Here is a 72,089-nt window from a genome sequence, read left to right as displayed (position 1 = left end):
TCCCTGCTTACAAATGTATACTAAGCGGGACCAATACTCCTGAAAGAAAGTATATTACGGAGAAATGGCCTAGCCATAGCTTAGGGAATTGCTTTCATAGTGAATTTTCACTCTGCAGTGGAATGTGTGCTGATCTGAAACTTCTTAATGTACTAAAATTATGTGCCGTACCGGGACTCGAATGTGTAAGTTTTCCCGGCATTTACCGACAGTTATTCAAGCATTACTCACGACCCGCCTTCACAACATTACCTCCGATTGAGCCTCTAATGAAACTGTTGAAAAATCTGAGCTGATACACTGTTCGTCAACAGACGCAAATTATCCCGGGAAAGCTTGCTTACAACGTCTAAAGAACCAGTATTAAGTGAAGCTAATTACAGCATGCGCAGAGGCATTTAAACAGTTTTTACTCCAGATCGCCGTACACAGTTTGAACAGGAAATAAAACTAATACGTGTTAACAAGGCTAAGTGCTCTCTCTCCACGCACTTCGCTGTGGTTTTCGGAGAATGTATGTAAATACTAATTTTCAAGAACTATCGTAGCAGTTAGGACCTTTTAATGAAAATGAAAATTTTGAACTATCGTGTACCTTCGGCAGTCCAGATATTCTTGCAAAATCTTTCCTCTATAATTTTAGGTTAGACTAAGCATGGTAGACGAATTATGTGGTACTTGCGGGTACTATTTCACTCAGATACTTCAGCGATTCCTAATCAGAATAGTATAATGTTGGAAATTTTCTTATTGTAAGAAATTCCCGTTACTAATATTAGCCCCGCGGGGTGGCAGTGCGGTTTAAGGCGCACGTCACGGTTCGCGCGGCTCCCCCCGACGGAGGTTCGAGTCCTCCGTCGAGCGTGGGTGTGTGTTGTCCTTAGCGTAAGTTAGATTAAGTAGTGCGTTAGCCTAGAGACCGATGACCTCAGCATTTTGGTCCCATAGTCCTTACCACAAATTTCCATTTTACTAATATTAAGGGTCCGTATTCACTGTGGTAGACATACAGAGGCGGGGAATTAAGATGTGACGTTTCGGTGATTATGAAGTAGTGTAAAAGTGATCATGTGATTCAACTCCTATCTGAATGTAGACCTCAGTGAACCCTCCACCATGGATGTTCACAAAAATTCATCCACGGAAAGGGGGGGGGGGGAGCAAATTCTGAAACTGCCGTTTTTTATATAAATGTTAAAGTTTTACAGTAATTGTTAAAACTATAATCGCTATTGTTTTACTGCAATCAGCCACATAATGCTACAATCGGGTAAACGAGAGACTTAGCGGAATCACGGGAAGTCTCTTCTCAATGCATATGAGAATTTTAAAAGGGATGAAAACTTCGCACTCCAGATTCAGCAGGTGAGGGGGAGAGGCGGTGGCAACTGCCCCTCTTGCCCCCACCCCCGCCTTGTGGACGCCTATGCTCTGGAATGGTTAGTACGCAAAGTATGATCCAAAACTAAAGATGCTACACAGTTAGAAGATTCATGTACTACCAGGAGTCCATAGGTTCTTTAAGAACACGTAACAGCTGAATAAGCTCAACCAGTCACTTTTAACTTGTTCATTAAATCTTTCTTATATTTATGAATATGACGTTACCCCTTTACTTTGCGTATTTTTTATGATTTTGTTAATTAGTTGTAAGAGCACCGCTTAAATTACGCTATTTAAATAACCATCTACTAAGTGCTGAAAATGAGCTCTGAGGCAGCAACAAATTCACATTACATTGTCTCGTCTTATGTGCCTTTTGTGATGAAATTAGTTCCGAATTGTAATCAGCAGGTGTGTCTTTCATTTGAAGATTTTTCTTATCCCCAGAGAGAGAATGATGTAACCAAAATGGTGCTGCAAGATGTTGGATCTTTCAGACAGTAAGAATTTTTTAAATTATCCAAGTACTTTGCGTGTATCGATATTCTTGTAAAATCTCTTAATCACGAAAAAAATTAGTTTTAACTTCGTTTAATGAACTACGGAAAAAATGCTGACAAAAATCCAATTACATCCCTTCAGTATGTTTTCGATAAAAATCTGGAAAGAAGAAGAAATCCTCACAGAATGGAGAACAGCTCTCATCCACTCTATCCACAAGAAAGGTTTGAAGATAGATCCCAACAATTACAGAGGAATATCACAGCTGGATATAAAACACAAGATTCTTTCCAAAGTCCTTCTGAGCAGGGCAGAGCCGCAATTGGATCTGTAAATCGAGGAATACCAGGGAGGTTTTAGAAAGGGTAGATCATTTTCGGAACAAATACTAAACCTCAGTAACATCATGGCATACAAAAAATCAAGGGCAAAGACATACGTAATCTCCTTCATTGATTTCAAAAACAGCATGTGATTCGACTGATAGAGAATCTCTATTATCATTCCTGGAAGAAATAAGTTTCGACGAGAAAACAACTAGTACTATAAAAGCGACCCTTACAAATACGTTTTCGAAAGTAAAAAATTATGGGCGAATTATCGGAACCCTTTGAAATAAAAACGGGAGTGCGACAGGGGGATGGGCTCTCACCGTTGCTGTTCAATTGTGCGCTTGAGAAAGTAATCAGAGAATGGAACACAAATATTAAGAGTGGTATAAGACTGGGTTGCAAAAAGAAGAACCTTAAAGTAAATTGCATTGCTTTTGCAAATGATATGGCCCTGTTTGCTGAAACAATGGAAGAAGCACGGGAACAAATCCTTGAACTAAAGAAACAAGCGCCTAAAATAGGTCTTCACACCGCCTTTGAAAAAACTGAGATATTGACAAACATCAAGCCCTCATGTAAATACCTCAAAGTTAAAGGACAATAGATTGAAATAGTAAAAGAATTCAAATATCGCGGAGAATAGATTAGTTGGAATGCTGGGGAAAGCAAAGCAATGGCATTCAGAAAAATAAACTTGAATTGGCCTTCCAACTGACAAAAAATACATACAACAAAAAATCCCTTTCATGAGGGTCCAAAATTACACATTACAAGACAGTGATTAAGCCAGAAGCACTGTATGCAGCAGAAACACTAAACATGGATTTAAAAGGCCAAATGGAGAAACTTGAGATAAAGGAAAGAAAAATTTTAAGAAAAATCATAGGACCAAAATTTCAAGACAATGAGATTATATACATCAAAAATGAAACTCTCTACAAGAAAACTGAAAAACTTTCAGATACTCCTGGTATGCGGAAAAGGAGGATAAATTTTTTGGTCATCTTCTCAGAATGAATTCCAACAGATTAACCAAACAAATCTGTGACTTTTTCCGTAACCGCATAACGCTTATCGATTGAACAGCTAAATTAATTACTAAAGATGAAAACATAAGGTTCCAAGACAAATCTACACAAAAGTCCAAACCCTTCATCTCGGAAGAAGAAAGGAAAAGCTCAGAAAGAATGAAGAAATACTGGGCCCTAAGAAAAGGACAACGCACAAAGAAATGATTGATCCAGCGTACCCCAAAGAGGGTGAAACGAAAGAAGAAGAAGAAGCAGAAAGAACGAATTATGTGATAGCATTACAGGTATTAGCTGTCTTAGATAATTTTGTAGATCCTAATCTGAGCGATAACATGTTTGAAATGTCACTTATTGTACGAAATTTGTTTGCAAGCCTTAAGCACTGACTCATCTTTAATAACACGTTTACTGATATTCACTATATTGCGTATTAATTTACATATGACTCGATGATCATACAGAACATATTCCTCGGTGGCCTCTTGTGCTAATACTTTCACGCGACTCGTCCGCCAAGTGGATAGAAAACACGAGCCGAACACAATTCGTGTTGTCCGAATAATTTTGCACATCGTAGTACCTCAGCAAATTCGGTGAATAGTGTTTTTATTTTTATTTAGTTTTTAACTTTGATTTAACAACTAGGGTACTGTATATCAACTGTTATTCAAAAGCTGGATCCGTAGAAAGCTGCCGGCCATGGTGGACGAGCGGTTCTAGGCGCTACAGTCTGGAACCACGCGACCGCTACGGTCGCAGGTTCGAATCCTGCCTCGGGCATGGGTGTGTGTGATGTCCTTAGGTTAGTTAGGTTTAAGTAGTCCTAAGTTATAGGGGACTGATGACCTCAGAAGTTAAGTCCCATAGTGCTCAGAGCTATTTGAACCATTTTTGTAGAAAGCTACATATTATGGAAAGTTTTAGAGTGTTAACTTCAAACAACTTACATGCGCGGATCCGTGCTTCTGTCCTAGTGTGGCTTACAAGTTGTTTCATCCCTGGGGTCTGTGTTAGGGGAGGGGGTAAGAAAGTGACACCTGCACCCCTCCAGATTTTGGCTGCTGCGCACTGTACAGGCTTGTTCCACTATAAATTATCCATGTCCACAATTCCAGTCCCACTCCACTTTCCTTACAAACAGAACTTACCATTACTGCAAGTTTTAATGTGGAAAGGGTGCCTAGAATAGGAATAGTAATAATAATAAAGTATACTAAATGTTTTGATATAATAGTTCCTGTCAGTGCTTAGAACATCATGAGGGCATAGCTCGAAAGAAACTGAAATTCAGGGAAATACATCATTTGAAAAGTTCCCGCCACGAAATTTGAGATATTCATGTAATGCGGTTTATAAAGAACTATAACAGCGACAAATTTTCACAACTTTGGCAGCTTCTTAATCTACAAGCTATGAAATCGGCTTATTCTCTAGGACATATTCCATTCTGCCAATCTAGCTCGCTCGTAGGACATAGATTCTGGCTTCTCCCACTTTCAATTGATTTATAATCGATCCCTACATCTGGGTTTGACATCCACTTTCTTTCAATCTTTTAACAGCTTGTGAGGGCCGTGCGGGTAAGGTATCCCACTACCCAGCATGGTAACCAGACTATGTGGGAAGCGGAAGGGGGGTATCAGGTAGCCATACAATGGTACTCCCTCCCCCCCTCCGACCACAAGTGGATCGCTCTACCATCTGAAGGGTCGAGGCAACAGGTCTGCCCTTCACGCCAGGTGACCAACACTCTGCCAATTGCAGAAATAACCACACTCCCTACTCCTCGAAGTGTTATACCCAAATCAAGATACGCAAAATTCAGGAACTGAAGGTCCTAGATCGCTGCTCATACTTTCAGGATCAGAAAAGATCTGATTCTCAGTGATATCAGTATGAAGGGCCTTGAGGCTAGCAAGCAATCAGGCAGTCACACTCCAACTGCCGTCTGGTACAAACCTGGAAAGCAGCAAGTTACGTATTTAGTTTCTGTGTTTTTGTAGTAGTATATTTCTTGCGTATTTTTTCTCTGTTGTATGCTTAATCTCGCATTTTTGTAACTGTAAATTGTTTTCAGGCAGTCTGTAGCGCAGTTTGCATTGCTGCACAGCTCACAATGTATCAAGCTCCGTTGGTGACACGTCAGGAGGTTAGCAAGTTGCATATCTTAGGTTTTGTCTGTGCTTTTATAGTCAATTCCTTCTTAAGTGAATAATACTGGGATAGGTAGAATTTGTACATGCTGTGTGAAGACGCAGGAGGAGCTGGCCACAGTTCGTTAACAGTGGAATGTGCTTTTGACTATGGTCAGTCGTCTTCAGACTGCTGCCTCAGAGTATAACAGTGGTCGAGAGACTGGTGTGTTGCATGAGACACCTCAGGTGTCGCTTGTTTCGCCCACATGCTCTGCTGCCGAGGCACCTCCCAGTATACCCAACACGATGGATCCACCTTCACAAGATGAGTGCCGGATGGTAACGCATTTGCCTTGTTCCAGGCGAGCTCCAACGTTAGGCACGTTATGGAGATCCTTAGGCAGATAGCGGTCAGGACCAGAAAGAAAGCCAATGTGCACTCAGTATGTTTGCTGGGGGCCTCATCGGAGTGTGGAGGACAACTTGCCTGCAGCTATTGGAGTGCGCTGGGTGCAGTCATCTGCAAGTTGTGGCTCAAGTCGGCACTGACGACATCTGTCCCTTGGGTTCTGAGGCCATCAGTTCATAGAGGCAGCTGGTGGAGGTGGTGAAGGCTGCTGGCCTCACAGGTGGGTTGCAAACAGAGTTCGCAATTTGCAGTTGATCAGGATCCTTTGCTTTGAAGCCTAGTGGAGGATGTCAAGGTTTTTTCGACTCTGTGATGGTTTTGGCTGCAGATTTCTGGACCTGTGCTATCTGGTGGGTAATTGTAGGACTCCCCTTGATAGATCATGGGTGCATTACACACAGGAAGTAACTACTTGGGTAGCAAAGTACTTGTGGAGTGCATATGGGGGGTTTTTAGGCTAGGTGATAGGCTAAGGTTCTCTGATAGACACTTGCCACGTGACTCGCAGATAGCGAAATCAGACCGCTTTCGGAGTAAAGACGCTTCGACTGTCAAAATTTTATCAATAAATTGTCGAAGTATTGCTCACTGAATTACCGAATTTACTGCCCTTCAGGAAACTTCTTGCACTCAAATTATTTTCGGGACAGAGAGCTGGCTGAAACCCAAAGTAGATAGCTCTGATACGTTTAGCAATTCATGGAACATAAATAGAAAAGACAGATTAGATGCCATAGGATGGGATACGTTCGTTGTAGTTGACAAAAATATTGTCTCTATTGAGTCGAATTTGAGTGTGACTGGCCGGGTGTAACAGTCCAGGAGGAGGAGGAGATTAGTGTTTAACGTCTCGTCGACAACGAGGTCATTAGAGACGGAGCGCAAGCTCGGGTGAGGGAAGGATGGGAAAGGAAATCGGCCGTGCCCTTTCAAAGGCACCATCCCGGCATTTGCCTGAAGCGATTTAGGGAAATCACGGAAAACCTAAATCACGATGGCCGGAGACGGGATTGAACCGTCGTCCTCCCGAATGCGAGTCCAGTGTGCTAACCACTGCGCCACCTCGCTCGGTAACAGTCCAGGAGAAATAAAGTTAATAGTTGGATATTTATATCGGGCATCCAATTCTGCTGCGATTGCTTTAGAGTCACTGAAGTCTATGGTCAGTTGTGCAAAAGTACCCAGATCATGCCATGTTAGTTGCAGATGGCTTTTACCTACAGAGTATTGACTGGAATGTCTATGGATTCCTTGCAGGGGTTACAGGCAGTCTTGCGAAGAAATTTTGAACATGTTTTCTGAAAACTGTCTTGAGCAACTAGCTTGACAGTCCATATGCAACGGAAATATTTAAGTCCTTGTAGCTATACGCAGGCCTGGTCTAATCGACGACGTCATTATGGAGACAGGGATTAGTGACCATGGTGTCACCACAGCGACTTTGATTACTAAAGTTCATAAATCAATCAACAAAGGTAACAAAATATTTCTGCTAGAAAGAGCAGATAGTTGTTAGCATCCCACGTAGACAATGAACTGACAACATTTGCTTCCAGTACGATGGACGTAGAGGAATTACGGGCAAAGTTTAAACGGATTGTAAATCATACTCTGGAGAAGTATGTGCTAAGTGAGTGGATTAAGGACGGAAAAGACCCACCATTTTTAACAACAAAATTTGGAAAATGCTGAGGATGCAAAGACTGTTGCACTTGCGGTTCAAAAGAGAACGCACAAATGACGACAAGCAAAAGTTAACAGAAATTCATACGTCTGTAAAAAGATCGATTCGCGAAGCTTACAACAACTACAACCGTCATACTTAGCAAAAGATATTGCCGAGAACCAGAGAAAATTCTGGTCCTACGTAAAATCGCTAAGCGGACATTAGGCTTCTATGTTCTATCCAGTCAGTCGTTGACCAGTCCGGTGTGGCAGTACATGACAGTAACATTAAAGTCGAAGTTAATTTTCGCATTTAAGAAATCGTTCACGCAGGAGAATCGTACAAACATGGTCGTTGTTTGACCATCGCACAGACTCCCATACAGAGGACATAGTAATAAGCATCCCTGCTGTAGAGAAAACTGGAAGAGTTGAAAGCAAATACAGTCAGACACTCCCATTTTGTAGCATGTTGCGTACGGTCTGGATGCACAGAGGTAGACATGTAACTCTGTGTCCACGTCCACAATAATATAAACGAATGTCTTAAGACCGGTATCGTGCACTGCAAGCGTGATAGATGCAACAGTGTTTGTTTACTGCGGTGCAGAAGTCAATATACACTTCGAGTCTGTCGTTAGTTGCAAGAGAGACGTTGCAGTTAACACAGTGCAAGTGATGTGGTTTGTTGATATAATAGATGAATATTGCAATTCATAATTGGATCGCGTAACATGGATTCAAGAAGAACCGAAATACCAGTGGAAGTGAGGAAAAATATTATTGAGCTCAGTAAAAAGGGCTTTTCACTGCGGAAAATTGGAGAAATTGTTAGGAGGAGCCATTCAAGTGGCCAAACCGTAATAAGAAATCACAGGGATCGAGGAAGTGTAGAAAACAAAGCTAGATGTCGACAACCACCAAAATTATCTAACAGAGAGCGCCGATACATCATTAGATAGGTGAATGCGGATCCCAGAATTACAGCTATGGAGTTGGCATTACATGTCGCAAATACTAGTGGAAATAATGTTCATCCCATAAGAGTACGAACACTGCTGCATAATCATGGATTTGAAAGTAGAACAGTAAGGAAGAAACCGTTCATAAGCAGGGTAAATGAACAGAAGCGCCTAGAATTTGCAACTCTGCACCGAAATAAAGCCGGCCGCGGTGGTCTAGCGGTTCTAGGCGCGCAGTCCGGAACCGCGCGACTGCTACGGTCGCAGGGTCGAATCCTGCCTCGGGCATGGATGTGTGTGATGTCCTTAGGTTAGTTAGGTTTAAGTAGTTCTAAGTTCTAGGGGACTGATGACCACAGTAGTTAAGTCCCATAGTGCTCAGAGCCATTTGAACCATTTTGAACCGAAATAAAGATTCCACATTTTGGAATACAGTACTTTTCATGGGTGAGAGTAAGTTTAACATCTTCCAGTGTGATGGGCAGCAAAAGGTGTAGCGAAAAAATAATGAAAGTTGGAAGAAGAGAAAACTTGTCCCATCAGTGAAGTATGGTGGTATTCTTGTGTGTGGTTGCATGTCTGGAGCTGGAGTTGGGAATTTAGTATTTATTGAAGGTATTATGGATAAATGGAAGTATCTCACCATCTTAAAGAAGAATCTGAAGCAATCTGCGAGAAACTGGGACTAAGAGCAGACTGGGTGTTTCAGCAAGACAATGACCCCAAGCATATGGCCATTGTCGTGAAAGAATTGCTGCTTTACAATGTACTAAAATAAAAATAGTTGCATTCGCCTCCCCAGTCACGAGACATTAACCCATTGGGGAGAACTAAAGCGCAGGATAAAAAAATACAACATCAAAAGCAAAGATGATTTAAAAGCAGCCTTAGTGAAAGAGTGGAATAACTACTCCTGAATCTATGACTCGAAGTAAGCTGTGATCGAAGCAGAAGGTGTTAATACAAAATATTAAATTGGGCCTGAAAGTGAAGAACATAGCAGTTTGTGTTTACTTTTGTACCTGACCACTGTTTCATTTGTATGTTCAAGATGTCAGTACATGGAATTATTATTAATTATGCAGTGTATATGTTGTTTTTCAGTTCCTAACACGTATGTTTATGTCACAGAAAATGAATACATAATATTTTCTTGGCTGATTTTGACTTCAAGTGTTATTTTTAGGGTGTATGTAGACTTCAGTGTCCGACTGTATGTCGCCAGGTCCGGATGGAATCCCAGTTCGGTTTTACAAAGAGTACTCTACATCATTGGCCCCTTACTTAGCCTGCATTTATCGCGAATGTCTCGTCCAGGGCAAAGTCCCAAACGACTAGAAGAAAGCGCAGGTAACTACTGTATATAATAAGTGTAAAAGGAAGGACCCGCAAAATTAGAGACAAATATCGGTAACATCGGTTTGCTGTAGAATACCTGAACATATCCTCAGTTCGAATATAGCAAATTTCCTTAAAAGAGAAAAGCTTATGTCTACAAATCAGCATGGTTTTAGAAAACACCGCTCGCGTGAAACTTTTCCCGCATGATATGGCTGTGTACTATGGTTGAAGGGCAACAGGCAGATTCCATAGTCCTAGATCCCCATAAACCTTTTGACACAGCGCCACACTACTGGCTGTTAAAGAGGGTACAAGAAAACGGAAATAGTTCCCAGATTTGTGAATGGCTCGAAGACTTGTTAAGTAAAAGAACCCAGTACGTTGTCTCGACTGCAAGTGTTCATCAGAGACAAGGGTATTGTCAGGAGTGCCCCAGGGAATTGTGACAGGACCGTTATTATTCTCTCTCTCTCTCTCTCTCTCTCTCTCTCTCTCTCTCTCTCTCTCTCTCTCTCTCAGGTCTCTCTCTCTCTCTGCAGGTCTGGGCAAAGATTTGATGTCTCTACGGACACCAGTCCCCCATATATATATATATATATATATATATATATATATATATATGTGAGATTCGATGAACAGGGTGACCAACCTGCGGTTGTTTGCTGATGATGCTGTGGTGTATAAGAAGCTATCGTTATTGAGTGACTGTGGGAGGATACAAAATGACTTAGACTTAATTTCTAGTTGGTACTATGAATGAGAACTAACTCTCAACGTAGAAAAATGTAAGTCAATGCAAATTCGTAATGTTTGAATACAACATTAGTTGTGTGCTACTTGACACAATCAGATCGATTGAATATCTAGGTGTTATGCTATAAAGCATTGTGAAACTTCCTGGCAGATTAAAACTGTGTGCCGGACCGAGATTCGAACTCAGAAACTTTGCCTTTCGTGGGCAAGTGCCCTACCCTCTGAGCTACCCAAGCACGACACACGATCCATCCTCACAGCTTCAATTCTGCCAGTACCTCGTCTCCTACCTTCCAAACTTCACAGAAGCTCTTCTGCAAACCTAGCAGAACTAGCACTCCTGGGAGAAAGGATACTGCGGAGACATGGCTTAGCCACAGCCTGGGGGATGTTTCCAGATTTTCACTCTGCAGCGGAGTGTGCGCTGATATGAAACAGAGAAGATAACACCTTGTAAAGACTCCACTGTGAAATTACGCATGGCCCATTCACAGGATGTAACTCTCACACGGAAATTGTTTCCATGCAGCTCCTGCGTCAGTGACAGGCGTTATGGGTGAAACCTGTGGCCATGTACTATACACCACACACATGTGAGACTGACACCAGCGACTGCAGCCTTGGCTTGTAAGCTGGCATTTGGATCGTGGTGTATTGCAGCTAAAACAAACACCTCCATCTCCTCACTTCTTGCAATTCTTCGTCTGTTACTGCGGCGCATTGCCAAGTTGCCTGTTGCCCAAAGTCGTTGTTTGGCACGTAAGAACGTAATGGCTGCCAGAGCTCTTCACCTAGGATCTCTCATGGCGTACGCCATGGCTGCTTCAGTGACATCGTGTTGGCACTCGCTGAGCATCAGCAACATGTCAACATACTTGTTTTTCATGTATGCCATCTTCATCCAATCATAGTAACTATGGTATATTGAGCCCCGTTTGTTTGTGTGGCTCGAACTGTCTGGTGGTATACAGCCGTGTGAGGCGACATTCGGCAGCCTTACAGTGCATCGAGGAAGCTTCTCGCTCCGTGACACTGGCGATGTTACAACTCGGCCGCATCACATTTAGAAGGCGCATTGTGTTATCAATGGAGCACCTCATTGGCTTTAAACAGCTTCATGCCTGGTGCCACCATGTAATAAAGTGACAGAAACAGACTGCTGGGAATGGTATGTTACTAAACATTTGACCACATACCCCTCCTTTGCAGGTCTGGGCAAAGATTTGATGTCTCTACGGACACCAGTCCCTCACAGTTTTACCTGCTGTCTCCCTGAATGGTGTTATCTATACTGAGCTAGATGCTGTCACTGAACATTTTCATTTTGCCTTGCATTACACTTGAGCATCTGCATCTGAAAGTCATCAGCTTGCATTTCATGTCCCCAAACAGTGGATGGAGTGAGTTCACTTATTTTGCCTTACACTTCACCTGAAGCCATATAATGCTCTATTAAGTGACTGCGAACTACTCAGTGCTCTAGCCCTTTGCATTGACATGGCTCCACGGACAGACTGCAGCCACAGCCAAATGTTCAGGCACCTATTGGTTCACTGACATCACATCCTTGCCAATTTCAACCAAATCTGGAGTGAGGACAAGTTCCTATTTCAATGGAAAGTGTGATCATTCCAGTGTGGGTAAACATCCCTTTCACATGGACAGCTATTGCCCAGTTAGTCCCACTAATATTCTCTGCAAGCTGCTCAAACATACAGTGAGCCGGCACCTGTGTTGGTACTTTGAGTCCTGGGCCATTTCCATCAGGCCATTCTACTGCTACTATTTGGTCTGCCTGGAGTCTGTTACCCAGTCAGCTTTTGCCTGGTGTCAACACCCTGTCACTGCCTTCTACAACTTTCAAAAGGATTATGACATCACATGGCGTCATCATCTCCTTGTTAAGCTGCGAGAGTGGGGTCTCCCGGGCACACACTCGATTTTTGTCTGGAACTTCTTATAATACTGTATTTTCCTGGTTCAAGTTGGTGCTTTCCACAGTGCCCCCACATACAACAGAATGGGGTCCTGCAGGGCTCTATATTGAGTGTGCCCTTTTCTTGTGGCTATCAATTGTCTAGCTGCAGCTGTTGGGTTCTAGTGTCACTCTTTCTGCTTGGTGACAGTGTTTGCATTTACGATTGCTCCTCAAATGTGGGTGTTGCTGAACGCTGATTGCAGGCTGCCATACACAACAGAAGCCTACCTCAATGACCAACTGCTCAACGTGATGGAGTCTTATAGCTTTTTGGAACTGCTGGTCTTCAGTGCCCAGATGACATGGATTCCTCATCTTCACAAACTTAAGCAAATGTTCTGGTCACACCTTCATGCTGCCTCAGGAAGACCAGCTCGGGTGCAGACGGCTCTACACTTTTGTAACTTTACAAAGCTCTGATCCTGTTCCACCTTGATTACGGGAGTCTGGCATGTGGCTTAACTAACAGCTTACCAGATTACATTTGCATTTTGTGGTTTTTATTTTCCTTTGAATTTTGTCTATTGTTTGTATGTGTGTTGTTTTCCATATGCCTGTCCCTTTTCATATTATATTATGTCGATAAAGTTTTCAAGATAATACTTATGTTTGAAATGGATGTGTTCGTTTAGAATTTTGTGTGTAGATAATTTTACCAATATTATTTTCGCAGGTCACTTGATAATGGCAATAAGCTGAAGCAGGCATATTGTAAAATATTCAATATGTTATTGCAGTTAGTTTTGGAGCTTCATTTTCACCGTTAAACATGTTCAGTAAGTTGTTAGTATGACATACTCAGTAAGTTGTTAGTATAACAAGCTCCAGAAACATCAGAGTACATTTTCTGTCAGAAAAGGTCACACAACTTGGATCGCAAACAGACAATTATTCTAGGAATGCAATATTTTAAGCATACTTATACAGATTTCACAGGAATTTAATTTAACTAATTTATTGTAAAACAGAAACCACAGTGAAGCATTAGACTCCATTCTTCTGGTTAGTCTAAGACTTCAACAGATAGGGACTGCCAACTTCTAAGGAAGCATGCGGACATTTATAGAGCTTCACTAATTGCACAGATCTTCTCTCTCTTAAATTGTATCTTCATGGGTGGAGAAGATTCTCACAAGGTGTGCTGGCAGAGCAAGAAAAGAAGTACTAATAAAGTAGTTCTAAGAATGGGTTACTGTATTGAATAAATTAATCATAGGAATTTAAATTGAAGTATTTAATCATCAATACAAAAAAGTCCAATTTTGCCCACAGTTTTTTTTTTTAATTCACAGGTCATTTCAACCGTGTATACATCCTTATTTTAGAATTATTGCAGAAATATGCAGATGGACAAATGAATAGAAAAGTTGTACAATGAAAGAAAGTTCATATAGTAATGTGGCAGTGTGACAAGTATTTACTAATTTGTAGTTTATCTTAAAGAACGAAGTTCCTCAATTTTTAAATATTTCCTAAAATTTAGTACAAAAAATAACAATATTCGCAAAATTTGGTGGGAGAATACCAGTAGTCTTACTGAAATAAGAGCCATGAATAGAGTAAGGGGTATTAAAAATCTGAATTCTTGTTTTCCATTTTTTCAACAATTATAACAATAAAATGGTCATTTGGCAGTTTCCATTAATTAAAAAACTGGTGATCTGACTTTGCATGAATTTGTCTTAAAATGTGCAAGCATTAAGTAATAAGATTCATATGGGACTATTTTGTTGGGACTCCTGACTCTATATTATTAATCAGTAGATTTTAATGTAGGACTGGGCTGGAAACAATCATGAAGTACACTGGTGTCCAAAATTAAAGCAACAACTGCTATATCCCCATCCTGTGTCAAAGTGATGATATAATTATATCAACTGTCAACAGATGTCCATGCGATCGTGTTCTGCATGGAAGATGGCATTCTGGTCAACGAACAACCACGCCAGCGATGACATCGGGCCACCCATCAGAAGGGTAGTATTTGTTGAGTAGTCTCACATCCACAATCGGTGTGTACACAGTCATAGACAGTGCAGTACGGTACAGAGAAGTGCAGTGGAGAGCCATAGGAAGAATGGAAGCAGCATGATCGCAAATTTATGTGACCTGATGATTTAATGTGAATCGTTCTTTGTTCTTGGACGTGGTGACAGTTTGTAAAGACCAAAACTGTATCTGAAAGACCAGGTAGGGCCGACCATGCATGACATCAGAAAGAAAGGACCTTTATTTGCCTGTAAAAGCATGACGGTACTGCCTTAGCACTGCACGGCAACTTGCATCTGACCTCACAACACCCACTGCACATGTTTTGTTGAGTCAAACGATGTAGAGAAGGATTCAGCAGAGTGGTCTTTATTGTTGGAGACTTCTTGTAAGTGTACCTCTGATGTGTCTTCTCAGAAGGGAACGTTAGAGTTGAGTTGTCAACACACCACCTGGATGGTCAAACAGTGGGTCAATGTTCTTTTCACAGATGAGTTCCAGTGTGGTCCAGAGAGTAATTCGCAACAGATTCACGTATGTTGCGAGTGTGGAACATGATTTTGTGAGCGTGCAACACGACTTTGGGACCCAATTTTTTTGGAAAGAGACCAATATCGAGGAGGATCCCAAATGGCATGGGCAAGGATTATGCTGACCACTTGAACAGCTCTTCATGAAATTGTATTGGTGAATCGATAAGGTTTAACTGCTGTCAGGTATAGTGATGAGATATTGGGACCTCATGTGTAGTTTTTGAGAGGTGGTGAGGGCCAAGACTTTGTATTGATGGACAATAATGCTGGACCTCACAGAGCACGGATGGCTGATGCTTCTTTGGAAATGGAAGATATTGCATGCATGGTATAGCCTGTTCGCTCTTACAATTTGAATCCCATAGAGCATGTCTGGGATGCACTGCAGAGATGGGTTGCATCACGTCAGCACCCACCAACCACTCTCCAAGACTTACGAGCAGCCCTGCAGGAAGAATGGGCATTATTGCCTTAACATGAGCTTGATGTACTGAATGATGTCATGTCCTGTCGTCGTCAGGCCTGTGTTGCTGCCAGAGGTGATCACACCTCCATATCGAGCGTATTAACCAGTTGTCAGAATGTGTGCACAAATAGATTAAGTCGGAAAAAACAAAGAACATTTTTGTCTATCATTATGCATGTTGCAGTTGTTTACATTCTGTATTCCTTGCATTGTGTTTTCTTTAATATCATCTGTTTATACTGTTTTGTGGCAAAATAAATGCAACCTTTGAGAATTACCATCTTTTGCTTTAATTTTGAACACCAGAACACATTACCCTTTTGACAACAGGAAAATGGGAAACATGATAAAATCATAGTAAGCAATTAGGTGAATTCATTATTTTACACCATGATACAGTTCAATTAAGCTTGTCTGTGAAATACCTTGCTAGGTACAAATCTGGCAGTAGTGTTACTGAGTAAGTCCTTGATGTGCAAAACTAATGTATTTAATGTTAAGAAGTTTGACCTTATTAGTTATTTTATCATATATTTCCCACATGCAAGGCATAGTAAAGCAGACAGATTTCCAACATCACACAAATATTTGAGACTTCATCGTAAGAGTTACACAGGAGGAAAAAAAAAGAGGATATGTGAGAAGGGAGGGTAGAACAACACATCTGATTTGATTTGATTCAATTCATTGTACAAAAATGTTGTTGCTCAAAAATTCCTCTGTCCAGAGTGCAGAGGAGGGAAAAAATGCAACAAGTCAGTGCGAGGTAAAATGTTGGACAGAGTGACCTTTACATCTACTCCCTTGCAGAGTGTATTCAATACAGGCTACTTAAGGCAAAAATTTGCATATACTCATGATTGGCTGCTATTTTATGGCCATAACTTTAGAATCACATATTTCCATTTGGCCAATTTTACTCAACCAAATGCAGTAGAGCAGTGGTTCCCAGAGAGTGGTGCAAGTACCACTAGTGGTATGCATACAGGTAAATGGAACACATTATATACTCCCCCCTCCCTCCATTAGTTGCTACTGCCTTGGCGTAGAGAGATTCATCTTGTTTTGATGTTGGTGATATTTTGATTGGGACTTGTTGGTGCTTATTTAAAAGTTTTCATGCCACTTGAAAACTGCTGCCAGCTTATGCAATGTACCTACAGGGTGTTTCAAAAATGACCGGTATATTTGAAACGGCAATAAAAACTAAACGAGCAGCGATAGAAATACACCGTTTGTTGCAATATGCTTGGGACAACAGTACATTTTCAGGCGGACAAACTTTCGAAATTACAGTAGTTACAATTTTCAACAACAGATGGCGCTGCATGTGATGTGAAAGATATAGAAGACAACGCAGTCTGTGCGTGCGCCATTCTGTACGTCGTCTTTCTGCTGTAAGCGTGTGCTGTTCACAACGTGCAAGTGTGCTGTGGACAACATGGTTTATTCCTTAGAACAGAGGATTTTTCTGGTGTTGGAATTCCACCGCCTAGAACACAGTGTTGTTGCAACAAGACGAAGTTTTCAACGGAGGTTTAATGTAACCAAAGGACCGAAAAGCGATACAATAAAGGATCTGTTTGAAAAATTTCAATGGACTGGGAACGTGACGGATGAACGTGCTGGAAAGGTAGGGCGACCGCGTACGGCAACCACAGAAGGCAACGCGCAGCTAGTGCAGCAGGTGATCCAACAGCGGCCTCGGGTTTCCGTTCGCTGTGTTGCAGCTGCGGTCCAAATGACGCCAACGTCCACGTATCGTCTCATGCGCCAGAGTTTACACCTCTATCCATACAAAATTCAAACGCGGCAACCCCTCAGCGCTGCTACCATTGCTGCACGAGAGACATTCGCTAACGATATAGTGCACAAGATTGATGACGGCGATATGCATGTGGGCAGCATTTGGTTTACTGACGAAGCTTATTTTTACCTGGACGGCTTCGTCAATAAACAGAACTGGTGCATATGGGGAACCGAAAAGCCCCATGTTGCAGTCCCATCATCCCTGCATCCTCAAAAAGTACTGGTCTGGGCCGCCATTTCTTCCAAAGGAATCATTGGCCCATTTTTCAGATCCAAAACGATTACTGCATCACGCTATCTGGACATTCTTCGTGAATTTGTGGCGGTACAAACTGCCTTAGACGACACTGCGAACACCTCGTGGTTTATGTAAGATGGTGCCCGGCCACATCGCACGGCCGACGTCTTTAATTTCCTGAATGAATATTTCGATGATCGTGTGATTGCTTTGGGCTATCCGAAACATACAGGAGGCAGCGTGGATTGGCCTCCCTATTCGCCAGACATGAACCCCTGTGACTTCTTTCTGTGGGGACACTTGAAAGACCAGGTGTACCGCCAGAATCCAGAAACAATTGAACAGCTGAAGCAGTACATCTCATCTGCATGTGAAGCCATTCCGCCAGCCACGTTGTCAAAGGTTTCGGGTGATTTCATTCAGAGACTACGTCATATTATTGCTACGCATGGTGGATATGTGGAAAATATCGTACTATAGAGTTTCCCAGACCACAGTGCCATCTGTTGTTGAAAATTGTAACTACTGTAATTTCGAAAGTTTGTCTGCCTGAAAATGTACTGTTGTCCCAAGCATATCGCAACAAACGGTGTATTTCTATCGCTGCTCGTTTAGTTTTTATTGCCGTTTCAAATGTACCGGTCAGTTTTGAAACACCCTGTATATGTCATGCTGCAGCAGCCATAATGCTTGTGGCAGAGTTTCTCATGCCGCGCGAGCACTGTAGGGGGGAGGGGGGGGGGGATGAGGTGGGAAGTTTGAAAGCATATGCTCCCTCGGCAACCTGCACGTGGGTAGTGGTGGTGTTAGCCATCCAAAAAATACTGCTTCATTACTGAACTCTCATTGAGTAGAGTTTCATTTTTTGCCATCTACGTTCTTCATTTTTCTTCATTATATTTTTTAGTTATTTATATAGTTTTTTAGAGACTGGTGAGACATTAGTCACAGGGATCGTAACTTCTGCCTCCACAATGTCTTCCAACTGCAAGAAGGGACAGACAGTTCTTCGCAAGGGTAGTGAAATTGGGTGTAATATTACAAAATCATCTGATCAAGAAGCAAGGCCAGAAATTTTAAATATTATATAGTGAAATGAGGTTGTCTATGTGCTGCCTATGCTGACACTTCTGTACGATCGTTACAAAAATTCTAACAGTGGGAATTTCCATTGATGTATCCCCTTCATGCTCCTGCTAAAAAGCATCCAAGATCTGATGTATATGAGTTTTACAGCAATTACTTGGATAAGGCTGTAGTAAGAGACTTTACACTACATACATGCACACATCACTTTTATGCTGTAACCTAGAAACATTCGAGAAACCCCCCTGAATCACAATATGTTAATTGGCGCGTAGTGTAAAGAAAAAGCATTTCAATGGTTGTGTACACGGTATCATCATTGATAAACTAATTACACAACAGGCTACACTAATAAAAAATGTAGTCAGTATTATTCCTGAAGTATGAGTGTACTGGACAAGTCTGGTAATTACAATGTTTTTTTTTTTGAATGACGTGAACTCTTCCCCACACAAGGCACATCTGAGTAACTTTCACATTCCCGTCATGTGCATTATTCTCAGCTGCTGACAGTATACTGACCATTGTGTTTTGCGTTAGATTAATTGTTTACTTTTCTCAGTAACAACTATTCTATTCGCGATTCACAGATTGTCAGAGTAGCAAGCCGTAGTTGAGTAACAAGAGTCTAGTATATGCGCGTCACTCGCCTGAAGGATGCACAAATTAAGTGTTTCATATTGCTTAGATGAAGAACAGGAATGAAATCCTTGGGTAAATTACCATTCCAGTTCTTCAGTGTTAAAAATACGACGGGTTACGGGGATTCAACCAAAACTGCAACAGAATTGACGATTTATTTTGATGTGAATTGTTAACCTTTTCTAATCCAAAAAAGTATAACTATTTACAAGTAACAGCAACATTTCTGTTATTTGTAGGTTTAATTGTGCTTCCTTTGCCAAAACGAAGTATAATTTGCACACACACCTTGCAGCAGCTATTGTGACAGAGTTCTGGAACAGAGTGTCTTATTAAACAAGCAATTGGTGACCAGAGAGATCAGTAGCTTACAAAAAAACCTCAGTATGTCAGTTTGCCGTAACATATGAGCAGAAATTTCATGTTTATTTTCACACTAGCAAATTCTCATTTCGCTAGCTATCAATGACTCTAAAATTAATCACTTGAGTGAAATAAATAAATAAATAAAATAAAAACTATGACTTCTGGTATGTCGCCGTAGATAGGAAAGTTGTGTGTGTAAACAATTTGGCAAACTGCTCTCCTTCCTCGTGTTCTATCATTCGCTAAAATCTCATTTCGATGTCCTGCAAGGTTTAGGAGATATGAGATGTTATGAATATTTCATTATTGTGGGTGTGCGATGGGGAGTGTAAATGCTACGTACTATCCTTTTTCCTCAAGATCGGAGGCATATTGCGACATCCTCCAAAGTTTAAATAAAAATCCAATATGTTAGGTGAATTTCATATGCAGCAACATAAGGTGTAATACGTACCAAATGCAAAATCATAGCTGTCACTACTTTTCATTGCAAACTTTTTGAATTTTGCTCAGTGTCTTACTTAAATGGGGATATCACAATAAGTATAATGATTAGCAAGGTTATTGGCACTTCACTACGAAGCTCACATATAAAGCTACAAGAAATGCAAAAATCAAACATTTTTATTGAAAATTTTTTGTGAAATCATTTGAGACAGCTTACAGGGTGTGCGTGCTTCGATTCTGTCAGTGCAGAGCATCGCCAATGAGCACATGCAAGTATGTGTACGTGTCTCAATACGCACAGGATCAGCCTAGCACGTTGCATCACGCTGTAGTGTTGTGTCGTGTCATGTCACACACGCTATACGCGTCTCAGTTTGCATTTAGCCTTATGCAGTGAATGGTTTATTGTTATTGTCACTTTGTTAGTGTTGCATTAAATGGCATCTATCTGCTATCTGAGTATGCATATTACAACAAGCTGATTGTTGACTACTATAGTTGTGATGTGAAGAGTAGGCTAACTGTGTGTCTTAGAAGTGATTGTGTTTTAAGCTAACCATGAAGTTATTTTTAAGCCAGGAAGCTGCTTCTGCCTCCAAGCTTAGAGTTAAAATACTTAAACCAACACCTAACTGCAAGTATGATGAAAGTTACTAGCAATTTGGTGGAACAGTTCAGGCCAGCACACAAAACAGTGATAACCCAATTTCCCAGTGTGTTGAATGCTTTGATTTGAAAGTGTTTCAAAGTATCAAGCCTTCTTGATTAAAATATCATCCAAGATATAAACACCGAGTTATTTGGTAAACCTATAGACTTTTTTTGAAGAAAAACTGCATTTTGTAAACTGTGTTTTTGCACAAAAAAAAAAAAAAAAAAAAACCAGAGAGAGAGAGAGAGATGGAAGAATCTAAATGCAAGGCAAATCTTATTAACACTGACACTAACTTGATAAAAGCTTCATACTTGGCTAGTGATGTGAAGTTTATGCTACCTGTGTCTTAGAAGTGATTGTGTTAGCTAAAGAATGGAAAACCTCACAACTGGTGAACCTGTTTTATTGCCTGTATTCCTTGGCAAAAATGTGTTGGTATTTGTATACACAGGGCCAAGGCAATGTACGGTCACTTAACATGGCTGGCAGCAGAAGTGGAGAAAGTTGCAACTGATTGTCGAAGCTCACACTGTATTAAACCAAGCTGCACTGGCTTCTCAGCATATGCCCAAAACTCTTCATATTGTTTTGACAGACACTGTAAATATCATCAAAAGAAGGGTTCTAAACTCTCAGCTATTCACAGTATTGTGTGTACAAATAGGAGATAACTAAAACTTCGCTGCTTAAGCAAGATGGTGCTCTCGCAGCACAATTTTGAAGTGAGTATTGGAACCATGGTTCAAGGTTCTTAATGTTTCTCAGTGACAAAAACAATGACATGAACAATTTTTTGCTGATCGGTGGTTAACAAGATTGGCCTATTTAACTGATATATTTGAGGCACTTCACATTTTGAAAATGGGCCTACAAGGACAAGACAACAGCTTTCTTAGTAGATAAAATATTGTCTTTCAAAAGACAATTGACTTTTTTTAGTTAACAAGTACTGAGCAATAAATTTTTTTGCATCCCCTGTTCTTACATTTTTTTTTAAGACAATGAAGTAGATCTCGTGCAAGATTAAGTTCGAGACATTATTACACATTTAGAGGCTTCAAAAAATTTCTGGAAAGCACTTTCCCAAAGGTTACCAATGTGACTGGATATGAAACTCATTGTCAGGAAAGTACCAGAAGAAGTAATCACAAAAGAAACTTTCATTGGCACGACTATGGACAGTTTCATGGAAGATGCTTTCAAAATGCAAACTGCCTCCTTTTCGATATGAACAAAAACAGAATTCTGTTCCCCTCTTCAAACAAGCAATCCGATTTTTGGCATCAATTTGTTACTACTTAGGTGTGTGAAAGTGGTTTTTCTGAATTATTGTACATTAAAAATAAGCGCAGAAATAGACTTCGTGTTGACGAAGACTTGAGAGCCAAGTTCAGCTCAGTTGCACCAGACTTTGAAACTCTGACTAAAGATGAACAGCTACATGCTTCCAACTGAAACATGTAGATGTTCTTTCATCAGAATCTAAATCTGAAAACTAATTACAGATTTTAAAGTCTGATTTCCCATCAGAGTGATTTGATTGTGATTTTTTTCACTTTTTGAACTCTTAATTTACTATATGCCACGTTCAGTTTATTACTCTCTTGCACAACTGCTTTATATGTCATTCCTGTCTTACTCTTTGAATATTTTGTATTAAAACCATCGTAATTTAATTTCATGTTATTTGCTACAAATAAGTACCACATGTGAACATGAATCACTCTGTAAAAGTGCTTTCATGAAAACTTATTACTTACGTGTGTCATATTCCTGCCATGTATAGTAGTTGATCAGCACAACCCAAAACCACATGTTGTCAGTGCTGAGCAAGATGACAAAAATTATTCATCCCATACCATTCCTCAAACCTGAGGCTGTGGTTGGTCAATCTTCCACATGCCCCTGCCCTTCCCCCACATCAGGGTTCATGAGTGCCCAAGCTATAGTTTTACACCAAAATTCCTAAAAATGTCAGTTGGTACACAGTGAGAAAGTCTGTAAATGCCTGCATTATAATATCTAGCATGTTTCACTGCCATACGACAATTACAGCCCACAATGGACCTCTGTGAAAAGCTGCACTTTAATGATAACCACCCAGTACTACCAACCGCAGCAGTGGCTTTGCAGTGAGACAGAGCTAAGCTACTGAATTTCTTGAAAGTGAAGCTCACAAAACTGGAATAGTAAATACCCTATGACCTGGAGGTTGGGACCAAGCACAGTGAGGGCTGAACAAACTGAACAGAAATACATGCCTTATACCGTATTTACTCGAATCTAAGCCACACCTGAAAAATGAGACTCTAAATCAAGAAAAAAAAATTTTCCCGAATCTAAGCCGCACCTGAAATTTGAGACTCTAAATTCAAGGGGAGAGAAAAGTTTTAGGCCGCACCTCCAAATTGAAACAAAGTTGGTCCATTGTATTATGACACACAATTTAGGTCAAATGAATGACGATACAGCTACAGTAGTTTGGTTCGAGACGTAAGCTTAGCAGTTAAGTTTTGCCAAGTAGCCATTGCTATTTGTCCATCCGTATTTATACGGGTACACTTGCTTTTTCATGTGCTTCGTCTGGTTTGAATTGATTGCTTATTTTTCTTTGATTTGATAAGTGCCGTTCTCTTTGTTATAGGTGTTTACGTCACTCTAAGCTGAAGATGCATTACTGTACTGTGTCATGCATTGTTTGTCGCATTCTGATAATGAGTGTTTCGGCCTGTTGCCGCTTGCAGCAAGGCTTGCGTGCGTGCCACCGCCGCTTACAATTTAAAAAGAGGAATCGTCTCCTTAGTGAAACAATGGCAAGAGACTGCTATTTGTTGTTACTTACACTGCTGCTTTCTTTGACAATGATCAACAAGAACCAAATAATAGACTGCGTATGATAGAAGATGTTCTGAATGAGAGCTTAGCGAAAATTTTTCTCCGTTTGAAAAATCTTTGCAGACACCTCTTTAGTACATTACATTCTGTACAGAAATTAGAGTCATCTTAAATTTAAAAATCTAGTCAATTGCCGTGCTTCAATTCTGACTGTATCACTATTACGCATAAGAATAATACGAATATAAACATGACATGATATGTACATTCTTCTGCGTTTGCTGCTGTCTCACTCTAGTTTCGTAGTTTATTAGGCAGACAGAATTTAAATGAGATAGCAGCAAACACGAAAGAATATGTGGCAAAATGTTTATATTCGTATTATTCTTATGGTGCAGAGAATACTTCATGTGATTCACAATTCATAAAAGTTCCTATTAGCAACCATCTCTTCTCACAGGTAGGAATAAATTCAAAACAGAGTTGGCCATATTGACACAAACGTCCCTAACAGTCTTGCCAGTCGGACTTTCGTAGTACATTGAAAAGCTGCAATATTCGAAGATGAACAATACGGAATTTGTATTTACTTCGATGGATAATGTATGAAAATGCAGTGGTCAAAACTCAGGGCGGAGGAAAAAAAGCTCGTCTTCCACTTTTTTTTTTTTTTTTTTAATTTATTTACCGCAGAGGTTTTGGCACCAGTATTTATCTTTGTGCCTGCAAAGCATGCCTGTGTAGCGCTACATATATTCGACAGCAGAAGTTAGTTGTGGCGGCACCTACCAACACTTTTCAGAACTTCCGCTTACTTTGCACTCGATTCTAAGCCGCAGGTGGTTTTTTGGATTACAAAAACCGGAAAAAAGTGCGGCTTAGATTCGAGTAAATATGGTAATCTTTCCACCAGAGTATTTAATTTTTGTCAATTTTCAAAATCTTTTTGGACGTGAGAAATTACAAGCATATTTCCAGCCCAAGAGCTGTCCTCAAATATCAAAATTATGTAACAGATGAAGTATACAAGACAAAAAAGCTCTTATGCTATTGACTGGAACAGTATTGCAGCAGTAGGAGTAGTAGTACCAAAGATGACCAACCTTTTGTCACTGTAGTTCTCACAAAATTAGTGACTCAAGGAAATGAGTTCTATATCAAAGGCGCAGGAATATGGCCTGGAGTAATGGCAAGGAGAAGCAACAATAATCCCCCCACCATCTTGAATGAAATACACCATTTAATAGTCACATCTTTGCACATAAACACTGTATACCGAAGATGCACCATACTCAGGGCATGAAATGTTTCACATAAACAGCAATATGAAAATGAAAGAAATGTAAAATTGGCAGTATCTACAGACATATCAAAACAGATTTAAATAATACAACGTTGTATCAGTTAAGTTTTCTATGCACAACACAAGGTGTTTCAAGAATCTCTCAATATTGAGTGCAAATATTTACATGTTTTTTTTATGACTGAATGTGTGTTGTTCTGCCTCTCTTGCATTGCCATTGTTTCTTGTGGTTTCGCAAAAAATACCAATGTACATATTTGCTCTTAACTTCTCGAAATGCAAGTGCTATTTGTAAAACAATTGTAACTGGTGCAGTGTTTTATGATTTAAATCATGAATGACACAGTTGCAGGCTTTCCAAAAAACATTGATTATGATGAATGACATTGAATCATACGATATCTATTGTTTGTATTAAATACAGCTAAATTAGATATTTCCCCATTCTCCTATAAAAATGGCTTAACTCTGATGGCAGCAATTTACTAATGTTTGTTTGGTTCTGAAATTGGAGCTTGACTTTCCTCAAGTCAGAATATCACGTATAACCATAAAACAATGATTCATATTCCACATTTTTTCGTAGTACACAAGAATAAACAGGAGTAAATCTTCTGGAAGAGACTTTAGCAGTTATGACAATGCTAGCTTTTGAAAAACTTTCAAGTGTTGAAATTCAGTGTTATTCTTCTTTAAATGATTAAGAGTAATTGGTTAAATATGAATAATTTCTTTCCTCAATAATGAAAATAATTTGATGTATTATTGCAACAAATATAATGTAAATTATAGTTATATTCTCAACACAACACCGAAAAATGATAAGACAAAAATTAAAGGACTTACTTTGATAATAAACTGTCAAAAAAGAAGGTACTGAAGTTGTGTATAAAACAGATTTTTCCTTGCCTTTCCCGGTATGTTGCAGGCCTTTGTGCCAACTACAGACCTGAGAGGTCCAGTCCATCGATTCTAGCAGATTGTTAAAATACTGTAAATTAAACTTCTTCCAGACATAGTTTAATGACAGTACCACTAACTTTTATCAGACAGCCCTGATTGTCAAGTAACATATCCCTTCTATGATATGATTAACTATAGCTGCAGCTGATTTTGATAAATGTGTAGCAGATCCACTTGTCAAACATATTTAAGGAGCTCCTAGATTTGGCAAAGGCTTCATTACTGAAAGTACCAATTCTTATGCCAAGAACTGATCTGCAAAGCAATAATGGGACAACTATTTCAGACTATTATGAGACAGTTATCCCATTACTGCTTTGCAGATCAGTTCTTGGCATAAGAATTGGCACTTTCACCCAAGAGGACGCCATCATCATTTAACCATACAGTAAAGCTGCATGCCCTTGGGAAAAATTAAGGCTGTAGTTTCCCCTTGCTTTCAGCCATTTGCAATACCAGCACAGCAAGGCCATTTTGGTTAGTGTTACAAGGCCAGATTAGTCAATCATCCAGACTGCTGCCCCTGCAACTACTGAAAAGACTGCTGCCCCTCTGCAGGAACCACATGTTTGTCTGGCCTCTCAACAGATACCCCTCCATTGTGGTTGCACCTACGGTACGGCCATCTGTATTGCTGAGGCACGCAAGCCTCCCCACCAACGGTAAGGTCTCAGGACTGAAGACAACAACAACATGAGACAATAAGACCTGAACAACCTACCAGATATAATTAACGCCCTTTATTGTACACATAATAAAGTCAACATTCATGTGATCTTCGAGAACGAAGTCTTAACACAACAAGTTTATTACTACATAGGTGACTGAGAATGAGAACAATCTGAAATCAATAGCAACCAACCACTAGTAACACATTGCAAATTACTCAGGATGCACTGCAGCAATACCTGCTAATACTTAAGGAAGCTACTTACCTAACATGCAATGCCATGTAACTACTGATTCAATAATAGATGAAATTATGTTGTCACTCCGTGGTGCACTATGGCAGTCAAAACTGCTATCAATTTCTGCGTATCAACAAGGTCCCCTACATTACTATTGGTTATTTTATAGGTTTTCCACATTTATCTGACTTTGCTACTCATGTACTTCTCTAATACACCTCAAAATCACCCCTGCATGGAAATACTCTCCACATCTCTGTTCAACAATGTAACATCAGACCAATTACAAGAAAACACATTGACAGCTCTGTTTAAAATGGCACTGAGAGAGACAAAGACATTAGCACGCTACCTCCTACTACTTCAAAATATTTAGTTATTATGCAGCCAGTGCATTAGTCCTGCACCATCTGATCCAGTCATGGATATGAAATTATGCAGCAGGAAAAATTAAGAACTACTAATTTTTTATTGGTGGTGATTGAATGCTGCCTTTCAATTGTTATTTTCATATGTTGACTGCATCAGAAAGTAATGGACTAATAAAGGGATGCATTTAATTAACAACTATATTAAAAGTAATTTATTTCAAAAGTAAAGTACATTTATATCAACACAAATTTATTAAATGGCATCTCATTTCAATTAAAATACTCTCATTTGTACAAGCATATTCAATATACCACTTTACTCAGTTGAAGACAGTGGAATGTTGTTCAAGAAAAATATGAACTACTGACTTCTGTACTATGACAAACTACTTTCTTCAACAGTTGTGAACACACAAACTAAAGGTACTTTACATCAGTGAAATTGCTTTTAAATAAGACACTTGGTAATACAACTACACAATACAATATCACAGCTAGGAATACATCAATCAAATACAGTACAGAAATATGTTAGGTAACTTAAGGCTGAAAGTTTTCATAAAAAAACTTTCAAAATGGTTTGTGAAGTGTCCATTAACCTGTTACAGATCACAACAAGAATGATACTGTGTGGTCCAGATCATGCATATGCTTCTCAGGATGGTATACATGGTTCTTGTTGCAAGAATTCATGTCACGACATGTATACCAATCAAAGCTCAGAGCTCACCGAGGAGAATCCAAGCTGTAACAGTTGGTTTTCTAGAAAATACTGTATATCAGTGTGCTCATATAACCACTTCATAGGTGTGACTAGCAAACAAGGATTTATTTATTTATTTAAGAAATAAGCAGTGTCCATCAAAGAATATAATTCTGGTCTTCCTAGTAATGCCGAAATTTTTGACACACATGTAGCAGCATCATACCAAACTATGATCAGGACTAGAAGACTCATGTAATGCTTATATATGTCATTTTTTAAAAAACAGAAGTGATATCTTTCTGGTTTCCAATCGTAAGTAGTTTGTAACCAATCCTATTTCATTATGTCACACAATAAAAGAAAATCAACAAAGCCAATTATGTCAGGACACAACACACACACACACACACACACACACACACACACACACACACACACACAAAACATGAAACACGAGAACAATTTCTTTTTAAAAGCTGCATTAATACTGACTGTTAGCCCCTTCCACAACTTTGTCTTCCTCCGCTGCATTGCTAATTCAGTATTACCCCCCTTTGTACACTAGCAACTTTCGTGGAGTTCTAAATTTCCGAGTATGTTGCAGACTGTGCACGCACAGAAACAAGGGAATTCAGTAGTGTCTCAAATTAGAAAATTGCCCTAGTCTGGTTGAGCTCACTCGTTTTATAGAAATAGATTTGATGATTTCTTAACACACAAAGTTACACAAGGTCCTGATAATATTCCCTACTAATGTTGTCTTAGAAGATAGACAAAATACTGAAATGACAAAGGCACTTATGTTCTACTACACTATGCAGAAATAAGAATGGAAACAGATACATGTGTTTTAATGAAAATTATTTGAACTACGAAAAAGTAATTATTTGTCAAGAAAAGTAATTTTCAATGCTTTTGGCACTTAGCAAGGAAAACAAGATACACAGTATGAAGCAAAAAGGTGCTATTTACTGCATTCTAGATTTTTTTCACATATTCGCAAGTGTATATATGCTCAAACAAATAATTTTTTATGTTCGAAAAGTTTGGATGACACTTTTCATATTCTTTCAGTTCTCTGAAGTGAAGTGTGAAGAATTTACCATGTGACCTTTGACTAGAATGACCACTATGAATCCTTTTGGCATGAATAAACTATTATCCTTTCTTGACAAAAAATAGAAACACCTACAGCCGTCCTTATGATTTTATTTTATTTTATTTTGTCGCTACAGGTTGTACCGCATCAAAACAGCCTGAAGATGATGCAATGAAGCGTCGAAACTGGTAGCGACAAAATAAAATAAAATCATAAGGATGGCCGTAGGGGTTTATTTTTTTGTCACGATACTAAGCGGCCGTCGTCCCAGAGATGTCCTGCTAAAAGGATGGACGTACAAAAGCATTAGCCTTTCTTGTTCCTACATTACGTACCATATTTTTCATAAAAAAGATAGTTCCTCATAACCTCATTTTCACAGATCAGATGCCGAACTGCACACCAGACAGCTCTCTCTGAAATTTTTTTGCTGACGTGTAAATGAAAATGAGCACTTGAAACCGATGAGATTCTGTAAAGGAATAAAACACCAGGGTCGCTGCAGTAGGCAAACTTGTCTTGAGAAGTCAATTGACAAACGAAAGTTGATCATGTAAAAGCAGCTGTAGATGCATCTTTATGATTTTACCTTACTCCAATGGATGATAAAAGTAAAGAAATATTCTGGGGAGGGGGGGGGGGTGAAGGTCAGGAGGGAGGGGGAAGGTGGCATAGAGGAACTATAGAAAGTCAAATCAGGGCATACATCGAAGTTGTATAGAGGCCCAGAGTATCTTAACTTCAGTTTCTGCTCATGCTTTGGCAGTAGACTCTTTGTTGCTTTGTATTTTTCGTACAGCATTTTCTAAAGCAAATAGATGGGTATCATCATAATGAGGTGCAATGCGTCTCATTTCTGCTGCGAGGTTGAACAAATATTCTGCATTACTGCCACTCGGTCCATGAGCACTTGCAATGCATGCAGCTGTTTCCTCAAAAGTTTCATTTTTCATGAAAAATTTATTATCTTCTGTGGCTATGTACAGCACTACTTCAAGTGGATCGAGTTTGGTTATTTCTTGTGTTGTCTCAATTGCTACAGGATAAAATAGTGCTGTGTTTTTGGTATAGCCATCCTTCTCACGAAAATCCAGATGCGAGACAACATTTTCTTCATCCTCTTTGTCTATCTCGTATGTCACACCCCAGATCACATCCTGGAACAAGAAACAGTACTGCATGAACTATCTTTTTCTACTTGTTGAAAAACACAGAAAAATCAGGCAAAAGAAATTAAATATGAAACTCATGAAATACAATCCTACCTAAGCGCAACTATAAACAAATTAAACACAAAGTTTTGGAAGGCTTGCTTAAATGCTTAGAATTACAGAACTGTAGTAAGTTCAATGTATATTTAAACTTTCATGTTTTATTCATCAATGAAGTTAAGCAACCATTAATCATTAAATTAATTTATTTATGAGCAGACAAGATTTTTACAGACCATAGTAGTACTACACTGCATTTCCTACCCTACCTCCAATCATTCATCGCAGAGCGTAACATGAATGTAAAAATGAGAGAATTAAATGCAAAGTCTTGTCCTGGTTAGGTCCTGGCTTAAGTACAGGGTAATTCAGAAAAGCCAGAACCATAAATATTTATGTAGTTTGTGTTAAAAATAATTATGATTCCTCTGTGTTGTTGATTGTTTATAGATTGTTGTTCATAGCACTTACCTTGGGAAATGTCTAGTAGGGCATCATCTCCAGACTCAGCACACGCACGCACGCAAGGGTGTGCATTAGTGTTAGGTGACATTTACTCAATTTGACATGTTGCTCATGCATGAGCAGCATCATATTATGAAGCTTACTTCACAGTAAAATCTTAAAAGCAGTGTACTGAGATGATCCACGAGAAATTCCCTGATGTCCCTATCCAGAGAAAACAGCAGTTTGTGAAACACGAAGTGTTAATGAAAGGTCTGTAAACTGTCAACCTGATGTGTTAACACCTGAATTTATGGAGTTTTCAGCAGTCTCTGCTGTGGTTGGTTGGTTTGGGGGAGGGGACCAAACAGCGAGGTCATCAGTCCTATCGGAGCGGGGAAGGAAGTCTGCCATGTCCTTTCAAAGGAACCGTCTTGGTATTTGCCTGAAGTGATTTACGGACATCACGGAAAATCTAAATCAGGATGGTCGGATGAGGGTTTGAACTGTCACTCTCCCCATTGCGTGTCCAGTGTACTAAACACTGCACCATCCCACTCGGCGAGTTTCTGCTGTGATTCCCCAGTAAATCATTTCATCGGTTGTCTAATGAGCATGGAGCATCTTATTAAACCTGCCATGGACCCACTACATGTCTCAGGTTATGGCTGTACAGAGTTCAGGTAGTTCAAGAGCTATATTCTTTGGAGTCAGAAAAACCTGTCTCCTATTGTCAGTGGTTTAAGAGCTCGCACAACGATGTGAATAATATGCTGAACAATACATTTTTCAGTGATGAAGCATGGTTCCACTTACATGTATGTATTAAACAGACGGAATACTTGCATTTAAGCTGCCAATAATCATCACACATTACACAAGACGCAACTTCACCTACAAGAAAATGGAGTATGACGTGCCATATCTAGCCAGTGAATTGTTGGACCAATTTTTTGTAACAACTGTTTTTTCCGTTTGTGCTGGGAGATCAAGAGTCAGTTCACGGCCACACTTGAAGTGAGTGAACGTTACTGCTGGTTTCAAAAAGACAGTGCAACATGTCACACCGTCAATGAGACGATGATGCTCTAAAAATATGTGGGCCTCCCACTCACCAGATCTAACTTCCCCAGATTTTTTTTTTCTTTTTTATTTTTTTTTATTTTTTTTTTTTTTTTTGTGGGGAAGGACATCTTGAGGAACACTACAATAATCCAAGAATGCTGGAGAGTAAAGAATCACATTATCACTGCCATAAAAGAAGTCACAGTCTATATACACAATGAGTATCTGCATACCTTTGCCATCTAGTCAATATGTATTTACTACAAAATGGGGGACAGTTTCAGCATCTTTTAAATACCTTTCTAAATGTATTAAATGATATTGATAAAGAATATAGTAAATAAGTGTAGGAGTTCTGGCTTATCTGAATCACCTTGTACTTTACTGCAGCTTTCAGTAATCAAACTCTCCAAGCAATTTGTATGCCAGCAGGAAATTGCAAATGGTCCCCCCCTTCCTCCCTCAAGACCAATCCTTCAATCAGTTTTTCTTTGCAAGAATCATTGTCATTGTCGTCGTCAATGTATTTTCTGTTTCTAATGTTACGGCAAGATGCACAATTTTTCCAGCACGATTAAGGCTGGCAGGAATGTGGCCAGAATTTCAGTGAAGGTGATGGCCACACACAGTAGGAAAAACTGGCAACCACTGGCAGTCATACAGCCAGGTACACATGCTAGAGTTTTTTAAACCTTGTCAAGGAACAAGCGTGGCAGGACATTTATAGGGTCGATAACATAGATGACAAGTATAATGCTTTCCGTAACACATTTCTTATGCTCTTGGAGAGTTGCTTTCCATTAGAACGTTCTACATAGGACACTAGCAGTAAAAGACAGCCTGGGTGGCCAACTAGTGGGATAAGGATAACATGTAGAACAGAGGGAGAATTACATCAAAATGTCAGAAATATTCACAATCAAGGAGTATGTGGTATGCAAATAGAGTAGCTAATTCACAAGACAAAATTAAAACCATGTGGTCAGTTGTGAAGGAAGTGTTTGGTCATCAGCACAAGGTTGACAATATAAAGTCAGTTCGTAGTAAAAATATTTCTGTTACTGATGAATCAGATGTATGTACAGTTTACATACTTTTCTGAGCATTGCTTGTGAATTAAAGAAAAATGTAGTTTCTACAGGGAATCCTATAACACTCTTGGCAAATGCCTTTCCGAGATTGATGTCTGAAATATTCCTCTGTGATATGGGACAAGGGGGAGATTGAGTCAATAATTAAATCACTGAAGACTAAGGACTCTCATGGATATGATGTAGCACATAGCAGAATATTAAAGTACTGTGCTGCACATGTTAGCCCAGTATTTTGCCATATTTGTAATTTTTCCTGTAGGAACAGTCAGTTTCCTGAAAGATAAAAGAACTCAGTACAGCTGCTGTATAAAAAGGCAGAAAGGGATAATACAGACAATTTTAGACCTATTTCTATGCCATCAGTATTTGCTAAAGATAATGAAAAGGTTGTGTATGTAAGGATAATTGGTCATTTTATATAACATAATTTGCTATCAACTGTACAGTTCGGTTTTAGAAGTTGTTTAACGATTGAAAATGCTACATTCTCTTTTCTCGGTGAGGTACGGGATGGGTTAAACGAAAGGTTTAGAATGCTAGGCGCATTTTTTTATTTAACTAAGGCATTTGATTGTGTTGATCACAAAATAGTGCTCCAGAAGTTGAACCATTACAGAATACGGGGAGTAGCTTACAGTAACAATAACTTTTAACAACAGACAGCAAAAGGTAATTATTCACAGTGTTGAGAATTGCTGAGATGTGGGGTCTGGGTGGATACGGTCAAATGTTGAGTGCTCCAGGGATCAGTGTTGGGGCCGATCCTGTTCCTTATTTATATAAATGATATGCCCTCTAGTATTATGGGTAACTCTAAAATATTTCTGTTTGCCAATGACACTCACTTGGTAGTAAAGGATGTTGTGTGCAACACTGGTTTGGTTTCAAATAGTGCAGTTCATGACATAAGTTCATGGCTTGTGGAAAATAAACTAACAAATCACAGTAAGACTCAGTTTTTACAGTTTCTAACACAAAATTCAACAAAACCTGACCTTTTAATTTCACAGAATGGGCATATGATTAGTGAAACTGAACAGTTCAAATTTCTAGGTGTTCAGGTAGACAGTAAACTGTCGTCAAAAGCCCATGTGCAGAATCTTGTTCAAAGCCTTAATGCTGCCATTTTTACGATTCGAATTGTATCCGAAGTAAGCGATCGTTCGACCTGAAAACTATTCTACTTTGCTTATTTTCATTCACTTATGTCTTATGGTATTATATTTTTGGGTAACTCTTCCCATTCTGAAAGGATATCTCTCTTAGAAATGGATGGTTCGGGCAACAAATGGTGTAAGTTCGCGAACCTCTTGTTGACCCCTGTTCACTGGTCTGGTTATTTTGACATTGGCATCTCAACATATATATTCTTTACTGTCATTTCTGGTTAACAATATCAGCTTATGTCCAATAATAAGCAGCTTTCACTCCGTTAATACTCAGCAGAAATCCAACCTGCATTTGGATCAGACTTCCGTAACTCTTGTGCAGAAAGCTGTGCAGTATACTGCTGCATCCATTTTCAATAAGCTAACACAAGAATTCGAAAATCTTAGCAGTAATCCACACACTTTCAAATCGAAACTGAAGAGTTTCCTCATGGGTTTCTCCTCCTATTCTGTTGAGGAGTTCCTTGAAAAATTAAGCTGATTCTTAAGTAATATTGTTGATTGCATTTACTTAAAACTTATAGCTTGACTTTTTTTGGGTTCATAAACATTTTATTTTTATCTGTTATTACTTTTATATTTTAATTTCATGCACCGTGTTTATTACTTGCTCATTGTCAGGAAAGTCAAAGGCAACAGATGAAACTGTGAATCCCCCAATACTAAGTGACTGATAAACAAAGTGAAAGTTCATTCTCCCACATTAGGAACTGAAGGAATGTCTACTTCCCCCCCCCCCCCCCCCCTCGAATATCAGTTAATTCATTTGGAAAATTTATCTATAGTTAAAACTGACATTTCTAAAAATAAATACAAGGACCATGGATTCATGTTCTGTTGTTTTAGTAGCTGTGGCAGATAGAAATTACTGCTTAAGATACATTGATGTGGGCGCAGTGACAGATTCAGAAGGATACTCAAGTTTCTTCAAGCATGCACAATTTGGCATTTCAGCAAGTAAATGCTATATTTTGCACTGGCCACAGATGGAAATGTTGTATTTAGTTGGATTCACATTCTTTACATTTGTGCGATTTATCGTGTAACCAAAATTTAGTGGATTCCTTTTAGTGCTTACATGGATGATATTTTTATCATTTAGAGTCAATTTCCACTTTTCACACTACACTGATATCTTGGTTAAATAATTTTGCAACTGGTTCTGATCATCTTATAAGATGGTAAATGACAGCATTCAGAATGCCCTGAAATTACCTGACTACCTGGGGGTGGGGCCATCCAGACTGCCGGAATAATGGCTAACTTACTATTACATCATTGGGATACATTTGCTTATTTAATAGACACAGATGTTTAATCCACTCAAAAAAAATTTGGGGTCTCAGTGTAGTGTTTTCTTTAGGGAATTCCTTTTAGTAGAAAATTTTGCTGGTGTTATGTGTGTGTGCATATTTTATATGCAATGTTTGTCTAAAAAGTATAGGACCGGAGATGAGTCATGGGTGTACACGTATGAAAGTGCGGCAGGTGCGAAGTAAAATCAAGGTGATGCCGACTGTCTTCTTTGATGTCCGTGGAATTCTGCATCACGAATACGCACCAGAAGGACAAACAGTGACAAAGGAGTACTATCAAGATGTTCTCCGACAACTCTGCGATGCAGTTTGGCGCAAAAGACCAGACATGTGGACAGCGAAAAAGTGTCAACTGCATCACGACAACGCCCCCGCACATTCAGCCCACTTGATCCAAAATTTCTTGTCCAAATATGGAATTACAGCTATTCGCCAACCTCCCTACTCTCCAGACATGGCTCCTTGCAACTTCTAGTTGTTTCCAAAATTGAAGACACCACTGAAAGGATCCCGTTTAGAGAGTAGAGAAGAGAATGCGGAACACGACGACAGAGCTGAACACCATTCCAAAAGAAGGCTTCCAGAGGTGTTTCCAGCAGTGCAAGGATTGATGGGCTAAGTGTGTGCAAGCACAAGGGGCCTACATTGAAGGGGATTAGGGTCCCAACCCCGTCAGGTATTCGAAATATTTTTTCTGGCCAGAGGTCGGATACTTTTTAGACAGGCCTCGTATACAAGCAGAGAGGTTTGGGTCTCAGAGGCACCTAGAATGAATAGTCGGAATCCCTAAATTGCGCACGCACGCGCGTGCGCACGCACGCACAATTGCCAACTGATGGTGCATGGTATACTTCGAACTATTGCCATCAGTACTCTGTTCTCATCTAAGAAGCGAACCCAGTCCCTACGTTCTTGATCAGTTCACAAACTGTTCAGGGAATGTTGTATGACAGTGGAATCACCACAGTTCATTCTATGCACCAGTTCTCAAGTATCCTAATGCTGATGAGTGTAGGTTAAAGCATTAAAAGATCTTCTTCAGAACCTGATGAGTCAGTGTGTTCACGAAGTCTTTTGCGGTGGCATGATGGCATAAAATCTTTGCTGTTTTCGAGCTGCGTCAATTGCAATAAAATTCTCAGTTTTCTTGGAATTAATGCGGCTTGGAAGAAGATTTTATCCTGACGACACAGTAATGTTGAAAACAAGAAAATCATTTTCTCACCACCCTCTGTCTAACGGCATTATCAGCATACACTGCTGTCATGTCTATTGATTCGATTTACAGCTGACTGTGAAAAAGGTCCAAAGAAATATCAAGGATGAACACCTAGCTCCACATATTAATAGGGAGAACCATCTAATGGCTTACAAAGCCTTAATTCAATCTGTTAAACATGCTTGAATAGTTAAATTAGAGCATTCCTTTTCCTAAATAAAAGAAGCTATATTGATTCCCTACACAGCTTAGTGTCAAATTTCAATCAAGGTATATATCAATACCATTTCCATTTATGTCAACAGTGCCAGATTCCTAAAGGAATCCAGTAGTTACGTTAGTTCACTTGTGGCTGGAGGCAATACTTTACAGTTGAAAACAACACCGTCAACAAAGAACACAAAATTCCATCGCTGATGGAGCTATTTTATAGATACTTTGCGGGGTACCGATAACCTTATCGCATGGAGAGCGGGGTTTGGGGGGAGGGGATTTGGGGGGGGGGGGGGGGGGAGGACGAGGATGAGGAAGGAATTTTGAGGTTTCCATCTCGGTCCCACGAGGAGCTAGGGAAATAAAAGTCCACCTAGACACAGCCACATGTGCCTAGATAAGCCTTATACAACTGAAGTGTGGCAGGTCCCCCAGAGGTTGTTAGCTAGCGAATGTTCCACCTCAACAGCCATGCAGCTCATCAGCACGCAGCACACATCGATACTGAAGGCTTCTCTCTCTCTCTCTCTCTCTCTCTCTCTCTCTCTCTCTCTCTCTCTCTCTCTCTCCCCCCCCCCCCTCCCCTCCCTCCATGTTTTCATCATCCTCATGATCTGGACAGTCAAGTCAAGATCCCTGTTCTTTGTGACACACAACGTTCCACTGCCACGCAGCGCGGAGCTCACTGAAGCACCCAGAGCTTATGATGACAGAGGACTGGTGGCACTTACCAGTCCCCAGCTCAGAAACCCTGGAGTTATCAAGCCCATATCCAGCAAACGAATGCTGAATCCCCAAGGGTGCCTGTTGTGTTTTCTGATTTAAGTTAGTTCTACCTCTGTGTCAGGGAGTCACACCTAGTGATATGTGGCTGGCGACCACGGGGCCCCGAGCTGAGTCCTGGCATTGCTTCCACTTACTTATGCCAGGCTCCTCACTTTTATCTTTCCTATCTGGCCACCCTTGGCCAGCTCTTGTTCTTTCCCAACCCTGATGCTATTAGGTTTCGAGGGCTAGGGGTCTTTCATTTTCCAACCTATACTTCTCATGCAGCGTCTGACCCGGAGCAGGCGGCTGCAAAAGGCGTCTGTATCCCATGTTAGGGGCGGCCTCCAGAACTGCGGAAGACAACAGAATACCACCGCAGATTATCTTCCATGCATAATGCAGTCTCCATTTTATGCACAGTGTCCGGAGGTAAAATAGTCCCCCATTCGGATCTCCAGTGTGTGTGTGTGTGTGTGTGTGTGTGTGTGTGTGTGTGTGTGTGGGGGGGGGGGGGGGGGGGGGGGGGGGGGAAGAGGGACAGCTTGAAAGGAGGCAAAAAATCAAAACGAGAATTGGTACCTGGAATGTCAGAACTCTGCTACAAGCAGGAAAACTAGAAAACCTTAAAAGAGAGATGGAAAATAATCATATGGACCTCGTAGGAGTTGCTGAGGTAAGATGGAATGGACATGGAGAGTTGCAGTCAGATGAATATGTATTCTACTACTCAGGAGGAGAAGTACGAGGTGTGGCTAGAAAAAAACCGGACTAGTACTGGTGAAAACAATAAAACGAATGCAATAAGGCTGAAAGTCGCGTGGCCTGTCACGTGACTCTCGCTCCGCCTACTGCTCGAGTTTCATCTGCCTCCTGCACTCAGTCTGCCCGTGGCGTCTGTTTTAAGTAGTTGACGTTTTGTCTGTGCGTCGGGAAAATGTTGAGTGTACAGAAAGAACAGCGTGTTAACATCAAATTTGTTTCAAACTAGGAAAATCTGCAAGTGAAACGTTTGTAATGTTACAACAAGTGTACGGCGATGATTGTTTATCGCGAACACAAGTGTTTGAGTGGTTTAAACGATTTAAAGATGGCCGCGAAGACACCAGTGATGACACTCGCACTGGCAGACCATTGTCAGCAAAAACTGATGCAAACGTTGAAAAAAAATCGGTAAACTTGTTTGACAAGATCGCCGTTTAACAATCAGAGCAGTGTCTGAGTTAACAGGAGTTGACAAGGAAAGTGTTAGGCAGATTCTTCATGAAAGTTTCAACATGAACAAAGTGTGTTCAAAAATGGTTCCAAAGTGTCTCACAATTGAACAGAAGGAACGCGAAGAATGATTTGTTCTGACATCCTGGAAAACATTGAAAGTGATCCCACCTTCTTACAAAATGTTATTACTTGCGATGAATCGTGGTTTTTTACTTACGATCCCGAAACTAAACGCCAATCGATGCATTGGAAAACTCCTGGTTCTCCACGACAAAAAAAAGCACGAATGTCAAAATCGAAATTCAAGGCAATGATGATTGTTTTTTTTTTTTGACATCAAAGGGATTGTGCAAATTGATTGGGTACCAGAGGGACAAACAGTGAATCAGCATTACTACATTAGCGTCCTGGCTACCCTACGTGAGCGAGTACGGAGAAAACAGAACGATTTGTGGAGAAAAAAGTCATGGATCCTTCACCAAGACAATGCCCCAGCTCACAGTGCGTTGTCAGTGAAGACGTTTTTGGCAAAACACAACATTCCCATCTTAGATCATCCATCCTACTCACCTGATTTGGCCCCCTGTGACTTTTTTCTTTTCCCTAAAGTCAAGTCAGCTTTGAAAGGAACTAGATTTGAGACAGTTGAAGCAGTAAAAGAAAAAGCGACGGAAGTAATGTATGGACTTACCGAAAATGATCTGCAGCATTGCTATGAACAGTGGAAAATTCGTATGGAGCGGTGTAGAGACCGAGGAGGAGAGTACATTGAAGGAGATAACACGAAATTGTAAATAATTGTAAATAAATGTTTTTCCAGCATCAGTCCGGTTTTTTTCTAGCCGCACCTCGTAAAAGGAATTAATGGAGTAGGAATGATTATGACAAAGGAATTGGCTAAATGTGTGGAATATGTAGACTATGCAAATGACCGGGTTATTGGTTGTAAGGCTGAAAGGAGCACATAAAGAAAATGCTGCAAACTAGTAATGGAGACTGGAACACCATTGTGGGAGAAGGAAAGAGGGGAAAATGGCAGTCATGGTCTTGGAAAGAGAAATGACAGAGGTGAATGGTTAATTGACTTCTGCAGGGAAAGCAGCTGATAGTGGCAAACACATGGTTCAAGAACCATAAGAGGAGGCTCTACACTTGGAAATCACCAGGGGATAAATACAGAGACCAAATCGATTTTATACTAGTAGAAGAAAGATACAGGAATGGAATCGAGAAGGTGCACACATTACCAGGTGCAGATATTAATAGTGACCACAACTTACTTATGGCAGAAATAGAAATAAGAATGAAAAAACTGAAAAAGGCGACAATGGTGAAGAAGTGGGATTTAGAGAAGATAAGGTCCAACAAAGAACAAATTACAGAAATGCTGTCTCGGGACTTTCTAAACACATTACGAGACAAAGAAGCACCTGATAAGGCCAACGAGTACTGGAATGTGCTGAAAGAAGGAATCATTAAAGCAGGACAGCAAAATATAGGATATGTAAAAGGGAAAAGGTCAAAAAAACCATGGGTCACACAAGAAATGATTTCCAAGATGGAGAAGAGAAGAAAATTGAAAAACAAGAACACTGAAGATGCAAGAAAGATATACCGAAGGTTAAATAACGAACTGCGAAGAGAAACAGAGCAGGCTAGGAAAAAATGGCTAACAGAGGAATGTGATGAAATTGAAGACCAGGACAGGAAGGGAAGATACGACTTACTATACAACAGAGTAAAGACTATGACATGGGAACAAAACAGATCAGGAAGTGCTACTATGTAAATTTTGAGTAAAGACGAAGAGATAGTGTACAAAGATCATGACGATTTCCTCCAGAGATGGGAAGAATATATAAAAGAGCTATACGACACAAATAGCAAACCAGAAACTCTGGAACTTGAATCACACAACAGTGTAAATGATGAAGAGAAAGGACCGACCATCATAATGGAAGAAGTAAAGTCTGCCATTGCTGCAATGAAAAATGGCAAAGCAGTAGGTACAGATACAATACCGGGAGAAATACTACAATGCTTGAACCACAATGGAATAAGAGAAATATTGAGGTTATGTAATAAAATATATGACAGTGGTGAATGGCCTGAGGACTTTTTGACAACAGTTTTTTTTTTGTCATCAGTCTACTGACTGGTTTGATGCGGCCCGCCACGAATTCCTTTCCTGTGCTAATCTCTTCATCTCAGAGTAGCACTTGCAACCTACATCCTCAATCATTTGCTCGACATATTCCAATCTCTGTCTTCCTCTACAGTTTTTGCCCTCTACAGCTCCCTCTAGTACCATGGAAGTCATTCCCTCATGTCTTAGCAGATGTCCTATCATCCTGTCCCTTCTCCTTATCAGTGTTTTCCACATATTCTTTTCCTCTCCGATTCTGCGTAGAACCTCCTCATTCCTTACCTTATCAGTCCACCTAATTTTCAATATTCGTCTATAGCACCACATCTCAAATGCTTCAATTCTCTTCTGTTCCGGTTTTCCCACAGTCCATGTTTCACTACCACACAATGCTGTACTCCAGACGTACATCCTCAGAAATTTCTTCCTCAAATTAAGGCCGGTATTTGATATTAGTAGACTTCTCTTGGCCAGAAATGCCTTTTTTGCCATAGCGAGTCTGCTTTTGATGTCCTCCTTGTTCTGTCCGTCATTGGTTATTTTACTTCCTAGGTAGCAGAATTCCTTAACTTCATTGACTTCGTGACCATCAATCCCGAAAAAGTTTCTCGCTGTTCTCATTTCTACTACTTCTCATTACCTTCGTCTTTCTCCAATTTACTCTCAAACCATACTGTGTACTCATTAGACTGTTCATTCCATTCAGCAGATCATTTAATTCTTCTTCACTTTCATTCAGGATAGCAATGTCATCAGCGAATCGTATCATTGATATCCTTTCACCTTTTATTTTAATTCCACTCCTGAACCTTTCTTTTATTTCCATCATTGCTTCCTCGATGTACAGATTGAAGAGTAGGGGCGAAAGGCTACAGCCTTGTCTTACACCCTTCTTAATACGAGCACTTCGTTCTTGATCGTCCACTCTTATTATTCCCTCTTGGTTGTTGTACATATTGTATATGACCCATCTCTCCCTATAGCTTACCCCTACTTTTTTCAGAATCTCGAACAGCTTGCACCATTTTATATTGTCGAACGCTTTTTCCAGGTCGACAAATCCTATGAAAGTGTCTTGATTTTTCTTTAGCCTTGCTTCCATTATTAGCCGTAACGTCAGAATTGCTTCTCTCGTCCCTTTACTTTTCCTAAAGCCAAACTGATCGTCACCTAGCGCATTCTCAATTTTCTTTTCCATTCTTCTGTATATTATTCTTGTAAGCAGCTTCGATGCATGAGCTGTTAAGCTGATTGTGCGATAATTCTCGCACTTGTCAGCTCTTGCCATCTTCGGAATTGCGTGGATGATGCTTTTCCAAAAGTCAGATGGTATATCGCCAGAATCATATATTCTACATACCAACGTGAATAGTCGTTTTGTTGCCACTCCCCCCAATGATTTTAGAAATTCTGATGGAATGTAATCTATCCCTTCTGCCTTATTTGACCGTAAGTCCTCCAAAGCTCTTTTAAATTCCGATTCTAATACTGGATCTCCTATCTCTTCTAAATCGACTCCTGTTTCTTCTTCTATCACATCAGACAAATCTTCACCCTCATAGAGGCTTTCAATGTATTCTTTCCACCTATCTGCTCTCTCCTCTGCATTTAACAGTGGAATTCCCGTTGCACTCTTAATGTTACCACCGTTGCTTTTAATGTCACCAACAGAAATGATTCCATTACCAAAAAAACAAGGAACCAAGAAATGTAGCGAGCACAGGACAATCAGCCTCATTTCACATGCAGCCAAAGTGATGTTAAGAATAACTAATAAAAGACTTGAAAAAGTAATAGAGGAGAATCTCGGCGAGGAGCAGTTTGGCTTTAGACGGAATACGGGCACCAGAGATGCAATAGGGCTCCTACGAATCTTGGGAGAAAGGTTTATTGAAAAAGGAAGAGACCTATATATGTGCTTCATCGATTTAGAAAAGGCATTTGACAATGTGGTTTGGGACAAGCTGGCAACTATTATGAGGGAAAAGAGAGTGGACTGGAAAACCAGAAGACTTATAAACTCATTATACCCTAATCAAAAAGTTTCAGTTAAAGTGAGAGGAGAAAGTACAAACTGGATCAGACTAGGGAAAGGAGTAAGACAAGGATGCTGTTTATCACCTAATCTTTTCAACCTGTACTTGGAAAATATGATTGACCAATGCTCATTAGATGACAAAGGAGTAGAAATTGGAGGAAGAAGAGTAGGGTGCTTGAGATTTGCTGATGGCATGGTCCTTCTAGCCACAGGGGAAAAAGAATTACAGGATTTGGTGGACACCATTGCAACTAACGGAAAAAAATATGGAATGAAAATTAACACAAATAAAACAAAAGTATTAGCAATAGGAGGAAATAAGGAAATAAAAATTGTGCTGAATGGAGAAACACTAGAACAGGTGCAAAATTTTAAGTATCTTGGAAGCAGGATAGACACCGACTGGAAGTGCACCACAGAAATTAAAACAAGGATAGCAATGGCAAAAGAGGCGTTTTATAAGAAAAGGAGAATCTTCTGCAGCGGTCTGGACAGAGAACTCAGAAAGAGACTCATAAAATGTCTTGTATGGAGTGTTGTTCTATATGGCGCTGAAACATGGACTATGAGAAAAAAGACATAGAAAGGCTGGAGGCTTTTGAGATCTGGACATGGCGGAAGATGCAAAGAATAAGTTGGATGGACAGAGTTAAAAATGAAGAGGTACTGAGAAGAGTGCGAGAGAAAAGACAGTTACTAGATGTAATAAAGAGAAGAAAAAGAAATTGGATTGGGCATATATTAAGAAAGAATGACGGACTGATAAAAACAGTTTTAGAAGGTTATGTAGAAGGGAAAAGGAAGCGAGGAAGGAAGAGATTCCAGATACTGGATGACATGATGGACGGTACAACATACAGCAGCCTTAAGAAGGAAGCAATGGATTGCAGAAAATGGAGAGGCAAAGGACCTGCTAATATAGCAGATAACTGATGATGATGACCTCTGTGTCAGTGATGACCATTTTTTGGTTAGGAGGAGACGAGCTGAGGGCTTTGTTTTCTGATGAAAGCTAGTTCTGTCTTGGTGCCAGTGATGGCTGTGTTGGTTAGAAGGTGCCAGTCGAGGGCCTGCAACCAATCTGTGTGCTAGACACACTGAACCTACACAGGGAGAGTTATGGTCTTGGATGTGATTTCCTATGACACCAGGAGCACGTCTGTGGTTATTCCACTCACTGACTGCAAAACTTTATGTCAATCTGGTGATTTGAGATGTCATGCTGCCGTTCATGAACAGCATTCCAAAGGGCATTTTCCAACAGGGTACCGCTTGCCCGCATACTGCTATTGTAACCCAACATGCTCTATAGAATGCTGACATGTTGCCTTGGCCTGCTCGATCAGCAGATATGTCTCCATTTTAGCACACACAGGACGTCATCGGATGACTATTCCAGCGTCATCCACAACCAGCATTAACCGACCTTGTATTGACAAAGTGACACAGGCATGGAACTCCATCGCACAAACTGACATCCAGCACCTATAAAACACAATGCATGCATGTTTGAATGCTTGCATTCAACATTTTGGTCATTACACCAGTTATTAATGTACCAGCATTTCAAATTCGCAATGGCTTATATTGTGCTTACAATAACCTGCGATCTTGCAATGTTAATCACTTCGATTGGTTACCTAGACAAAACTTCATTACTCAACATTAATTATTTTTTTGTATCAGTGGAAATTATTAAGAGTACTGGCCCTATAACACTTCCATGGGGTATGTCCAAAGTTATTTTTACATCTCAGGATTTCTCTCTGGCAAGAATGTGTGTGTGTGTGTGTGTGTGTGTGTGTGTGTGTGTGTGTGTGTGTGTGTGTGTGTGTGTGTGTTCTGTTTGCTACAAACTCTGCAATTCAGTCACACAGCTGGTCTGATATTCTGTACACATATTTTGTCCATTAGCAGGCAGTGCAGAACTGTTATTAAACACTTTCAGGAAGTCAAGGTCCAAGACATCAAGCGGGATGCCTGTGTCTACTGCTTTCGGGGTCTCGTGGATGAAAAGGGAGAACTGGGTTACATACAATCATCGTTTTTGGAACTAATGCCCATACTTACACAAGAGAGTTCTGGTCTCCAGAAATGTCATAATACACAAACACGGGATATTTTCAAAAATTCTACAACAGAATATCAGAGGTACAGGTCTACTGCTTTGTACGGTTGGTTGACGACCCTTGGAAATGACTTTCAGTTTCTTCCAATTGCTAGGAATGCATCGCTCCTCCAGCAACCTATCTTACACTGCTGTTAGAGTTCTTCGACATATTCTATGCAGAAACACACTAGTAACCTGTCAGGTCCTGAGACCTTTCCTCTGTTGAGTAATTTCAGTTGTTTTTCTATCTAATAATGACTTACTTCAATATCAATGATTTTGATGTTTGTGTGATGATTTAAATGAGAAACTACAGAGCATTCTTACACAGTGAAGCAGTTTTGCAAAAAAGATATTTAGTATTTCAGCCTCTGTGTCATCCTCCATTTTGATGCCATTACAGTAACAGTGTCTGGACACATGGCTTTTATCTGTCCACTGATTTAACCTAAGATAAAAAATTCTTAGGTTTTTCTGTCAAGTCTGTTGACAGAATTCTACTTTCAAATTCACTGAACACTTCACATATGGCTCTCCTTACGCTAACTCTGGCTTTCTTCAGTTTTTGTTTGTGAGGCTTTAGCTATATTAAATTTGCTGTGAAGTTATCTTTGCTTTCATAGTAGCTTTCTACCATGGCTGACAAACCATGACAGGTATTGTCCACCTCTCACAACTTTGCTCAGCACATACTTGTCTACAGTGTATTGCAGAATGTTCTTGTAATTTGTACACGAAAGCTAAAAATTGTCAGTGCAGCAGATGAAATCTTCATGTTGACTGCTTAAGTAATCTGAAATCCGTTTCTTGTCACTGTTGCTATTATATAACAACCTTCCTTTATATTCTTATTTACAGCCATATTCTAAGGTCCTGCAATGGCATTATGATCACCAATTCCCTGTTCTACACTAACAGAGTCTAATAAAAGTTCAAGCATGTTGGTGGATACGAGATCTAATATGTTGCCTTCATGAGTCTGGTCTCTCATTAGCCGCGTAAGTTAATTTTCACACAAGACATTTAGAACGATTTCACATCATTCCCTATCCATACTAACTGCTTTAAGGACTTAACTCTCCCAGTCTATAGCTGGTAAGTTGGAATTTCCACCTAATACTATAATATGATCAGGAAATTAATGTGAAATATTCTCCATGTTTCGTCTCAAATGTTCTGCCACTACTGTTCCTGAGGCATGGGGGTCTACAAGAGTATCTGATAACCATGTTTGATCCCCCTTTAACGCTTACCTTCACCTAAATTATTTCACATTCACCAGACATTATCTTACCTTTAATGACTATTAACATGCCTCAACCACTAGTGTTCAAGCTATCTTCAGGATACACACTCCAATCCCAATTTACAATTTCAGTGTGAAATATTTGGCTTCAGTTAGCTTCCTACCTAGTACTATATGCCTATTGTTATCATTCATAAGCAAAACATTCTGGGACCTTTCCATAGATGTTCATGTATTTAACTAATATCATACTAACCCATCAGTTTAATAAATGATTGCAAAATATTCGCACCAATTATCTACAGAAGATTGAAAAATACTATTAGAATTCAACTTTGGGGAAGACCAGTTTGATTTCTGAAGAAATGTAGGAATGACTGAGGCTATACTGACCCTACAACCCAACTTAGAAGGCAGGTTAAAGAAAGACACTTATGTTTATACCATGTTAACTGAATCTTCTGTCGGTTTTGGTAGAACATTATAATAAATGAAAAGCACTAGTTTGCTTTTGTTCTACAGTATTACATTTATTGTGTAGACCGGTTTTCAGCTTTCAAGGGCATCTTCAGACATTTACTGACTATTGTCGCCATAGAAGTTATAATGTTTTGTACATGACATTGGAACAGAAGTTACACACCTAGATTGAAGTAGAAATGAACAGTAAATAACATCTTACACAGTGTGGTGGTAATGTAATGTAAAAAATAAAAAGTTGATCAGTAAATAAATATAAACAGAGTAAACAGGAAACTAACACAAAACTGGAACAGTAAGCCTACATAACAGTTTATATTAATAAATAAAACCAATAAAATAACATAAAATTTGTGCTTGACAAGGCTATTTCAGGAGATACAAAACATGGCGAGATACACAAAATAATTCAAAGAAGAAAGAATTATCAGTGTAGCTACAGAATACATATGGAACTTCAGCGATAGCAATAAGATAAACAGAAAAGAATACATGCAGGAAAATGGAGGAATGTGAGGCAACATACACTAAATGTCATCTCAGAGCATGGTGGTGCTGCATTTGAAAAAGTAAAAGGTTGACAAGCACACAAATATAAAATGAGCAAACAGGAAAAACATTAACACTATACTCAAAACTATGCCTATGTAACAGTTTGTTTTAAATAAAAGAACCAAGTAAAATAAAAACACTACTTGAGACAATGATAAAATAAAAGAACTCAATGAATACAGTAAACTGGGGAATACGTAGGACCAGACCATGTGGGAAGTAATGAAAAACACAAATGATTATGTGAAGTTTAGGAGAGGGGAAGTGTTAAGCTGTGTCTGAACATTTAAGATTAGATCTGTACTGTCAGCTAGATGTTTGTTAATTTCCAGGGCTTCCAACACATTGAGTTTTGGCCTTCGTTTGTACCATCACATGCTCAACAAAGCTGCATTCATGTTCAGCGGCCTAGTTGCTATGTCTCTGCCTGACTGACCAACTGTGATACGTTCTACATGTATATACAATGCTGACTGACAAAAGCATTAAAAGTGTCTCTGAAAACAGAATTTTTTTAACATCAAGCATTAAATTATTTGAAACTTCCTGGCAGATTAAAACTGTGTGCCGGACCGAGACTCGAACTCGGGACCTTTGCCTTTCGCGGGCAAGTGCTCTACCAACTGAGCTACCCAAGCACGATTCACACCCCGTCCTCACAGCTTTACTTCCGCCAGTACCTCGTCTCCTACCTTCCAAACTCATATCAGCGCACACTCCGCTGCAGAGTGAAAATCTCATTCTGAATTAAATTATTTGTTAGGAATACTTTTCTGAAGACATTTGTATATAGCATAACCACATACAGAAGCGAAACATGGACAGTAACTAGGTCAGGCAAGAAAGGAATAAAATATTTTAAGATCGTTGAAAGTTGGTTGGGTATATCAAAACCACTAATGAGGTGATGAACTGAACTGAGGGGAAAAAAGGAATCTAATGATGGACACACCCTGAGGCATTAAAAAATCATCAATTTGGTAACGGAAGGGAGCGTAGAGCATAACAATTGTAGAGGGAGACCAAGATTTGAATACATCAAACAAGTTCAAATGGATGAAGGCTGCAGCAGTTATGCAGAGATAACAAGGCTCGCACAGGATGCACTAGTATGGAGAGCTGCATCAAACCACTCTTCCAACTGAAGATCACCAAAAGAATAAACAACAAATCTGATATTAACCACAATACAGCAGTTGCAGAACGTAAATATTTAATATCTGGGACATGTGACTAAATTTTAAGGTTCTTATCAAGAATTTATGAACTTTTTATTGTAGGCATAATCCATATCAATCCAGGCAGTGGGGTCTAATTTCATAGCCTCAGAATTGAATTCAACATATGTTACAATTCTGCTCCAAGTAAGAAATCCATATTTTGTTTTGTCCAAAAGAATTCCTGACCCAAGACACAGGCTGGCAAAGACAGTGGCCCAGGTACCATTTCACATATGTGATTTTTGGTGTAATTTTTAAAATGCTAAATTTCTGCAACAGTTCCTGACATTGCATTGCTTATTTTTTATTTGAAAGATAGTAACTTTATTACTGAAATGATATCCTTGGTTTGTAGGTGTGTGTCAAAGTTCTCCTGGCTGGTAGTCTTCTAAAATTTTCTTAATTAACTTAAAAAAATGCCAATCCAAAAAAATGTTCAGATTTTTCACTGTTCATCAGTACAATGTAGTACTGCATTCTCTTGAGAGAACTTCCACATCTCAGTTTAACTGAAGAAGATTTGAACTGACACTTCAGTTGTGAACAGGTACACAAACAAAGCAGTTTTCCAAATTTGTGGCCCAACCGTAATTGTAAGCTATCGTGAAGAGTCTGTCGATTGAGTTTTAGAGTTTCTTGTGGAAAGGACTGTGTTCTGACAGTTACCACACGAGAGTAAAATGTGTTGACTACCTGCACATCCATGAAAGAGTGAGTAGGTTGGGAGTGTGCTCATTTCAACACAATGTTTTGATGTTAAAATGTTGCCAGTGATGTCTTTCTGTGTTCTAAATTCTTTGACAGAACATCAACAATTTTAGTAACTGAACAAGTTGGTTGGTCGGTTGTCGGTGTTAGAGAGACCAAACTGCACGGTCATCAAACTCTTCATCCTGTGTGTGTCAAACCAGGAATAACCATCAGAACAAGGATAAAAAAGGCAAATCCTGGGAAGCCCAATTGTAAGCACGACACAATAAGACAGAGAAAATCAAGGAGAACTAGGAGGGGAGTCAGAGGGGATAAGATGGACAAGGCACTCCGCCCACAATGCAGTTGGAGGTCCCAAGAGCATGGTATGTGTTGGGAGAGTCATCCTCTGCATCCCACAAGCATCAGCTCACCATCTGTTACCCCAAGGAAACAAGCAACACAGACAAGATGATAAAAAATATTAAAAATAGCAAACATAAAAGAGCAAAGAGAATAAAAAGATATGAAGGCTAAGGTTCAGGTCAGACCACCAAGCAAGGGCTGCCATGGGACCCCCAGGCCAGAGCAGGCAAGGCCCCTCAGGCGGCCAATGAGGCCGAAGTGCCCTACCTCACAGAGACGAGTAGAAACCACCTTCACACTCCTTTGTCATCGTCTGCTAGAACCTGAGGTAGCATTGTCAGGAAGGTTAAGAGATCGCTGCAAAGTAACAAAATTTGGGCGGTCTAGAAGAATGTGGACTACACCCAGGCACTACATCGACAGCAAAGTGGATCTTCAAGTCAGAGAATGTGCCTGTGAGTCGCCCAAGTGTGACCGATTTGTAAACAAACAAAGGACAGTGAATTCTTGGTGAGAAGCATAAAGGGAAGACAGCTACTTGGTCATGTAATCCTTTATTGCCCTTGTTTGTTTGGGGGAGTCCAAGGCAAACTATTCTGAGTTCCAGACATCCAACAACTGATGGTATACAGTTGATTGAAGGTCCAGTTCTGGAACCACCATTTCCAAAATCTGCAACCTGGGAACCAACTTTGCCAAGCAGTCAGCCTGTTGATTCCCTGAGACCCCAACATAGCCAGGTGTCCAAACAAAGACGACTGGGCATCCAGCTTGATGGAGGTCAGAAAGATCCTGGACAGTTGTGACTAGTGGGTGACAAGGATAGCACGATCTATAGCCTGAAGGTTGTTGAGGGAGCCACTGCTGATTAAAAGCATCTTGCCAATGCAAGAACGAGAATGGCTGAGGGCTCATTTGCTTGCCACCAATTCAGCAGTTCATACACTGCATCCATTTTCCAAGAAACATAGTTCACTGCACCTTGCATGTGTGTATGCAAAACTGGTTCATCCATTGACCATTAAGCTGTCAGTGCATACCACTTCCGAACCTGGAAATGCATTAAGTACACTCAGGAACAAGTTTCAAAAGACCGTGCAGTCAACTGAATCCTTCAGTGCAAAGGATAAACAGACAGTGCTTCAAGTTTAGTTAACTTGTATTGCATGAACTTTTAAAGCAAGAAAGGAGAAATAATGTTTGGCCAACTAAGACCTCAGAAATGGCAGGAGAATATTCAGATTCACAACCTATAATGAGGAATATTTATGGCCTGCGTGTAGGACTGTGACTAGTTGATTGCAGTTATGCACATCAGTTATGAGTTAAATGAAATAATCATGAACTTTATGCTACCACATGGACCAGATGCTGGATACAGGTTTTTTGCTACAAGATAGCAACATCACCATCAGTGCTCACTTCTGGTTCACAGTGTTTTAAAGATTGTTGGTGCCTCATTTCCTATAGGTTTAACAGGAAGGCATCACTGAATATCAAGTGGAGATACTATGCAGATGAACACATTTTTAGTTCATTGAGTTGTTAACTTCAGTTGTAAGCAGTGTGCACAGATGGTGTGTGCTTTGGAATCTGTATGTTTTTGAAACTTGGATATATAGTTTGGAATTATTTAATACGTTTGAAAGCTGTGCCTATTACTCATTTCTTGGCACACTTCAAGTCGATATTGTCTCTGGTCACTTGACAACACTTTTGGGATGAATTTTGTGAACACTCGACGCGTGTTCAGATCTTCAGTTGAAATTGACTGAACTGCACAGAAACCTAAATTAAGTCCATCAGCCATCTCCCTTATTGCACGTCTACGATCAGAGCGCACTAAGTTGCGAACTTTCACAACATTTTCATTCATTTTTGAGGTAGAAGGACGGCTGGACCGTGGTTCATCTTCAAACGATTCGCGGCCATTTTTAAATCTATTGAATCAGACAAAAACATTTGACTGGCTCATACAATTATCTCCAAAAGCTGTTTTTAATAGTTCATAAGTATCAGAAGCCGATTTCCCGGTTTTAAAACAAAATTTCACACAAACTCTTAGCTCAGTTTTTACATCCATTTTCACGCACACAGAACCCAGCAACAAGCCCTAACAGAACTGCACTCAACCAGCTGCCACAATGAATTGAATAAAGGAAACAGTGCTTCCTGCCAGAGAGCGTTCAAGGACATGGCAATGACTCACTCCCCACCCTCCGTGTACCTTCCTGCCAAACCAGTAAACAGTAGCAGATCCATTCTTAAAATTTTCCAATCACACCTTGTATTCCTCTTTGTCGGAAAAGGAGGAACAGTATTTATTATTGTGTATGCTCATATGATGCCAGTTCCAATTCATATGAAGTTGGAATCAGTAAATGAACTCCACCCGTTTATTTAACTATCATCAATGTTTATAGTAAACTACGTTTTCCTGGACTAAAAATGACCCAGATTTGTTAAATAGAGTAATTACAGGTGATGAATCATGGCTATATGGATATGATCCTGAAACTCAAGTGCAGTCTTCACAGTGCAAGACTCCAGGTCCACCATGACTGAAAAAAGCACTGCAAAGTCAGTCAAAGGTAAAGACAATGTTGGCGATTTTTTTCGATTCTACCAGTCGAGTGCATCATGAACTTACCCCTGGAGGACAGACAATTAACCAGGAATACTACATGTGTGTTCTTGAGCGTTTGCGCAAAATGGTGTGGAAGAAAAGGCCTGCACTGTGTAAAGACAAGAGTTGGGTGCTACACCATGACAATAGGCTCATTGTGCCTTCTCCATCATTCAATTTTTGACCAAATTCAAAATTCCTGTGCTTCCACAACCACCATATTCCCCTGATTTGGCCACTGTGGACTTCTACCTGATCCTAAACTGAAGTTTTCACTGAAAGGGAAGCTATTCGACTCGATTGAAGACATCCAGGCAAATACGGAAGGCGTCCTTAACACACTTCATGAAAAAAAAAAAAAAAAACTACATGAATGTTTCCAAAAGTGGAAACACCGTTGGAGTCGGTGTGTTCAGTCAAAAGGGGACTATTTTGAAGGAGATGCATCACAGTAGCATGTAAGTACCACAATTGTACAATTACAAGCTCATTCTTAAAACTTTCCAATCACATCTCGTATATCCTTAACATAATGCATGGCAGTTAGCTAAATTTACACTGTACAAGTAGATGTGACACGCATCATGAAAGATACTTTTTATTTCTAAATCTACATCCACACTTGGCAAACCACTGTGACGTGCATGGCACAGGTACGTCCCATTGTACTGGTTATTAGGGCTTTTTCCCCCATTCCACTTGCATACTGAGTGTGGGAAAAGTTATTGTTTAAATTCCTCCATGCATGCTGTAATTAATCTAATCTAACCCTCACAATCCATATGGGAACAGTATGTAAGGGATTTTAGTATATGCTAAGAGTGATCGCTTGAAGCCAGATCTTTTAACTTGGTTAGTAGACTTTGTTGGGATAGTTTCAGTCTATCTTCAAGAGCTTGCCAGTTCAGTTCATCCAACAACTCAGTGACACACTCACGAGTCAAACAAACCTGCGACTATGCATACCGCCTTTCTCTGTATACATTCAATGTTCCCTGCCAGCCCTATTTCGTGAGAGTCCCCCTTTACATTTTGCCTCCCAAGAATTTTCAGTCCCGACAAAAACCTCATAAACGTCCCATACTAAATTCCCTCTAGTAGCAGCCAGATGGCAACTGAATTTTCTGAATAGGTGAAGCCACTTAATTACTTCTACCTATAACACTTTGGAGTACAGCGTTTGTGCAAGTTGAACACTGTATGTTCTTTGTTGTAGAATTCATGCTGCTTTGACAGACATGGAGGTGATTTTGTGCAAGATAGCTCTCTATGCTCCAAACATGTCCTGGAGTTTTACTACAGAGGGAGGCGACTAATACATTTCATCTAATCTACCACTTGTCCTGTACATGGATCTACCCAGTGCTCTCTCCAGAACAGTCTTCTGGTCAAAGGGATCTGAGGCAAAAATAGTTTATGAGTGGTGATGATTCAAAGTCCCTGTAGAAGCTGACAGACTATGTTGCATCTTAGTGTCTTCTAGAATTTGAGATTTCAGCACCATTTGCAGTGTTACAGGATCTGAATGGTGACCAGATTCTTAAATTTTCTTTTTTGAAGGAACACTTTAATACAATTCACAATTTCAGACCTTGCCAACAACATGCATATAGATATTATCTTTCGTCCTTCATACATATGACAAATTCCTTGTAGATCAAAAAGTGGCCTGTGAGCTTCATGCACTGTCCTCCTGGCAAGAAAACAACTTCTCTGCATTTTGTACTTCACTTTGAAATTAGGCTCCCAGATAAAAAGACTAGGTACACCAAAGCCAATTTCTAAAAATCTTTAATAATTCTTTCACTTTTTTAAAAAGAGTTTAATTTATTTGCCCAAATGTGAGCCACAACTTCTATGCATGCTAAAACTTTCTGGCAGACTAAATCTGTGTGCCAAATGGGGACTTTAACCTGAGACCTTTGCCTTTCACCAGAAAGTGCTCTACAAAACTGGGCTACTGAAGCGCAACTCTTGACACACCCTCACTTCTGCTCGTCTATCATTTCCTGCTTCCAAACTTCACAGAAGTTGTTCTGCGAAACTTGCAGGACTTGCATTCCAGGCTGTCGCTCAGTGATGTCTCCACAATATCCTTTCTTCCAGGAGTGCTAATCCTCTAAGTTTCACAGGAAAATTTCAGTGAAGCACAGAAGATGGGAGATGATATACTAGGGGAAGTGAAGCTGTGAGGACAGGTTGTGCTTGGGTTAATCAGTTGGTAGAGCACTTATTCACAAAAGGCAAGAGTCCCGAGCAGGAGTCCTGATCCAGCACAAAGTTTTAATCTGGCAGGAAGTTTCATAGTAGCACCACTTCACTGCAGAGTGAAAATTTCATTCTCTCTACATGTTCTTTCCTAAATTAAATTATGTTTTGGCCCTTGTGTGTGAAACACAATGACATCTTTAAGATATAACTTACAGAAGATGTATAGCTTCCTGCCCATTTTCATAACTATGTCATTAGTGATTAATGTTTCTAGAAATGATTTCTGATTTCTAACTCTGCTACACAAAAACCTGAAATGCTTATATCAGTTTGTTGATGACAAAACCAATGCATCCTGACGGCGAGTGTGAAGTAGCTGTTCTATATGCTTTAACTTCAAGCTTACAATATGTTTTTGTACCGTCCAAGACCTAAGAAATTTTAAAATCATTTGTTACATTAAATATTAATCTCTGAGATACACAAAAATAATATTTAAGGCTTTGTCACTATTAGGTGAACATGACTGCTAGTAAAGGATCCAACAAACTGAAAATTAACATTGCCCAAAACAAGTCAAATATATGTTCTGTTTGCCGGCAGGTGTGGCCAAGCGGTTTTATGCGCTTCAGGCTGAAACCGCGCGACCGCTACGGTCGCAGGTTCGAATCCTGTCTCGGGCATGGATGTGTGTGATGTCCTTAGGTTAGTTAGGTGTAAGTAGCTCTAAGTTCTCGGGACTGATGACCTCAGATGTTAAATCCGATAGTGCTCAAATGGTCCTCCTCCCATACCACACAGCTTACTTTTTCAGTAAACATTTTGCAAATAGTAACATTATAAATGAGGTAACAATGAGTTTGGCTGAGCTGAGTAGAATGGACTTTTATTGAAAATGAAACTAGAGCTAGCACATATGCTCATGTCTAAAACAACAGAAGTTGACATTTAGGAAATGTTAATTCCCACCTCTCTTTTGAAGGAAAGCAACAAAAATATTAGTAAGACTACTTTCATTAAACAAACCAAAGAGAGCTGGTGAAATGCTTGCACTTCTGTACTGACAACAGACAGTAACCACGAAATCCATATTCTCAGAAAAATTTTAATTTTGCAATTACAAGAAAAAAAGATTCACTGGAAATTGCTTGGAGTTGCTAATAAACTACTGATTTCGTTTAGCAACACTTGATGCTGAATGCTAGTGGTGTGACCAGTATACTGAATTTTGGTAAAATGTGTAAATATATTTCACCACCCCCCTCCACTGCACAATTTAGTTTAATGTTCCATGGACTCCCTTCTTGTGCTAAACACAACCTTAATATAGAGTAGGGAATATAAATTTGTTTTCTTCTAGCATTGTAATTATGCACAAAACTGTACCTTTTGAACTAAAATGCACTATTTACAACAAACTTCATGTTCGAATAAATATACTGTGAAGCAGTAGTCTGTAACCAATTGCAATACCTCCTCAGACACGATATCTATACAATGTGCATGGGTCAGCACTGTGTGTTATTCTTACTGCACATTTCTGAGCAACAAATATTTTCTTTCTTAAAGATGATTTACCTCAGAATGTTACTCCCTATGACATTACTGAACGAAAATAAGCAGGATATGTCAAACTTATTGATTTGATTCTCCCATGATTTGAACTGTAAATGTGGCTCAGTCACATTGTTTTAGGTGTTCCATTCTTCCCTCCCCCTCCCCGGTTAAGCTCTTATCAACCAGGAGATCTAAAAAATGTGAAGTTCCTGCCCTTGTTATTTACTTATCATGAGTTCCACTTATCAATTATGTATACTGCTATAGGTCTTTGAAACAGGGAGATGAGAGACCATTACTGACAATCACTCAATAATACTTTCAAGAACATTATTTAGCTTTTCTTCTGTTGCTGTATGTATATCTGGATTTCTTACAGCACTAGCATCATCCACAAAGAGAACTAAGTCTGCCTTGGGGAACATCAGTGATTTCTCCCCAGTCAGAAGGATCTCCATTGCTTACATTCATTGAATTGTTAAGTGCAACTTTCTGAATTTTTTTGGTTCAATATTAAATCCATTGGTTTGCTATATCATTAATTATAGAAAATCTCAGTTTATCTACGAGAACATTATGATTCAAACGGTCAAATGCCTTAGCTAGGGCACAGTAAACACCAAATTATGCTATTATGTTATTTCATTCCTGTAAAATTTGGTGAGTGAATGTGTAAATGACATTCCCAGCTGAGCAAGTTTTGAAATCCCACCTGTGATTTACTGGTGATATTATTGTTGCTCAGGTGGGATACTATTGTATGAGGAGCATTTAGTAAGTAATGCAACACATTTCTTTCCCCTGAAAGTAGGTTGGTTTTATACAGGATTCCAGTACACCATATTACTGCTCACTCTTCTGGCTACAAAATTCTATTTTACACCATTATCTCCGTTCAATGCAACGGGCTTACACCACTTTGAAAGGGCCCATATGCCCGCATGGTACCACACTACTGGTCGATGTCTTTGCTGCATCAATAACCTCTCCATCCTCCACATACTACTTGTCATAGAGTGTGTCCTACACTGGGCAAACAGAAGTTGAAAGGTGTGAAATCTGGGCTGTAAGCTGAATGAGTAAGAACAGTCCAACGAAATTCTGTGAGCTCCTCTCAGGTGTGCAGACTTATATGAGGCCTCGGTTGTCGTGGAGAAGAAGTTTGTATGCATTTTTGAGGCAATGAATAAGTTGAAGTGCAACACTGGAGGAGTCACTGCTGTGTTCAACTGAATAGCACATGGGAGATTGGACAGGTTTGCACGGCCTTGTTGCTATGACAGTTGCCTTGCCCAATGACTCACCATGCTTTTGTTCACTGCCAGGTCTCCATAAACATTTTGCAAGTGCCTATGAATATCTGATGCTATGGTTTTCCACCTAAAGAAGCTCAATGACAGTGCTTTGCTGGGAACTCACCTCCATTACAGATGCAATTTTGAAGGCAACTTGTAGCACCGCCAACTTTTGGAACTTCATGAAACTATGGGGGTTGAAGCTTTAACGTTCCATGATATCCCACAACAAATTCTACATTTTATCAGCCAAAATTAGTCAAGAAAAAGGACATGTTGCATTGCTTATTTAACACACCTCGTAGAATACATCACCTTCTCAAAAATTTTGGTAAATATCATCAGCAATAACCCACTCTTAATTGATGTCTCTCATATCACATTTCTTATAGAGGGGTTTAACAATTGAGTATTGCACTCTCTCTGGAAGATTGCCCTGAGTTAGTGACAGATTACACATTTCAGTGCTTATCAGAGGGGGCTAAGTACTCAGAGAAACACCATCCAATCCCGATAAGCTTTCATTTTTCAGAGAATGTTATTTCATTAAATAAAATTCAGAGGAAGTGTGCGAGACATCCATATCATCGTATTTTATGAGGAGTTACTTTTTCAAGATACTGCTTTGATTTTTTTCTTTAACTATTTGTCCCTATATTTTCTACTACATTTAAGAATTGGTCATCGGACATACCTGCTACCTGTGGCTGATCACTCATATTTCAATAAATAGCAATGCTATCCTTCCTTCTGTGGCCTGTTGCCCGATATCTCTTCACAACATTCCATATACAAGATGTCCAAGAGGAATTATTCATATTTAGGGATATGGAGGGGACTATCTTTTGAAGCAAAAAAGTCCTGTACACATATCTTCTAAAATGCATACCTCAGGAACTATGAGCACTTGTTCAGAAGAAGACAAATGTTTCACAGTGACAAAAATGAAAAAGTGCTCACCTCAGAGGCCACGTTTACTGGACATTTTTTCCCTTCTTATTTTGGTCCACACTAATACCTCTCAAAGTGTGGAAAGCAAAGATCCTGCAGTAGGAGAGATTTGTTTCACAGTAGCTAAAATTTAGTGCTCATCACTCTTAAGGTATGCACTTTAGAGCAGTTTTTAATAGATTTTCTGGTTCATATGATCATTCCTATCTTATCTCTCAATACTGACCATTCCTGCAGGGACACCTTGTAGATTTAAGTCAGTTTTTGGAATAACTAATTTTTTACATTCTTCATATTCTTTGATCTTCTTAAACCAACTTTCTTAGTAATTTCAAGCAGTTTTTTGCAGTGCAAAACTTTTATAGGATCTACACTTGTTCTTACAAATACATTTTTTCCTTTCAAAATATACTTTCATCCATCTAGTGAGTCATGGCTTTATACATGCTGTTTAATGTCACTTCAGTTTAATTTATGAGGAAATTTATTTCCGAATAATATGAATATGTTGTGGAATAAATAAAATTTTGTTACCATTTTGTTCCTTATAAATTCCATTCCAGCTCATCTCTTGTAAGTTAGTCTTGAAAACATTTCGGCTCGTGCTTCATCAAACATTATCCATTAGGATCCTGCTATCTATATCCACCCGTGTTTGAAAACTAATTATTGAGATCAAATTGCAGGCTCCAATTAAGGTTTCCAGATCTTTTTCCTATCAGAATCCTCTACAAATTCCACACTGAAATCTCCACACACTATTGACTTCTTACTGCTGTCTGACACACAGCACTGTACGAAAATCATACGCCTCATACAGTTTCCCCAGTGGGAATATATATAAATGTTCAACTGAAAGTGGTACTATTTCCCAGTATTAATTCGCAAGCACTCATTTCTACGTGCTGACCACTGTTCTGTCTTAAATATGAAACAACTCCTTTTTTCATATCAGTTTCACATGAGTGGGATGTTAAGTGCTTAATATTTTACATTTACTTTCTCTAACCCTGTGGTTGAGTGCGCTCAGATAAACAAATATTTTTTTCTGCGCAATACCACAATCGTTTCACAAAAGGTGTGTCACACATAGAAACTAATCCACGAAACTGTAAACATGGAAAGTAAAATACAATGCAAAATTTAAGACACGTAATGTGGTTTGCAACAGTGCGTTGAAAACTTACTTTTGGGTTCTGCGTCGAGATCAAAGTGACCACACGACCAGGCTGAAAAATATTTCAATAGCACACATCATTCCCATGTATCGAAGAGAGTAAACACAAGAAATTTATGTACAGAGTTAACACAGTACCTTGCCGGGAACGCCTCTGTGATCCTCACTTGCCTGCCAAAACCTTCTTATATAGCCTGTAACAAAGCCCGGAATTTTTTGCACGTAGGGAAAGTCTGCTTTCCACATTAATGAACCATATCCAAAGATAAACATGTTGTAATGGCTACAACTGATGTATACAAATAATCAAGACAGAAGTTTGAACGCTCTACAATAACTACGTCCTTCGTCAAGCCGAGTACACTGTGCTCTGCCGTACAATGCGCTCTGCATTCTGTATTTCTGCACCACACAAACTGTGGTACAATACAGTGAGCTTCGATTCACAGATATGCCACAGCTTTGTGTCGTAGGTATATCTTCGATTTTTGCAGATGCAACAATACTCCCCCCTTCGTTAGAAACAGGAAAGTTAAGCTCCGGTGGCTGAATACATGTGAAAATTGAATTTTAATTCGAATTGTTATTACGGTGTAAATGAATTGATGATCTACAGTAGCCGTATCTGTCCACGTAGATGACTTTTCAGATTTAACAGTAATCACGAAAACTTACGTATCTTTAAACAATACAGATTCTCATAAAATTACAAAATCAAACAGTTTGCTCAGTGTTTTAGTTTTGATTTATCATAATTGATTCAGGGATCTTTGATCATTGTACACACGATCGTCGTCCTTTCTGTCTACAAAGTAAATAACACAGTACGATGTAAGCTAGACAATAATAAACAAAATGGTAAAGATAACATCCAGTATAGGTTAATTAGTTAGTTAATCGCTTGTACCGTAGATCAAATCCGCGATAAACGTTACGATATGGAAAACAGAGGAATAGCAAAAGGGTGGAGGGTGCTGCGGCCCACACCTGGTACCCGCTCCATGAGGGCGGCAAAACTTGCTAGGTTCTGTGGCACGTGTTGTCAAAATACCTGTTGTTTCGTCGTTTCATCCCTGACAATTACGGAGTGGGTGGGCATCTATAGAGGTTATGGCCTGCGCCTGACCCCTTTCTATGTGTGCATGTTAACGCTAAAAATGGCTCTGAGCACTATGGGACTTAACATCTGTGGTCATCGGTCCCCTAGAACTTAGAACTACCTAAAACTAACTAACCTAAGGACATCACACACATCCATGCCCGAGGCAGGATTCGAACCTGCGACCGTAGCAGTCGCGCGGTTCCGGGCTGAGCGCCTAGAACCGCTAGACCACCGCGGCCGGCAATTTAACGCTAAAATAGTGCCCAATCCTAACAGTGTGTTTTCTTTTATAGTTGTATGTCTGAAATAGTGTAATCGAAGTCATTGTTGGAATTATTGTTTCACGTTAATCTGCCATTATGGTGGGTCTAACCCGACGCGACTTTGACATTCTTCTACTGTCGTGCATGATCCGACAGGAGTGAGTGCTTTCTTCCGCAAGGTATAGCTTACAGAAGACCGAATAAAATATTTATTCATCTGTACATAAGAAAATGGAATTATTTATGAGTGTTTTTTGCATCTCATTTTTCCTTGTCTTAATCGCAAGGAAGGTGACAAGTTTCTTTTTTCTTGGTGGAAAATACTTGCAAATTCTTGTAAAATTAGTTTACTATGATGACGATGATGAATTAATGAGATATTTTTTGAGATTAAACATGATAACATTTACAAAAGTGAATACGATACCTATTCAGATATTACTGCCACTTCTATTGTTGAAATGGGCACTGCCAAAAATGGTTCGATTTTTTGTGATTTGAAAGGTATAACCAAATGAAAGAAGCAGCGATTTAACCAAAGGAGCCCTGCTACAAAACACAATATTAGTATCACTCACTGGCCTAGAAACTAGATGACCATGTGCTCAGATGTGCAAAATCAGGACCCTACAGTAAAACTAGTCCAACATAAACCCAAGGTTGTTTTCCGTTTTTGTTACCAGCATGACACATTATATTGTATATGTAAGAATAATACATTGAAAATTACAGGAAAATACAATGTGGGTTAATTATTTAACGCAACTGTGGCGTCAAATAGTGGCATCAGTTGGTACCTACATATGAAGTACGTGCTTATGAGATGAATAAATCCACCTATTGTTTGCCATTCGTGAATTTCTGACCATCATAGCAAAAAAATACATGAAAGCATTTGCTTCTGCATAATATCTTATGACTGATAAGTAGTTCGTTCCATTTCAGAAACGTTGCTCATTTAACCAGTATTAATCTAAAAATACAAAGAAATTAGGAAAAAAAGGTGGCTGTTATAGAAGAATACAGAAATTTCGAATTACCCACGTTTGAGATGTATGAGGAATGCAGTCTGGTGGTTCGTTTGGGCAATGTAACCATATTTCAGATGTTCTTAAATGTCATGTTGCTCACGTAAAAGACTCAGGGAAAAACACATCCATTGACAACTAGCACACCCGACTCCCACTTGCCAGAACCTTGATCAACTTGGAACTGACTTCAGTGAGATTACGCAAAAGTAAACTTGAAATTCTTACTGAACTCCTGCTCAATGGACATAGGGATGTTGACTTCAGGTTTGCTTGGTTTTACAATATAAATGTGTTTGGTGTTTTATGTTCTGAGGGAGTCTCACTGATTCGTTCTAATACGAGCAATGCAAATTGATGACAACATGCGTGAAGATGAAAGTACCGCTCTATAACTGCCCTAAATGAGGACAGAAAATTAGCAAACATCTCTGCAAGAAGTATGGTGATGGGCACAAAACAAACACATGGACCCTTTTGTGTTTTAATTATTAAACTTCTGCACATTAAGCTCCTGTGTCCTGTACAAAATGAAGACAAATAAATAGACACATGGGACAGCATTCTTCAAGGAGGTTAAAACGTTGTCAAGAAATTGGAAATAGCCATATATCTCATATTATTACAGAAAATGAAATTGTTTCCGATGGGTAGAGAAATAGAAGCACCAAATCCAGCAGCAGTAGGAGGAGCAATATTGCACAAAATGAAGAGAAATTACATCTTCCCTATCACAGACGTTATCTAGCATTAGACATAGTGTGCTATTTTCCTCAAGAAGGAGAAAAAAATGTCGTAATGAATTTGAAAATAAAAAAGGATACACAAGAACTTTCAATCAAATCTGTACAGTCGTTTTATTTATATTATGTATCTATATTTCTGATAAGTATGATGTGAAATCTATGGAACTCTGCATGAAACAGAATTATACTGATAGTAGAAACATGGAAAACAATATTTTTTGCAACATACAGCACAATGAATGAGTGCAGAGTTTTTGCATGTGCATGGTTCTTTCAATGTGTCATTGCAGAAAAAACTTGATGTACATTCATAAACGGTTCTTGATCAACTCTCGATTTCATGGGCACTGGTGCAGATAATTGATGATCTACGAATGACTGAACTTTTATTCAGTCTTCTGTAGAAACTACCTCTCTTTCATATTTGACGATACACATGCAATTGTGTAGTCTTTTATAAGGTTCTTTGACTGCATTAAAAATAAACGCCGTAAGGCGGTACCAGTGGAGTATATTTTCAAGGAATTTCTTCAGTACTGCACATTGGCAGTAGGATGCTGAAAGACAACATCCGACGCCAATGCCTCACCATAACTCCGGACATGGTTTACAGTGCTGTTCACAACATCATTCCTCGACTACAGCTGTTGTTGAGGAATGATGGTGGACATACTGAGCATTTCCTGTAAAGAATATCATCTTTGCTTTGTCTTACTTTGTTATGCTAATTATTGCTATTCTGATCAGATGAAGCGCCATCTGTCGGACATTTTTTAACTTTTGTATTTTTTGGTTCTAATAAAACCCCACGTCATTCCAAGCATGTGTGTCAATTTTTACCTCTCTATCTACATTATTCCGTGGTTTATTAAGTTTTCAAATTTATACTGACTTTTTGATCACCCAGTATTATGGAGTGCTCGCTATGAAGCCTTTAAACCTGTCTTTCAGTGCTTTAAAAATATTATCGACGCCACTGAAGGTGTGTCTGCTTGTTTGGACACCATGGATACCAGGGGGACTGCTCTAACTCTGTTACTTGCATTGTGTGATTTCTCGTTTCTGCGTTTTTTTTTTTTTTTTTTTGTGTCCGTGGTGTAGTGTCATAAAATGCTCAGAAGGATTTACACACTCTTGGGTTCAGTTTCAGAATACTTATTACTAAGAAGAGAAGTCCAAAGCTCTTTTTGAAAGACAATAGAAATTATCTTGTTGACAAATCACTTCGATCTGCGAAGAACACTTGTGATGACATGGGCATTCCTGTGGAAAAAATTAGAAATATAAGGAAGAAGAAAAGGATGCTTGGAGGGAAGACAGCACGCAAGACATTGACTTTGTACCAAGAACCGAGATGGTCCATGTTAGAGTACATTTTGAGGATTCTACAAAAAATCGAGAGACATTACAGAAACATGGGATGTATATCAGATCATTTCACAGCATCAGAGCCCAGAAATCTGATTAAAACCGCAGAAATGGAACTTCCCACCATTGTAAAAAGTTTATTTGACAATTCGGATGAGATTTTGAAGATGATACTGTTGCAGAAATTGCAGCCTGAGAAGATTTCTGCCAGATGCCAAAGTTTCAAAAGAAGACTCTCTTGGTTAAACATCTTTAAGATTCTTACAGTTTATTGATGTATATGAATTTCCTGAATATGTTCCCAGCCTCACTTTGATGTTAAGATTTTTCTCAACTATGTGTTTCAGTAGCATCAGGTGAAAGGAGTTTTTTAACACTCAGACTAATTAAGAATCATGTGAAGTCTACTATAAGTCTAGCAAGACTCTCTAATTTGTCAGTTTTTCCAGTCAAAAATAGTGTAGCTAAAGGTATTGATTTTGATGATGCTATTTCAAAATTTGCTGCAGATAAAGTTAGGAAGAAGAGGTTCTAAGCTGCAAGTTTGTCACCTATCACTAAGAAGATCTTTGGTTGTTGGTTCTGCTTAATTAATAGTCAGTTAAACTATGTTACTCATAAAAATAAGCTGTACTTGCTTATTTCAATTCATTAAACTGTTACAAAATAGTTAACATTGTATTTTGCTTGCTTAAAACAACTTGTGTAATAAAGTTGCGCCATCTTCCCCAAAAAATCATTTGATATTTTTGTGGGGTTGGTGGGAGTGGGGATTGAGAAGTAAAAATACTCTACTGGCTGCCAAATTACCGAGCTATGGCAATGATGGAACATAAGATATGAAACTTTAAAGACAACAGGCAAAATGTAAGATTTTCTTTGTTCAGCTCAAGATTTTCTCAACTGTTCTGTGTGAAGAAACTGCAAAAAGTAGGAAACTTAAAAAGATAGGACCTGGATAAACTGAAAGAACCAGAGATTGTAGAGAGCATTAGGAACAGTTGACAAGAATGGAGGAAAGAAATACAGTAGAAGAAGAATGGATAGCTTTGAGAGGTGAAATAGTGAAGGTAGCAGAGGATCAAGTAGGTAAAAAGACGAGGGCTAGTAGAAGTCCTTGGGTAACAGAAGAGATATTGAATTTAATTGATGAAAGGGGAAACTATGAGAGTGCAGTAAATGAAGCAGGCAAAAAAGAATGTTGTTGTTATTGTGGTCTTCAGTCCTGAGACTGGTTTGATGCGGCTCTCCATCCTACTCTGTCCTGTGCAAGCTTCTTTATCTCCCAGTACCTACTGCAACCTACATCCTTCTGAATCTGCTTGGTGTATTCATCTCTAAGTCTCCCTCTACGATTTTTACCCTCCACACTGCCCTCCAGTACTAAATTGGTGATCCCTTGATGCCTCAGAACATTTCCTAGCAACTGATCCCTTCTTCTAGTCAAGTTTTGTCACAAACTTCTCCTCTCCCCAATCCTATTCAATACCTCCTCATTAGTTATGTGATCTACCCATCTAATCTTCAGCATTCTTCTGTAGCACCACATTTCGAAAGCTTCTATTCTCTTCTTGTCTAAACTATTTATCGTCCAAGTTTCACTTCCATACATGGCTACACTCCATACAAATACTTTCAGAAACGACTTCCTGACACTCAAATCTATACTCGATGATAACAAATTTCTCTTCTTCAGAAGCGCTTTCCTTGCCATTGCCAGTCTGCATTTTATATCCTCTCTACTTCGACCATCATCAGTTATTTTGCTCCCCAAATGGCAAAACTCCTTTACTACTTCAAGTGTCTCATTTCCCAATCTAATTCCCTCAGCATCACCCGACTTAATTCGACTACATTCCATTATCCTCGTTTTGCTTTTGTTGATGTTCATCTTATATCCTCCTTTCAAGACACTGTCCATTCCGTTCAACTGCTCTTCCAAGTCCATTGCTGTCTCTGACACAATTACAATGTCATCGGCGAACCTCAAAGTTTTTATTTCTTCTCCGTGGATTTTAATACCTACACCGAATTTTTCTTTTGTTTCCTTCACCGCTTGCTCAATATACAGATTGAATAACGTCGGGGAGAGTCTACAACCTTGTCTCACTCCCTTCCCAACCACTGCTTCCCTTTCATGCCCCTCGACTCTTATAACTGCCATCTGGTTTCTGTACAAATTGTAAATAGCCTTTCACTCCCTGTATTTTACCCCTGACAACTTCAGAATTTGAAAGAGAGTATTCCAGTCAACATTGCCAAAAGCTTTCTCTATGTCTACAAATGCTAGAAACGTAGGTTTGCCTTTAGTTAATCTAGCTTCTAAAAACGGAATACAAACGTCTAAAAAATGAGATAGACAGGAAGTTCAAAATGGCTAAGCAAGGATGGCTAGAGGATAAATGTGAGGATGTCGAGGAATATATCACTAGGGGTAAGATAGATACTGCCTACAGGAAAATTAAAGAGACCTTTGGAGAAAAGAGAACCACTTGTATGAATATCAAGAGCTCAGATGGAAAACAGTACTAAGCAAAGAAGGGAAAGCAGAAAGTTGGGATGAGTATATAGAGGGCCTATACAAGGACGATGTACTTGAGGGCAATATCATGGAGATGGAAGAGGAAGTAGACGAAGATGAAATGGGAGATATGATACTGCATGAAGAGTTTGACAGAGCACTGAAAGGCCTCAGTCGAAACAAGGCTTCAGGAGTAGACCACATTCCACTAGAACTACTGATAGCCTTGGGAGAGCTAGCCATGACAAAACCCTACCATCTGGTGAGCAAGACGTATCAGACAGGCGAAATACCCTCAGATTTCAAGCAAAATGTAATAATTCCAATCCCAAAGAAAGCAGGTGTTGACAGGTGTGAAAATTACTGAACTATCAGTTTAATAAGTCATGGCTGCAAAATACTAACACGAATTGTTTACAGGCAAATGGAAAAACTGGATGAAGCCGACCTTGGGGAAGATCAGTTTGGATTCCATAGAAATGTTGGAACACGTGAGGCAATATTAACCCTACGACTTATCTTAGAAGATATACACTCCTGGAAATTGAAATAAGAACACCGTGAATTCATTGTCCCAGGAAGGGGAAACTTTATTGACACATTCCTGGGGTCAGATACATCACATGATCACACTGACAGAACCACAGGCACATAGACACAGGCAACAGAGCATGCACAATGTCGGCACTAGTACAGTGTATATCCACCTTTCGCAGCAATGCAGGCTGCTATTCTCCCATGGAGACGATCGTAGAGATGCTGGATGTAGTCCTGTGGAACGGCTTGCCATGCCATTTCCACCTGGCGCCTCAGTTGGACCAGCGTTCGTGCTGGACGTGCAGACCGCGTGAGACGACGCTTCATCCAGTCCCAAACATGCTCAATGGGGGACAGATCCGGAGATCTTGCTGGCCAGGGTAGTTGACTTACACCTTCTAGAGCACGTTGGGTGGCACGGGATACATGCGGACGTGCATTGTCCTGTTGGAACAGCAAGTTCCCTTGCCGGTCTAGGAATGGTAGAACGATGGGTTCGATGACGGTTTGGATGTACCGTGCACTATTCAGTGTCCCCTCGACGATCACCAGTGGTGTACGGCCAGTGTAGGAGATCGCTCCCCACACCATGATGCCGGGTGTTGGCCCTGTGTGCCTCGGTCGTATGCAGTCCTGATTGTGGGGCTCACCTGCACGGCGCCAAACACGCATACGACCATCATTGGCACCAAGGCAGAAGCGAGTCTCATCACTGAAGACGACACGTCTCCATTCGTCCCTCCATTCACGCCTGTCACGACACCACTGGAGGCGGGCTGCACGATGTTGGGGCGTGAGCGGAAGACGGCCTAACGGTGTGCGGGACTGTAGCCCAGCTTCATGGAGACGGTTGCGAATGGTCCTCGCCGATACCCCAGGAGCAACAGTGTCCCTAATTTGCTGGGAAGTGGCGGTGCGGTCCCCTACGGCACTGTGTAGGATCCTACTGTGGGGCGGCGGATAAGTTTGTAAAAATAATTAAATTGCATTGCTGATTGCTGTATAAATGCTTGCAAGTTGAATCAGTTTCTGGCTTTTAGAATGTTGTTAATGCTGTCTTTCGCCGTTCTCAACACTGGCTCTCTATTTACTTTTTTGGCACCCAGAAAGTGATTTAATAAAACATGGAACCAGTAATTAGACATCCTAGTGCCCACATTATCTGAGAATGTTATTATAGCTACAGCTTATAGCTCTGAGGAATTAGGAGATTGTCCGGGATTTCTAATCAAAACCGGTTTTCCAAAATAGTTGAGTATATTCTGAAATTCACTGATAAAAAACACAAGTATCCCTACAACCTATCTAACAGAGCAGTTCAGAGTCTAATGCGCTGATGCAACTATAAATGTCCGAATTAAATGTTAAAAAGAATGCTCGCCATAATTTGATGAAAATATTTCATCAAACGCCACGCTAAATATTTGGTAGAATGTCTGTCCCGCGACGGCACGAGATAAATACGACAATACGCAAACTGAAGCTAGATAATGAAAATCATCCCAGAATTAACACTTCACATGAAATGTTTTCATGGTTCCGCGTATCTCTAGTAACTTAATATGGCACCCGAGGCTGTTTGTGGCAGTGACACTGATGCGACGCGGCTCCCGACACAGATGGCGTGTCATTCAGCGTCTGGAGAGAACTGGGGCCTTTTTTCCTCGCGCAGCGTTCTTATATACAAAGCCGCGGTGCGGACGGCTAAGGGAACGCCTGATCTTTTCGGCTCTCCCGACTAGCCGCTGGGCTAGTAACGCATCACTTCAAGTTACATAATACACTCCTGGAAATTGAAATAAGAACACCGTGAATTCATTGTCCCAGGAAGGGGAAACTTTATTGACACATTCCTGGGGTCAGATACATCACATGATCACACTGACAGAACCACAGGCACATAGACACAGGCAACAGAGCATGCACAATGTCGGCACCAGTACAGTGTATATCCACCTTTCGCAGCAATGCAGGCTGCTATTCTCCCATGGAGACGATCGTAGAGATGCTGGATGTAGTCCTGTGGAACGGCTTGCCATGCCATTTCCACCTGGCGCCTCAGTTGGACCAGCGTTCGTGCTGGACGTGCAGACCGCGTGAGACGACGCTTCATCCAGTCCCAAACATGCTCAATGGGGGACAGATCCGGAGATCTTGCTGGCCAGGGTAGTTGACTTACACCTTCTAGAGCACGTTGGGTGGCACAGGATACATGCGGACGTGCATTGTCCTGTTGGAACAGCAAGTTCCCTTGCCGGTCTAGGAATGGTAGAACGATGGGTTCGATGACGGTTTGGATGTACCGTGCACTATTCAGTGTCCCCTCGACGATCACAAGTGGTGTACGGCCAGTGTAGGAGATCGCTCCCCACACCATGATGCCGGGTGTTGGCCCTGTGTGCCTCGGTCGTATGCAGTCCTGATTGTGGCGCTCACCTGCACGGCGCCAAACACACATACGACCATCATTGGCACCAAGGCAGAAGCGACTCTCATCGCTGAGGACGACACGTCTCCATTCGTCCCTCCATTCACGCCTGTCGTGACACCACTGGAGGCGGGCTGCATGATGTTGGGGCGTGAGCGGAAGACGGCCTAACGGTGTGCGGGACCGTAGCCCAGCTTCATGGAGACGGTTGCGAATGGTCCTCGCCGATACCCCAGGAGCAACAGTGTCCCTAATTTGCTGGGAAGTGGCGGTGCGGTCCCCTACGGCACTGCGTAGGATCCTACGGTCTTGGCGTGCATCCGTGCGTCGCTGCGGTCCGGTCCCAGGTCGACGGGCACGTGCAACTTCCGCCGACCACTGGCGACAACATCGATGTACTGTGGAGACCTCACGCCCCACGTGTTGAGCAATTCGGCGGTACGTCCACCCGGCCTCCCGCATGCCCACTATACGCCCTCGCTCAAAGTCCGTCAACTGCACATACGGTTCACGTCCACGCTGTCGCGGCATGCTACCAGTGTTAAAGACTGCGATGGAGCTCCGTATGCCACGGCAAACTGGCTGACACTGACGGCGGCGGTGCACAAATGCTGCGCAGCTGGCGCCATTCGACGGCCAACACCGCGGTTCCTGGTGTGTCCGCTGTGCCGTGCGTGTGATCATTGCTTGTACAGCCCTCTCGCAGTGTCCGGAGCAAGTATGGTGGGTCTGACACACCGGTGTCAATGTGTTCTTTTTTCCATTTCCAGGAGTGTAATTTATAGCTTCTTTTGCTGATGGCCGAAGATGCTCTTAATTTAAACGTGCATTCAGCACGCAGGTAAGTATTGATAATAAAATTTTGACGTGGCTAAGTTAAATATTTTGGGCGAGAGAATTAATTAAATTACACTGCACGCAGTAGATGAGCTCTGAACTGGCCCTTTTGAGATCCGCTATCGCTATAATTTTATAGGTATTAAAAAGAAACTTCACACATCTTCATAGTCATAGCGGACCTCCAACCTATTTAAATCTAAACATCCTAGCCTTATTTATTAGCCTACTTAATCTATCTTGCTTCCTTCAGTTTTGAGACGAAAACCAGAAAATCATGAATTTCCACTAAAATCTTAATTTGTGAAATCCAAAGTACTGTTTTTAATAAATCATTACGAAAGATGAATCTAAATATAAATTTTGAAGTCTCTAGCTCTGTTCCGTTGTGCCAATGATTTTTTGAGAAAAACGTCCAAATTTCGAAAATGGCTGAAGTTATCGAACTGATATTTAACACACATTAATTTAGTATTATTCCTGACATGCTAGAAAAGTTTTAGGTCATTTGCTTGACTTTTAAGGTATTGCGCAACATTTATGGCGTCAGAGCTAGTTACAGCAGACTGGCTGGCACACAATGGAAACTGACAGCGTGAGTAGGCTGCTTCCCTACATCACCCTCTACTTAAATTTTTTGTTTATGAATGTTAATGAATGAAAAAAAATTAATTACAAAAAGGGAAGCAAGAGTACAGTTTAACTCCCTATGAAATTTCAAAATTGAAATATAAACATGTAGAAACATTAAAGAAAACTGATTACCTACATTAATTATTTAAATTGTGGGCATGTTCACTGCCTTTTAAACAATGTCATTACTCAAAATTTTAAGCAAAGTCAATGAAATATTTTGGCACACATATTGCCTTAGACAAACAAACACATACAAATTGAAAAATTATGAAAATCTTAGATCCATTAAATACATTTTTACATACACAAATTCAAAGAAAATAACATGATACATAAACAGATGATTATCTCTTAGCAGTCTTTTCTAAACCTGAAAGAAAATATCACAAATAATTTTTACACACGTGGTCGTAGCCGCTTTGGCTGGCGTCCTACACTTCCATTCACAAGGGTAGAGGAGGGGAAGTTGCTATGGTGTGCGTCCTTCACGTTCTCTCTAAATTACATGGGGGAAAGGGGAGGGGTCACTGTGAGTTGTGTCCAAGTCACTCCACGCTTTCACGCAGCTACCAGGCTGCCATTATCTGGTTTGTCCTGTAGAACAAACAAAAAGAGTGCCTCAGACTCTGTTCACTTAATATCTATGGGTGGGTCACAATGAAATGGGGATATATACCTTTTATCCTTCAATATTTTGCTGGAACAAAGTTAACAGAGCTTTTTCAGTATTACTCTCGTGGTTACTTAACTGTCATAAAATCGTTAAACAAATGGCTCAAAACGCCGTTAGTCACGTACTGGAGAAAATTTATGCTCCTAAGGCATACAATCATAAATCATATTTAATCTGAATTTATTATTTCTGGGCCGGAACACTGAACCAATGCTCGGTACATTCCTGACAAATCTGAATTTTACTCACTTAGCTGACTCATCTTTGATTACCTTATTCTTAGAGATAGTATGAGTATGATTACTGGTTGTTTTCTCAGCTTCTTTGTACATGTGAGTAACTTTTGGTAATAGTACAGTTGTGAGTGTTCAAAACACACTACGTTTCGTTGACTACTAAATCCACTTATTGGTCCTCTGCTGTTGTCAGTTCCACATCTGCAATTAGGTACTTACTTACTTTGAAGTGTATTTATGCTGAGCTAATATAATGTTTCACGTCTGTCAGTATGTTATTTATTTATTTTGCTAGTGTATGTACTTATTTAACACTCACTCTATTAATTTTTAAAGCATGGGATAGCACATTTATTTCATATTCATAGTGTACTGCAGCTGATTAGTTTGCTCACGTGGCAATCCATTTCCACTCGATCGGACGCTGAA

At 40.0% G+C, this 72,089-nt stretch overlaps 1 protein-coding gene across 1 annotated transcript; it reads right to left on the bottom strand.

The window, feature by feature from the left end:
* Positions 1-27,298: 27,298 nt before the first annotated feature.
* Positions 27,299-59,696, bottom strand: LOC124555113 (putative glutathione-specific gamma-glutamylcyclotransferase 2). Its single transcript, XM_047128916.1, has 3 exons — positions 59,424-59,696; positions 59,296-59,337; positions 27,299-30,063 (listed from the first exon to the last, which is right to left on the bottom strand). Exons 1-3 carry the CDS (start codon positions 59,556-59,558, stop codon positions 29,659-29,661), a joined length of 582 nt encoding a protein of 193 aa, XP_046984872.1. The 5' UTR covers positions 59,559-59,696; the 3' UTR covers positions 27,299-29,658.
* Between the last annotated feature and the right edge of the window lie 12,393 nt (positions 59,697-72,089).

This window comes from Schistocerca americana, chromosome X, assembly GCF_021461395.2.
Source record: "Schistocerca americana isolate TAMUIC-IGC-003095 chromosome X, iqSchAmer2.1, whole genome shotgun sequence".
In the NCBI taxonomy this organism is placed as follows: Eukaryota; Metazoa; Arthropoda; class Insecta; order Orthoptera; family Acrididae; genus Schistocerca; species Schistocerca americana.
The sequence above is the reverse complement of the archived record's forward strand: the minus strand, read 5'-3'. Positions and strand labels throughout refer to the sequence as shown.

What these genes read in the sequence shown, in the direction of transcription:
- LOC124555113 (XM_047128916.1), bottom strand. Translation starts at nt 59,558, where the DNA reads ATGTTTATCTTTGGATATGGTTCATTAATGTGGAAAGCAGACTTTCCC. An exon ending in ACAGAGGCGTTCCCGGCAAG is followed by an intron (nt 59,338 to 59,423) that starts GTACTGTGTTAA and finishes AATATTTTTCAG; the next exon opens with CCTGGTCGTGTGGTCACTTT. An exon ending in TCTCGACGCAGAACCCAAAA is followed by an intron (nt 30,064 to 59,295) that starts GTAAGTTTTCAA and finishes TTCTTGTTCCAG; the next exon opens with GATGTGATCTGGGGTGTGAC.